A 72,089-nucleotide genomic window follows, 5' to 3' on the forward strand; every position below is an offset into this window, starting at 1 on the left:
CCCGGGGAACCCTGCCAAAATCGGCTAGCCGGTTTGCACCAGTTTCCCCAAAGCATTTCATTCAATGCTCAATCTTCCACCAAATGCCATGAAACCTTCCAGAGTACCTAAGTAGGGCATAAGCAACAAAATCCAGCAAGATTTCATGTAAACAAACCATTCAAAATCAATTTGCCATTAAAGCTCAAAGCTTTGAACTCACTATTCAAAGTTGCATAAAACCAATCAATAACCTCAAACCCAGCTGCTATGGGCTAAATTCAACTCAACCTAACCCTAGAATTCGAACCAAACCAATATTAAACTCAAACAGCTCCTAAAACAAAGAATTACATATTCAACCTAACTCAAAAGCTTGAAAACTAAAAAGGGTTTCATTAGAACTTACCTTAGGTTGATCCCCCCCTTGGATTACTTGCTGAAAACTCAGAAAAATGGAAGAGAGGATTGATCCTTGCCCTTGCTTGTCCCAGCCGAAAGAAAGAGAGAGAGAATTCAAGAAAAGTCTAAATTTCTAATTTTCTTTCTTTCCTTAAATGAAAAAGGACTTTTCCCCAAATTAATTCATGCTGAATAAATCACTTGGCTAGGTGTCAATCACCTAGGGCAGCCACCTATCCTCATCAAGGAAAAGACTAAAATGCCCTTTAAATTATAACTTAGGTATTTCTAAAGCTAGGGGTAAAATAGTCAAATTCCATAACCCCGCTCAATCCCGATAATTATTTCCTTTTAAAATATTTCCCACTAAGAAATAAGGTTCTAAACTTACCCATGTGATCAATCTAGCCATCCATCGCATTTTTCGTTGTCGCCGAACAAAAATTACAAAAATATTATATTCCACATATAAACTAAATAATACCCCTAGAGTCTAATAAAATCTCCGGAATTGAGAAATTATAACTCTAATATTTATTTCTAAATATTGGGATCCATTATTAAATAAATTCACAAATAATAATAAAATAATAAAAATTAGTGCTAATTGCCTTTACTAATTCAATTTACTAAAGCGGTCATTACAATTATCCCCCCGTTAAAAGGATTTCGTCCTCGAAATCTAATCTGAATAGCTCTGGATATTGAGTCCTCATATTCGACTCCAATTCCTAGGTGTCTTCTTCCACCTTACTGTCCCTCCAGAGCACCTTAACCCGTGCAATAGTCTTGTTCCGAAGGACTTTTTCCTTTTTATCCAAAATCTGTACAGGTTGCTCCTCATGAAATAAATCTGGTTACAGTTCAAGGGCTTCATAACTCAAGACATGAGTCGGGTCTGATACGTATTTCCTCAACATAGATATGTGAAATACGTCATGAACAGCTGATAACGCTGCTAGCCGATATGCTACCTGCCCGACCTTCTCGAGTATCTGAAATGGCCCAATGAACCTGTGGTTTAACTTACCCTTCTTCCCGAAGCGCCTCTAATACCCTTCATTGGTGAAACTCGGCAGAAAACATGTTCCCCCGCCCGAAATGTAACATCTCCGTGCTTCGGATCAAGATAACTTTTCCTCGGGGCCGCTGAAAGAAGCAAGCATCCGAGCCTTGATCTTATCAATAGCTTCATTGGTCCTCTGCACTAACTCTGGACCCAAGTACTTCCTTTCTCCTGTCTCGTCCCAAAGAATAGGAGAACGACATTTTCTACCATATAACATCTCATAGGGAGCCATCCCTATTGTACTTTGGTAGCTGTTGTTGTAGGAGAATTCAATTAAAGGCAAGTAATTACTCCATGAACCCTCAAAGTCCATAACACAGGCTCGCAATAAGTCTTCCAAAATCTGAATAATTCTTTCTGACTGACCATCAGTCTGAGGGCGAAAGGCTATACTAAGCTTTAACTTGGTACCCATAGCCTTCTGAACATTCACCCCGAAATTTCGATGTAAACTTTGGATCCCTATCTGACACAATAGATTTAGGGGCTCCATGGAGACAAACTATCTCTTTCACCTACAATTCAGCATACTGATCCACCGAATATGTAACTTTCACTAGTAGAAAGTGAGCTGACTTTGTGAATCTGTCCACGATGACCCATACTGAATCATACATTCCCGTAGTTCTAGGCAATCCAGTTACTAAATTCATTGCAATGTCCTCCCACCTCCATTCAGGAAGGATTAAGGGTTATAGTAACCCTACCGGAGTTGTTGACAAGTTAAACACTTAGACACGTAGTCCATCACATCTCTTTTCATCCCATACCACCAGAAGTAGGGTTCAAATCCTAATACATTTTGGTGATTCCCGGATGCAATGAATAGGGTGTGGTATAAGTTTCATCCAGTATCTCCTTTTTAAGCTCATCAACATTAGGAACACAAACTCGAGCTTTGTATAACAACATTCCACTATTTGAGACTAAAAAGTCTTTAGGCTGACCCGCCATTACTTCGTCCCAAACCTTAACTAGCTTAGAATCTTCCAGTTGGGCCTTTTTGATTCTCTCCAACAGATCAGATTGAAATGTCAAATTATGCAATTTCCCAACTATGAACTCAATCCCTACACTAACCAAGCCTAAACTAGTCGAGGGGCTATCATAACCTGTGGTATAAACTTGCACGAGACCTTTTCTCGCTTAAAGTATTGGTTACAACATTGGCTTTCTCAGGGTGATACAAAGATTTCACAGTCGTAGTCTTTAACAAACTCCAATCACCTTCTCTGTCTCATATTTAAATCTTTCCGGGTGAAGAAGTATTTGAGACTCTTATGATCAGTATATATCTCACACTTTTCACTGTAAAGATAATGTCGCCATATCTTTAAAGCAAAACCCACAGCAGTGAGCTCTAAATCGTGAGTTGGATAACGCTGCTCATAATCTTTCAGTTGACGAATGGCATAGGCTATGACTCTGTCAGCTTGCATCAGAACACATCCCAGACCCTGTCTGGACGCATCACATTAAACCACAAAGTTTTCTCTTGATCTGATGGCAAAGCTAACACCGGAGCTGTTATCAAACGTTGTTTCAACTCCTGAAAGCTTGTTTCACAGTTATCTAACCACATAAATCTTTGATTTTTTTCTTGGTCAATTCGGTTAGGGGCATAGAAATTTTAGAAAATTTTCCGACAAAACGTCGATAATACCCTGCTAAACCGAGAAAACTTCGAACTTCTGTCACTGACTTGGACCTCGGCCAATTCTTCACTGATTTTACCTTGTTTGGATCAACCATAATTCCATCCTTTCCAACAATATGACCCAGAAAGGACACCTCAGACAACCAGAATTCGCACTTTTGAACTTTGCATACAACTTGTGATTCCTAAGTCGCTGCAATACTATTCGAAGATGATGCTCGTGCTCCTCTTCTGACAGAGAGTATATAAGAATGTCATCGATAAATACTATAATGCAGTTATCGAGGACATCCTTGAATACCCTATTCATAAGATCCATAAAGGCAACAGGAGCATTAGTCGATCTGAATGACATTACCAGAAACTCATAGTGCCCATATCTGGTTTTAAAAGCAGTCTTCGATATGTCCTCCTCTCGAATTCTGAGTTGGTGATAACCAGACCGTAAATTATTCTTCGAAAACACTGTCTTTCCCTGAAGCTGATCGAATAAATCGTCGATTCTGGGCAACGGGTACTTGTTCTTAATCGTCAGTTTGTTAAGTTCCCGATAATCGATACACATTCTGAAGGAACCATCCTTCTTTTTCACAAAGAGAGCCGGAGCTCCCCAGGGCGATACACTGGGTCGAATAAACCCAATGTCAAGCATCCCCTGAAGCTGCAACTTAACCTCCTTGAGTTCTGCTGGAGCCATCCTATATGGAGCTTTAGAAACAGGTTCGACTCCAGGTGCCAGATCAATTACAAAATTAATCTCTCGCTGTGGCGGCGATCCCGGTAATTCCTCGGGAAACACATCAAGAAAAAATCTTTCACCACCCTGACTGCCTCAGGCCCAAATGTTTCAGGTCTGCTGGAGTCAATTACCACTGCTAGAAATCCTACACAGCCACTGCGTAGTAAATCCCTAGCCCTTAGTACAGATATAACCGGGATCCGAAACCCCTGGATTTATCCAACATAACCAAATGGATCTTCACCTTCCGGATGAAAAATCACCATTTTCCGCCTACAACCTATACCGTCGAATACTTGGATGTAAAATCTACTTCCGCATAATGGCAAACCTCGCTAATTTCAACTCTATAAGGTCAGTACTTAACTTCCAATCTTCGATCCTAACTGGCTTAGACCTAATGTGCCTATTAAAGATAATCAATTCCCCGCTAGGCATTAGGGTTCCAAACCCTCTTTCTAAAACATCACAATGTAAAAGAAGTCGCCATGCGTAGAACCGACCCGCCACTCGCTGCAGGGCTCGCCGCATCATCACTGACATTAGCATTCACCGGGTAGGAACAAATACCGCTTTCTCGTTCGTTCTTCTTTTCTCCACTCGTGGGCAATCTTTCTTAAAATGCCCAACCTTGCCACATTGAAAACATACTTTTATTGCATTCTCCGGATGGTGTTTCATGCAACGTGGGCACTCAGTGGTAAGAATAACCCCGGCGTGCTCCTTGCCTTGAAACCTTCGGAACCGCTTGTTCTGTCTTAAACCCACCACTGATGACGTAGGTTTCCTCTTTTGCTCAATCATGGAGCTCCTGCCACTTTCACCATAATCTGGATTTAGGCAGGTAATATTCTGACCCTCTACCATAATCTCCTGAGGTCTCATAATAATTCTCTCTGTGGCTTTCAAACACCAAGAAGCATTCTTTCTTCATATTTGAACCTCCCCGAAAGTCCGAAGGTTCTTTGGATCCAAATCTTTCCACGCAATGGTTCCACTTGATTACCAACCATTCCATAAGCTTCTGTAATACCGAATCAAAAATGATTGGCATATGCGTGAAAGATACTACAGAGACTCATCGTTTCAACCTCTCGAATCTCTTCTTCATGTCGTTGAATCACAACTTCCATTTTGCAAACCTTTGCTCCAAATCCAACTAGAGCTCGTGACGGATAACCATCACTCCCCGTCGAAGCCCTCCAAGGATTTCACCTTGGTTACTGGGACAACTTGAACTCCATTCTCTCCAACCGTTACTAGCCCCGGCCACTTTATTCGACTTCCATAATGCACTGTGTGTCCATTCTATAAGACTAACCCGTCGCTTAGTAAGTCGCCTTGGTCGCAACGCCTATTTACATACTTACTACCGCACTTATGGATTTTAAGGCAATGCACTTAACATAAACAAATTTATAATCTAATATGCTTCCTAACATGCTTTCACATTCGTAATTTTTAAAAGAAAATACTAAACAAGTACGGCTTACCGAACCGTGAACCGAGCTTTCTCTCGATGAAGATTGTACATATCTTAGCAAGCTTCTAGACAAACCCGGCGCTTCGATACCAAAATTGTAACGCCCTAATGCTAAGGCACGCTACAGTGCTTTTTTAATTATTGTGCAATCTTTGCTAATCAAAGAATTTTCTCGAAAAACGTATCAATTTATAACTTTTATATTAATTATTAAACTTTATAATATAATAAAATATTTACATATATCGGGATCCCGTTTTCAAACTTTGCAAAATTAACTTCTCAAAATATACATTTATTACAGGTGTCGCATTGCCGACTACCAAAATACAAATCCCTCGCATGTCCCGAGACCGAACACTCCTGTGTCGCGCCGTTTTGACATGTACAATCTCACCCGAGCTTAGGTTCACTCCTGTTCAGCCTTCGCCTTTCCTTTACCTACACATGAAAGTAGAAACTGTGAGTCGACAGACTCAGTAAGAAATGCATATAACCTATCACATAAATTCCGACCTGTAAATAGGCGCCCATACACCTATCTACGTGGCTTACCGTATGAGCAAGAACGTTCTAACTGCTTGTGCTACTGACCATGATATCACTCCTACCAGCACTATAATCGTGCTGTAGGACCGGTACTATGTTCGTGCCGCTATGATAGCATCAATAACATCCAAAAGTATGATTGGCCATGATATCACTCTTAACCAAGACGATGCCCGTACCGCCGAATGTACACAATGGTCGTGTCGCTATGATAGTACCAAAACATACTTTCCAGTATGAATAACACCTAACCGCACGATGCTCGTATCGCCGAACCGACACAATGGTTGTGTCGCTATGATATCACCCAAACATATACAAGGATACACACAAACATGCATATATATATCATACATATACATACACCTGCATATTTATATCACACGTTATATTCGCTCTTACCGTTTTCCGAATTCAAACGTGTCGTCGACCCGAACGGAAATCTCGTGCTAGATGGATGCCCTAATCACATTTTGAAACCGGGTAAGTTACATAATTCAAAACCCTAATCCCGGAAATCCAAAACCAAACCCTAGGTTCTCGCTATGCTCTTAATGGGTTATTCTAACTCGGAAATGGGGAAACACCCATCCGAGGCATCGAAATGGCAAAAATTGAGAAAATGAAAGGCCCGGAACCCCGCCAAAACCGCTAGCTGGTTTTTGTGGCCCCGCAAACCGCTAGCCGGCTTGGTAATTCGCTTTCCCCAAAGCATTTCATTCAATGCTCAATCTTCCACCAAATGCCATGAAACCTTCCGTAGTACCTAATTGTGGCATAAGCAACAAAATCCAAAGTAAAGATTTCACAGAACAAACCATTCAAAATCAATTTGCCATTAAAGCTCAAAACTTTGAACTCACTATTCAAAGTTGCATAAAACCAATCAATAACCTCAAAACCAGCTGCTATGGCTAAATTCAACTCAACCTAACCCTAGAATTCGAACCAAACCAATATTAAACTCAAACAGCTCCTAAAACAAAGAATTACATATTCAACCTAACTCAAAAGCTTGAAAACTAAAAAGGGTTTCATTAGAACTTACCTTAGGTTGATCCCCCCCCTTGGATTACTTGCTGAAAACTCAGAAAAATGGAAGAGAGGACTGATCCTTGCCCTTGCTTGTCCCAGCCGAAAGAAAGAGAGAGAGAATTCAAGAAAAGTCTAAATTTCTAATTTTCTTTCTTTCCTTAAATGAAAAAGGACTTTTCCCCAAATTAATTCATGCTGAATAAATCACTTGGCTAGGTGTCAATCACCTAGGGCAGCCACCTATCCTCATCAAGGAAAAGACTAAAATGCCCTTTAAATTATAACTTAGGTATTTCTAAAGCTAGGGGTAAAATAGTCAAATTCCATAACCCCGCTCAATCCCGATAATTATTTCCTTTTAAAATATTTCCCACTAAGAAATAAGGTTCTAAACTTACCCATGTGATCAATCTAGCCATCCATCGCATTTTCCGTTGTCGCCGAACAAAAATTACAAAAATATTATATTCCACATATAAACTAAATAATACCCCTAGAGTCTAATAAAATCTCCGGAATTGAGAAATGATAACTCTAATATTTATTTCTAAATATTGGGATCCATTATTTAATAAATTCACAAATAATAATAAAATAATAAAAATTAGTGCTAATTGCCTTTACTAATTCAATTTACTAAAGCGGTCATTACACAATAATTCTCCCTTTAAATCAAGGACCACATACTCGTGGCCTCCCCTCTAGTGAAAGCACCTTATGTTGGAGCTATCACCAACGAAACTTTTCGTCTGACCATCAACTTTGTTAGGAAGACTTTTATCAAAAGTCCTAACACTGATCTCCATCTTATACAGCCGTAAGCATCAACGGGACACGCCACCTGACTACCTCAATATTTGATAGACTTTTGATAGAGGCACCATATAGATCTTCAATTATGAGGTCATCACATTAAGGGCTTCTCCCACACATCGCAAATGTAGCCCACTATCCCAACGCTCTTGAACCTTTGGCTTTGATACTACTTTTTGGACCCCGTTCTTCTATCTTGTTGGGTTGCCACCTCACCTTAACTCACAAATTTGTATGATATTGTCTGCTTTGGGCCTAAACCCTCACAGTTTTATTTTTGGGCACCTTCCCAAAATATCTCTTACTAATAGAATAGGTGGAACATTTATATCAAAGGCAACTCTTTCTTATTCTTTCGATATGGGACATGGATTGATACCCCAACAGTCTCCCTTTTCTCTAACTCAATTTCTCTCTATTCCTCTCTCTTTCCTTTTCCTTTTCCCACTGAGAGAAACCCAACTCCCACCATCGGCCTTGTCTTCGTCCTCACCACCGGAGGTACATTTTAGGAAGCTGTAGGAGAAACAAAATTTTTGTTACATTTATGTTCACGATGAAAAAAATTAATGGTTAAGTGGTTTTCTTTAAATATTATTGTTATTACACATTTTGATGATTTATAATGTAGTTTAGATGTTTGAGATGTAGTTTTTGTGTTTATTTCTGATTTCTTTTGGGAAAAATTAAGTTTTGGTGAAATATGCATAGGACACGATAGTTGATATAGGTAGGATATGGTACGATAGTGTTTAAGTTGTTGCTAAAATTTATGCCATGATAAAATTTATAGCATGATAAAGTTTGCTGATTTTTTTGTGAATGCTCGACGATAGGGTATGATTGTGGGTACGATAATAGTATAATCAGCAGGTTAGGAATATATGCTCAATAGGGTATGATAGTGGTGCAATAGTTGATGAATACAAATAGTGCTCAATAGGGTACAATAGGTTTAAGTTGTTGCTTAAAATTTATGTCATGACAAAGTAACTATCATACCACTATCGTGCTATCTTGCATGTTGACTAATAAATCTGGACTATAATTCTAAGTCACACCCGCTCGTTAGATTGACGAGAATAAAAAAGTAGTTAAGCAGTTATAAGAGAGACACAAATTTATAGTGTTTCACTCCCTGTATCGCGACAGTAATGGAGCTACATCTACTTTGAGTTTTTATTTCTAACAAGATGGTGTTACAGAATTAGGCTAAGTATTAGAAGCTCCAATTTTTAGAGAGAGAAACTCTAACCTTGTGGGTAGTTTTTTGAAAGTAAAAATAAGCTAAGAGAACTCTCCTTTTATCAGTGAAAAAGGCCCAAATTAGATGTTTTTGACAGTATATAATGATATTAAAGTGAAAATTAGCTTTTCGTGGTGATGGTCATTTTTCAAAGCACGGCGGGTCCCGCTGCAGGTAACCCAAAGCTTATTTTTGTAACTTCGTCGGGGGTGAATTTTGGTGCAAATAGCTTCATAATTGACATTGAATTATGAGACATGACTTGATTGATCATTGAATTAGCTTCAAAATACAATTTGAATCGCGTTAATCAGACAAATATTGTGTGTTATGGCTATTTTACTGAAGGTAGTTCATTACCCAACACAGGTTGACATCTATTGCCCAGGTTTACATCTCAGTGCCCAGGGATTTACTTTAAGATGCCTAAGCGATATTTTGACATCACTTAGTTTGTTTCTGTGTTTTGGCGAAGTTGGTCTCCAATTCTCGGAGATGTTTTTGTTCTGTGAAATGAGAGACTCGAAACTCTTCATTTTTGAGTGAGTTTCCATTGTTGGAAATGAGAAATGTAAAGTTGTGAATTTGACTTTTTTGAATTCATGGATCTTAGTTATTGTGAAAAACTAGACAGATGATTAAAATGGAATCAAAATTGGATAAGCAAAACCCAGCGCACCAGGCCATTTGTCAACTTAGGCTCTACGTATCCATTCTCGAGCTCTTGGGATCTTGTTTTGATACTTCCAAGTTCTTTGAACTTGAGGATGAGGTCTCCTACCCTGATTTTGACCATTTTGGATTCATTTGACAAATTAGATTTGGCATTTGAGCAATTAAAAGCAGCGCACCAGGTTGATTGTCAACTTGGGTGTTGGGCCCTATTTCTAAGGGCTTGGATTTGTGGTTTTCTTCCCGAGTTTGCTTGAATCTTCATTGTTTCTAATGACGGAAGAAATGCCCGTGATACTTTTTGGTGAAATTGATTGGAAACAGCCTAGGTTGACAACATATCAACCTGGGTGTTGGGCCCGGTGCTAGGTGTTAACCTGGGCGCTGGGTCCCAGCTGTGGCCCTTTGGAAGTTTTGTTTGTCCTCAGAAATATTTGAATATCAATCTCTTTTGAAAGTGGAGAAGATGCTTAAAAGAGTTCTTGGAAAACATCATCGAAGTTAGCCTAGGTTGACAAAATTTCAACATGGGCACTAGGCTGGCCCCGGGTGTCAACTTGGGCGCTGTGCCTTGCTTTTGGCATTTAGGAAGTTTTGTTTCTTTCCCAAAAGTGCCACTTTCCCTATTTTTGATGAAGACAAAGAAGATTAAAAAGTGTGATTGTTGATCTGATATTTGGAAGGTGCTCACATTGACAAATTGTCAACCTGGGCACTACGGTGCTTGCGCTTTGGGTGCTCAAAAATGAACTTGCTCCGAATCTAATTCTGATGTCTCAAATATGTCTGTGGTATGCCTAGTTGATGTCCCCATGTAAAGTTTGACCCATTTGCACTAAGACGGTCCCAAAAATTGAAACCCTAGTTGGGTATGTCAATCTAGGCGCTGGGTGAAACCCTATGTGCCAAGGTTGGCTTTTGGGTAATAGGTTTGTGTAATTTTAGCTCCTGGGGCTTGGATTAGGCTGTTCCATGTCTTCATGGTACATAATACTAGTAAATAGTGAGTTGGATTTTAGTTATTGAAGTTCGAACTTCCATCTCGGAGCTCTCAATGTCAACCTGGGTGCAGGGCTAGGGTCCCCTCCCAAGTCGACTGCTATGACTCGGGTCTACTAAACTCTGTGATGTCATCCTTCTTGCCACGTGTCAATCATTGATGTTCACGTCACCAGGGAAAGTTTTCGGGTTAGCAGTACATTTATCAACTGTAATATCCCGATAAGCCTAATGGTAAATAATTAGAGTTTATATTGTACTATGAGTTAATCAGGTAATTAGTGGGATTATGATCTTACTAATCTATTTCAGTATAATATTTAAATTTTGCTATAAGTAAGTAAATAATCGTAATTTGTTAATTACGGAGATTTATATAGCATGTGTGAATGTAATATGAGCTATATGTGGAATAAAAATATTTTCAGGTTGGGCGACCCTGGAGACTTAATAAGTAGATACATAAGCGTAATTTGTTAATTACGGGAATTTATTTGAAATACGTGGATATAATATGAGTTATTTGTGAAATAAAAATATTTTCAGGTTCGACGATCGCGAAGACCCAATTGGAAGCTAAAAATGTCACAACGGTTTTAGTTAGAAATATTGATGGGATTATTGGGATAAGTTGATTTTAGAAATACCAGGATATTTTGGATACTCGAAGTTGGCTAAATATCCTAAAAATAGAGATTTTTAATGGCTAAGAAATTATAAGATAACTATTAATATAAAATTTTTATTAATATTATTATATTATTATTATTAATATATTATATTATTATTATTATTATTATTATTATTATATTATTATAATATTATTTATATATATAAGTTAACGTAAGTTAACTTATATATATATATATATATTAAGTTATCATGAAACAGCAAAGGCTCGACGAACGAAACCTCTCGTTCTCCCTCCTTCGATAAAACCTTCTCCCCTTATATCTATTTTCTTCAATTTTCAACCTGAAACCTAGCGATCTAAGCTCCGGTAGTAGCAGGATAGCAAATCCTTAAAGAGGGAAAGTTTAACTTCGTTTTAAGTTTAAAAATAATTGGTTTCGTATAGGGGTTTTGTGAATTAGAATAGTTATGAAGGTCCTAACCTTATCGGATTATTCTCGGTAGTCATGGGACTAGTTCCGATGTTTTCTTGCTGAAACTGAGGTGATTTTAGGTTAGAAATCGAGTTTGGAACTTTTTAAAGCTTAGTCCGAACGTTAATGACATTTTTCATTTAAGGGCTCAAATTTAATTTTTGTTATGTAAGGATGGTTATATTTATGGTATATATGTGCCCTGTGAAGTTTGGAGTGATTTGGATAAATTTTAGTATTGTTTCGGTGAGTGCAAAAATTGAAATTTTCGTATTTCGCGCTTATAGAAATTCCTAAGAGATCGAAATCGTATTTTTGTCATAACTTTTGACTCGTGTGTCCGTTTTGGACATTCTATATACCGTTTCGAAGATTGCGACGAGCTCTTAAACATGGTGTATGTTTTAGAGCCAAAATATAAGTTTTATTTTAGTGTATTTATACTGCGGGTTCGTAGAAAACCCTCGATTGTCTTATGTGAATATAAGCAAAGTGTTTCTGGGATAAACACTTATTGGTTTATCGTTGTCGTGACATAGGGCTGAGATCATCGTGGGATAGTTCTCCACTTGGGTTGGCTGAAATATATGAATCTCGATTAAAGGTAAGAAAAGTATATTGTACCGCATAGTACGTTGTATGTAATACCGTTAGTATTGTTATGAATCGATCAATATCGAGATATAGCTAATATTGTTATATATAGAAAAGTATATTGTACCGCATAGTACGTTGTATGTAATACCGTTAGTATTGTTATGAATTGATCAATATTGAGATATAGTTAATATTGTTATATATAGAAAAGTATATTGTACCGTATAGTACGTTGTATGTAATACGCTTAGTATTGTTATGAATTGATCAATATTGAGATATAGTTAATATTGTTATATATTGAAAAGTATATTGTATACCGCATAGTACGTTGTATGTAATACAATTAGTATCGTTATGAATTGATTAATATTGAGATATAGTTATATATTGAAAAGATTGATTAGTTGAGTATTGATAATGTGATAATATTATGCATGTGATATGTTGGCTCACCCGATTGTGTGATGCAATTTTCCCGGTAACGTACCGGGCGTAAGTACGGCAGTTGATATATGATGGGTACCGAGTGTAGGCACGGCCTAACTCGATTAGGTGATGCGATTTTCCCGGCGACGTACCGGGCGTAAGTACAAAGGCGTTGACATGATAAGTACCGGCGTAGGTACGAGCTCGTCTAATTAGACGATGCGATATATTGGTGCCGTATCGTGGCACGGCTCACCTGATTAGGTGATGCAATTGTATGATATATGGGTCCAAAGTTTTCGGGCATAAGCTCACCCGATTAGGTGATGCAGATGCGACTTATGGGTGCCAGTTATGGCATGGGCTTCACTCGATTAGGCGATACAATACAAGATCATCAGATTAAAGCATCGACTTGCCTAATTAGGCAACATGATGTCATGAAGATGGTTGCTTTATGAGGTAACATATATATTATTTATATGATTAAATGAATATGAATTCCATTATTGGTATAATGGTTTTGTATTACCAAATATTTGTATACTAATGTTTATTCGTGCGTATGCCGTAGTGATTTGGATTTCATCTTATGAACAAAGTGTGATGGTTTGATTCTTATTGTGTATAAATGACAATATTCGAATAATAAGCTATATGATTGTTATTATTAGTTTTCTTGCTGAGTCATCGTGACTCACGGTGCTATGTGGTGCAGTAAAGGCAAAGAAAAGCTAGATCAACCATGAGGTGCGCCTCTCCAAGAATGTACATATTGACCTCGCCGCCCGCGTGCCGAGTTGCCAGGAGTTGTTTGTAGATCGGGTCAGATCTCGTGTATTTTGATTTTATGTTTAAATGGTTGTCGTATATATTTCTTTAGCAAAACTTTTTACAATAAAGTGATTCCCGAACACACTTTTTATGCCGTTATAATGTCCATTTTTAGTGTTTTATTTTAGTCAAGTTTTTAATATTATCACGGTTTTTAATAATTAATTATTCTATTAGTATTAAACTAGTTTATAAAATCACACACGTGGCGTCCCTATAGATTAGGGTGTTACATCAACTATCATACCCTATCGAATTTTTAGCCCTAATCTACATACTACACTATTATTGTACTCACCATCATACCCTATCGAGCATTCACAAAAAAATTAGCAAACTTTATCATGGCATAGATTTTAAGCAACAACTTAAACATTATCGTACCCCCATCGTACCATTATCAACTATTGTACCACTATCATACCCTATTGAACCTTTATCCCCAACCTCCAGATTACACTACTATTGTATCAACCATCGTACCCTATCGTATCCTGTCTAGCATTCACAAAGAAAAAACAATAAAAAACCACAAATCGAACTTTAAAATAATAATATAAATCATCAAACTGACTAATAACAATGACATTCAAATAAAGTCACTTACCCATTAATTTTCTTCACCATGAACCAATGCAAAATGTGACGAAAATGGTGTTTCTCCTCCAAGTACTCCCTAAAATGTACCTCGAGTGGCGAAGGAGAACGAGGATGACGAGGAAGTTGATGGCGAGAGTTGGGTTTCTCTCGATGGGAAATTAAGAAGGAAATATAGAGAAAGAGAGAAATTGAGTTAGAGAGAAGTTTTCAATGACAAGAGTACATATTTTTGAGATTGAAATGAAAATGAGAACTAATTTCATATGGTTTCAATCTGAATTTATTTTTAAATTATTAGCAAGCATGAAAAATTAAATTTCCCAAATACTAAGCATAAGTTTGGCATCATAATTAAAAAAATATTTTTTGTTTTAAAAATAGAAAATTATTTTTTGAAAAGAATTAGGCATGCCTGGTCTTGTTTTTTGAAAAGAGTTTTCTAAAAACAAAATTACAAAAAACATGACTTTTAATGATAATAAAATGTTATTTTCTATTTTTAAAAATAATTTACTTTTAGTCAATATTTTTCTCCACCTGATCTCACATCATTATATCATTTTTATATTATTTTCTCTCTCATCACTTTCTCTTTCTTCACTTTCTCTCTTATCATTTTCTCACATTATTTTATCTCTCCTCCTTCTCTCTCATTGCTTTCTTACTTATCATTTACTCACATCGCTTTATCTCTCATCATTTTCTCACACTTTTTCTCGCATCATTTTCTCACATTATTTGGGGTTAGTCTTATTCATATTGGGATCTCAAAGTATTAAAGTATTTTTCAAAAAATAAAATAAAATAAAAGAATTTTTTTTACAAATGTTTTAAAAATTTTAAAAATTATTTTTTATTCTCATTTTTAAAAATATTTTTTTGAAAAAAAAAAAAAATACAGAACATGCCCTAAAAGTTCAAAATTTTGTTCATTCCTCATCCTACATTTCATAAGAGATATTTAATATAGAGATGACCTTTCGTAACACCCTAGCTAGGTGTTGCTTGTTATTCTTAACCTACCTAGCTATACATATGACACGTATATGTCTGTATGAATTTACATATAAGGGTTAATTTGTTTTTTTTAAATGTCTCAGTCAATATATAAGGTCTTATATATATTTATTTATATATTTATTAGTTACTTAATTTATTGATTTCCTTTACCTATCTTTTCAAGGTACTGAAGCCTATGCTCTATGTTTGTACCCATATCACACGTATCATATTATTGCAATTAATGGCTTTATTTTGTACATGATATAATAACTTTGACCGCTGTTATTTTAGTACCCTATTTTTGCTGTCCATCTGTTTATTATGTTACTCTTTCCCATTATATTTCTGTAATAAATACAATCAAGTCACATGACAAGATATAGACAATTTTGTAAGCCAAATGAAAATTAACACTACTATACCGTACGTACGTGATTCTATGTAGTTTTAGTTTGTAAGAACATTTTAAATAAACATAAAAACAGTGTAAAAGTATGACCACAGATAACATTACTGTAAGGATCACATTACTACATTACTGTAAAAAATTATATTTAGAAGAGTTTTATTAACTATTAGTATATCATAGATTAATACAATTTCATATTATAAAAAAATTTGGTTTAAAATTACTAATTATTTTTTTAAAAAAAGGCATAATCATTGGTATTTTTTTTCTTAATAAAAACACAAAATTTGGCCCACTTGTTGATTTTGAATTGATCTGAAAAAGTAAAGAGAAAAAAAGTACTACTTGTTCCTTTTGACTTTCTTTCAAATTTTCAGATACTTTTTTTTTTTTATCACTTTTGAAAATTTGCAATTCTCTCTTGGCATCCCCGCAATTTATCAGACACCTTACCATGTATACATATCACACACTTGCATTCATATATATATATACATGCACTCCAACACATGATTATGCTCCTCGACCTAATTTAAGCTTGTCACTACAGTACTACGGTATATAAATAACATTATTATCTTCAAAGAAAAAAAAAGTGAATAGCTTTTCCTAATTGAAACTATTAATTAACAATAAAGGTACATATATTTGTTATATTGTCAATTCATAAAAAAGAAATTATATATAGATGGGACCAATTTGGTTGGACTGTGTCTACTTTTTCTCTCTTTTATATAATTGTGGTTGGAGAGTTTAATCAAACATAAATATAATACACAAGAATTCTAATTTAATTTGTTTAATTGAATTAATAATAATAATAAAAAAAGAGTAGAAATGGGATTTGAATTTTCAAAGATGGAGACAAATTAAAGGGATATATATGTTGTACAAAAGCAAAGAGTAGAGTATGACAGTGGTAAAATTTAAGAGAGAGAGGGAGTCCGTACAAGAGTTGGTTGTATATAGTGGAATGCAGCGAAAAATGAGCATATTTAGGCAGAGGGGGGCAGAGAGTGAGAACTGCATGTCTGCAAAAAAATACAGAATGTCAAATTATTTATTCATCATTACACTATCATTCATTTTTTCTCGGTCCACGATCTTTCCACGTGTACACATCTGGTACCATCGATGTGAGCGCTACAGAGGGCTTGTCAGCCGTCAGATCTGTGCCCCCTTGTTGGGGGGAGGGCTGTGAAGGTTGAAGGGAAAGCGACGCGTGAGAGGGTTACGCTGCTTTTGTTTTGACACCCCACTTTTATCTTGTTTTCACCGAAAACTCTCTCTCTCTTCACACTCTTTTTTTTAGCTCGAGATGGTTTTCCACAAAAGAAAGAAAAAAAATTCTAAAGTGAAAATTGTACGAGTTGGGCTTGTGGGGGGCCAGCCCAAAACGCCAAGCACTTACCACCTTTTACAAATTTTTACATCTTTACAAAATCTTTTCTTTGGTTTTCTATTAACTTCATTATTATTTTACGAAACCTCGCAATCAATCTATCTATATACAAAGGAGAATATTTAGAAGATATTGTGGTATCTTCTATGAGTTTTGTTGATTGTTATTTATCTTTTAAATTTTTAAATTTTATTTGATTTTTAATTGGATTTTTACATAGTATACTATTTTTTTTTATATATATTTTGTTATTTTTATACTACTACATAGAATTTATTATTTTGTTTACTGTACACTTTTTACACTGTCTTTTTCAAACCGTATGAAACTTGCATGTATCTTTGTATTGACACCTATTTAATTGGGGTTTTTTCTATTTTGGGTTAAAATTACCTTAAATATATATTTATACTACCATAAGCAAAAATAAACATTTATATTGTTTATTAATTTCAAATATACTATTTTCAAAGTTTCTTATTTACAAAAATACACTTAAAAACTCCCCCAGATGCGCAAGGAGATGTGTGGCACACATGTGGCTATGTGGGCGAGTGAGACTCACACGCGAGTGAGGGACAAAGCATTCAGACTTGCCTGACGCTCACAAACTGTAGCGTCAGAACGCGGCAGTGGTTGCCACGTGGCGAATTCTTACAAAATGAATTTTAACGTATAAGGCTTCTTTTCTCAGTGCAAAACAACTAAACAACAACACAAAAACAACTAGAAAACAACTTAACCATAGCATATAAATCAATTAAAGTTTATCATATTATGCAAACAAAAATAAATTTATAAGATAAAAACTTCAAAAAATACAATACTGAATAACTTAATAGCAACGAATAAACAACATGATAACAATTTTATTATAATATAAAAATTAATTGAGCATCAACACTTACGCCAACTTAAAAAATAAAATAAAAACAACACACAAATAAAAAAAAATATATATATACATTTATTTCTCTTAGTTAAACAACTAAATAACAACAAAAAAACAACTGCATAAACTCCACTACAATATGCAAATTACATAGGCATAAAAATAACTCTAAAAAAGTAAAAAACATCACTAATGTATAAAATAAAATAAACACGTGTATATATTCATTTTTATTTGGTTGAATAACTAAATAACAACAAATAAATAACTGCATAACAACTTACTATAATATGCAAGTTAAATAGGCATGAAAACAACTTCATAAATTACATAAGATCTAAGAAAAAAATACACAAATAATCTATAAAATAAATTTAAAAACAACTACATAACACTTGTACACCAACTTAAAAATATATCTACACATTAAAAAAAAAATATATATACTCATTTTTCTTTTTGTTAAACAACCTAATAGCAACGAATAAACAACACAGTATTAATTCTATTTTAACATAAAAATCAATTGTACATCAACTAATATTGTATAAAATATGAAAGAAACCAACAAACAACAAAAAGTATGAACCATGAAAAACGAAAACATAAACTATTTTTCTCTTGATTGGACAATTATATATGAAAAAAATAAAATAACTAGATAACAACTTCATATTAATACGTAAATTAATTAATTAACAACGCATTGCATTAACTCAAAAGAAATTCAAAAATTACTGATAAATAATTTTCAAGAAAAAAGTAAAAGAAACTACAAGATACTAGTGCATCAACTTAAAAAAATTATATACCTATAAAAAAGTAAACATATATTCATTTAATTTTTTTACGTAGTTAAACAACTAAATAACAACGAGCAGATAATTAGATAACAACCCTATTCTAATATGAAAAGTTATTAGACATCAACATGTGGTGTTAACTAAAAACACAAATAATCTTAGAAAAATAACACAACAACAATCTTTATATATGTTTCCATGTAAAATTAAACATATATATATTTAGTTTTTCTTAATTGAACAACTAAATAACAATAAATAAATAAATATATAAAAACTTCACTGTAACAGAATATTTAAATAGCATCATAAAATAACTTCAAATACACTGCTCAATCATTAATTCATGTATAGTGGCTTCAACTTTCTTAAAAGACTTTGAAACATTTTCTTGTACACTTTCAATGTTTGCAACTCACTTCAATCTACCAAAGGAATAGAAATGAACAACAAGTCTATTCTGATCAACTTTGAAGTTCATCATCACTAGAAATCAAGTCCCCGTTAGCTTAAAACAATATCAAAACAACATTAAACAAACTATAAAACAACTTTCTGCTATGATTTTTTTTTTTCAAATGAATGAACAACAATCAGAGAACATTTCAAACAAGACAAATTAGAAAAGCAAATTATAAACCTTGACAATATTTTTCTTTGAAAGCTTCAACTTTTCAACAACGTCAGAGGTCTTATCATGCACCTAAAAATATTAGGATGACAAAATTAATAAAACAATGAACCAATAAAAATACGATTAATAGCTATATAATACTACAATATATCATGTACCGAACAACATTAAAACAACAATATAACAACTAAAAAATAATGTAATTTATAAAATTTAATAAACATGCAACTAAAACAATTCCAATTTAAATTCAAATACAATTGATAAATGTAAGACGTAGCATAATGATCTAGTTTTTTAAAAAAAACTTAAGAACCTTAGAATAAGAATCGTATAATAACTAAATTAAAATTAAAAAATGACTAATTAGAAACAGAAAAAAAATGAGAGACATAAACCATTTAAGGTTGAACAATTCTTCTAACTAAATACATCAGAAAAAAAAAATATAAACATAACAAAAGAAGTCTTTGAAACTAGATAAAGACAACAAAAACTAATACATTAATCTTTAAAGTTGCAACCTCATCATCATTACCTCACGTTTTTCCCTGAAAAGCCTCTTCAATGGATGACTTGGTGAAACAGCAACAATAAAAAAAATTAAAAGATGAAACAACTATAAAACAACTTATAAACAACGTTAAATCAACGTAACCATTAAAATATTTAGATGAAATTTTTGATTCATAAAAAAGATAAAATATAGATCAACAAAAGTAATATCTAAACAATACCACGAAAATGCTAACTTAAAGTTGAAATAAAATTACATTTGAATGTGCCTTATTCCTTTAAGCTAGTAAAGAATTCTCTTGGGCATTTCATCAAACACCTAGCAAGTGTACTTTTATATGTATATATATATAAGAACTCAACTAACAGAATAAGAACAAAATTCCTAAAATCTGTAAGAAAAATCGAAAAATCAATAATAAATAAGCAAATAAACAACAAACTCTTATAAAAATTATCAAATCTAAACTTTTATTTTTGTAATTTTAGCAAAATGAGAAGAATAGAAGAAGAAGAAGAAGAAGAAGAAGAAGAAGAAAAAGAAGAAGAAGAAGAAGAAGAAGAAGAAGAAGAAGAAGAAGAAGAAGATCTTAAAAACATCGATTGAACGACAATGGTGGCTTGAGAAGAGGCAGATGACGAGAAGCTACATATGGTGATTGTGCGAAGACAAGTGTGAAAGCTCGATAAGCTTGATGAGAGAGTAAGAGGACTTGTTGAACCCAGATCTGAATGAGGTTGGATATGAGGAAGAAGAACAAAAGGTAAATATGTAATTATAAAACTTTAAAAAAGTATTAAAGAAAATTTTAAAAAGTAAAAATGTTAAAAATTAGAAAGGATAATATAAATGTTAAAAATTGGTCAAAATAGTCATTTTGTGTAAAAATTCCTATTTAATTTAAGTCATCTTTTATATTTTTTTAATTAAAAAAATTAAAAAAAAAAGTCTTTTATGTGATGTTGCTTGTCACATTGATGGCCGTTCTTTTTTTTTTTTTTTTAAAAAAAATGCAATTAAAATAAAAAAAAAAAATTATAAATAACCTTGTAACCGCCATAGTTGTACTGTTCTTCTTCATTATCTTTAAGCTTATGGGTAGTGTAGTTGGTTTTGAGCAGTTTCTTAGTAGTTGAGTTTTAATTAGTTTTCTATTTTATTTGAAACCCATTTCATCTCCTGACTATTTTTCTATTTTCTCCTATAAATTTTCATTTTATTTGTCTTTCCATGGTCGTCACTTGATCTAAGTCTTCATCCCCTGTAGTTAAAAAATCCCAAAATACTCGTAAATCTAATTTACCCGAAATTTCAATGTAGAAAAAAAAATTGAAAGATCATCCTCCAAGTCCTACTTTCCCTGCTCCTTCCAAACGTAAGGTATATCTTCATTCTCCTTCTAAGAGGGTTTCTAAATGTCATCGATCTATAGAGGAAGAGTCTAATTCTGATTTTGAACTTAACGATGAGTTCATTCAATTAGCTAAAGTTGCCAAGGTTAGTTGTTTGTTTTTGTATTTTTTTTTTAGAGTTTTTGTGTTTTATTTTTAAATTTTTATATTATTGTGTTTTGATTTTTTCAATAATAATTTATTAGTGTTTTATTTTTAATTTTCATTTGTATGTTTTGTTGTTTTGAGTTGATTTATACCTTCTATAACAGTTGTGTTCTTCTCTCTTTTTTCTTTTGTTCTTCTGTAGGGGAAGGGAAAATCCCTTATTCTGAATTTTCCTACAAAAGCTGGGTTAGAAGAGCCTTCTAATGATATTGTTGTTGAGGTTTGTGGACTTTTATAATTTTTTCTTTTTTTGTTTTTGGTTGTTTTGGTGTTGTTTTTGAGTTGTATTGAAATGTATTTGGATGTTTATTTTTCCATGACTGGACATTTAAATATAGGCGTTCACAATATTATCATTCTAAATTAATAACATATGATTATTATTCAGTCATTAACGATATTAAAACTATTCTTACCTCAACCCAGTTAAAAATGTTTTCCCAAACTGTTTTTGGTCACTTACTTTGAATTCCTGAGTATATTATTCATTTCCAAGTCTTGCATGTCTATTGTTGAGGGAATTTCATCAACCTAATAAGATGGAATTCTGGGTATCTGTTGCTGTGAAGTTTCTTACATTTAGTGTAGAGGAATTTGCCTTAGTCACATGTCTAGAGTGCCACATTGAGTTTGATACTTTTCAGTTTAAACATGATAAGAATATGCTAGTGGAATATTTTTAAAGGGTAATAAAAAAATTACCAAGAATTTGATTCAAGTTTTCTTTACTGTCAAGAACCTTAGGGATAATGATGATCTTACAATCAAGTTGGTTGTTTTGTATTTCGTTTAGTGATACTGGCTCGGAGGTCCTCCTAGAAAGGTTGTTTCTATTGAGGAACTTGATATTGTAGACAGTGGTCGTTATGATGAGTATGGGTGGGGGAATGAGTGTTTTGAGATGACTATTGAATCTCTTAAGGGTAAGATTGATGCATATATTAGGAATGTTAGCAAGAAGGATAAGGAAGGCGAGTTTTATAGATTATTATGTTTTACTTATGCATTGCAAGTTTAGTTTTTTGAGTATTGTCCATACATCATTGGAAAACTTTTTTTGTATTCAAACATTGACATTCTTAGGCTTCTTAACTGGCCTCAAATGCAGAAGCTTAAAGTATTTCAGTAGAAAATGGACAATGTGAATAGCATCATCTTCAATTGTCATTTAAAGGAGGTATTTGTGTATTTTTTTACTTTTGTTTTTTTGTTGTTTCAGTGTTGTTTTTTCATTTTTTTATGAATTATATGTTTATTCACTTTTATTCCTTTTTTTTTTTTTATCTTTTTTATTTTTTCTTCAAGTTACAAATGGAGAATATTTCTCCAACTTCTGTTGAGAGATCCAGCTTGAATCTGGCTAATTATTTTTCTGGTGACACGAATCCTTCCTTTATTAAGGTTAAAGGTAAACGTAATCGTGAATTTGGTTCTAAATCTGTGGCCAATGCTTCTGTGGAAAGTGATCAAGTTGGTCCATCATTGTATAAGGCTCATGAGCATGTAACTCATATTGAGTACGAGGATTTAAAAAAAGATGTGTCTCTTGTTCTTAGCCATCAGCGGATTATTATGTCTACTTTTGCTAATTTGAACAAAAAGATGGATACTCTTATTGGGGTATTATTTTTTTGTTTCTATTTTTAATGTAGTTTCTGTGTTGTTTTTTATTTCGTTTAAGTTTTTATTCAAATTTCCCTTTTTCCTAGTCTTCGTGTGCTGGTTTTAGCCATCGTTCGAGCCAAATAGAGGATGTGCTTTGCTCCTCAGAAAATGATGATGATGTTGTTGGTGATGGTGAAAATGAGGATGATGAAGAAATTGATTACGAGGAAAATGCTGAGCCTAGAGATGATGATGTTGATGATAACGCCAATGATTGCTCTGGTGATGATGGTCCAAATGCTGATGAGGATGGTGGGGGTCGAGATGATTGTGGACAGTCTGTGTTCGTAGTTGAAAGTTAAAAACTGATGATTGTTGTTGATGGTGGTGCAAAGCTTAATGAAGATGTATCAGATGCATCTACTGCACAAGAGTGCACAAAATTGATGATAAATTGGTTGTTGCTTCAAGAATTCTTGTTGATTTGAAAGATGTTTGTTTTTGAGTTGTTTTCTTATTGTTTTACTATTTTTTTTACCCTACTTTGAATTTTTTTAGTGGTTTGTTTTATTTTAATTTTATTAAAATCTTTTTTGTTTTATTAAGCAGAATTTATTTTCTAATGATGATGATGATTTTATTGATGTTGGTGCTTCTATGGCTTGTGGTGTTCAAGTTGTTGAGAAGATGATATTTTATGGTCCATTATTATTTTAAATTTTTTTCTGTTTTTGTTTTTTTTTTTTAATTTTTCTCTTTTATTATTTTTTTTTAATTTTTGACATTAGTTATTTTATTTTAGATAGAGTCTTCCTCTATCGCTGCTGTTGCTGGTCAGTCTTCTAGTTCTTCTGGTTTTCAAGGTTATGTTCAAAATGATTTCTATGACATTGCTGTTTTTGAGGAGACACCAATCTTAATTCCTGGAAAGAGGGACAGGAATAAAGGGACTGTTTTGAAGTCTCACTTTATTGAACTAGGTTCTGTTGATGCTAAATTAGATTCAGTGTCTAATTCTCTTGATGACTCTGATTTCAAAATTGTGAAATATGTTCATAGATTATGTCAATTGGATGATAAGATTGGGGAACGTCTTGACCCAAATTTGGAGGCTAACATTGATATTTTGTTTAGGCTGTTAGCTCAAGATATATTTCTAAGAGGGGGTGAATTAGAAATTTAAACTAAATTCGGTAAATTAAAACTTTTAGCACAAAACTATGCAATTAAACTATTAATTAAGTAAATGCAAGTAATATGGCAAGCAATAATGTATAGCAATCATTCAAACTTGTAAAGTAAAGAGTTTAAAGGTACAAAATTGCAAACTCTCAATGTATGTAAGGTTTGGTAAAACTAAGCCATCTACGTCAGTCCTTGGTCTTCAAAGAAATGGACCTAGCTTTGAGTTCCATTATCGAGCCAAGTTAACAGGCTTGACTAACCCTTACAACCGGGAAATTTTCACCAAGGTGTTTCCAAACCTCTTACAATAGTTTTGAACTGCCAACAGCTATTAACCTCTTTCTTGAATTGTTGTAGTAATAATCTCACTATAACTGGGTTTTTTACAATACCGGTGCCAACCTCACCTCAATCACAATATGAAAATGTGTTTGAAATGACAAGAAAATTCACTCTAGAAGAATGATGATACAATAGAAACCTAGAGTGATTAGCAAGCACACTTGAAATGAATAAACACAAAATTTGGCACAAAGTGTGTGAAAATTGTTTGTTGGATTTTAAACTTGGAAGCTCATTGAGCTCACTTGAATATGTTAGGTATATGATATAAATGCTTAGCCAACTTCAATTTCTAAGTGAGAATCGAGTTTATATAGTGTTAGGGTGAAATGTAGCCATTTATAACCGTTAGCACGCATTTCAAGGAGAATTCTGCTATGAACCAAAATTCTAGATGGGAACCAAAATTTTAGATTGATTACAATGAGAATTCTGGTTTCCAATAGGAATTCCAAATGGCTTACAGTGGCAAATTTTGCACTAATATAACTTTTTACTCAATTACTCGATTTCCGAAATTCTAATTTTTTTTCTCTTAGTTAAATGATATGAGATTTAAAAATTCAATCAATCTTTTTTGAACCATCAGGTGTAAGAACTTGTCGCACAAGTCATAAACCCTAGTGTACTATGCAAATCACTTTAACAAGACTAAAGTAAATTTATACCATTAGATTCTGTGTAGTCTTGTTGTAGATGAGCTTTCTAGCTTGATTTGCATGTTTTGATCTAAAGTTGACTTTTTCCCGAGAGTTGGCTTTGACTTTGACTTTTACTTTTGGGTTGACATTTGACTTTGAGCTTTTAAAGTCCTATTTTGAATAGGGTCTTGAATTCTTGATCCCTTGATAAATATTTTGCTCTTATCAAGTATGAAGTAGTTGATATGCTTGTTGAATCCACTTCGGGTCACTTTTGAGAATTTTGATAAAATTACCATTTTGCCCTTGGAGTTTATTTTGCCTTAGAAAATTTATTTTACCTTTTTTATTGTGCCACAAAATCATAAAAAGTATTAGTAATAAATAATAATCAAATATTTGTTAATCATCAAAACAAGGAGACCTAAAAGTTTGAGTTAATAATTTCTCCCTTTTAGATGATATCAAATATTTGATTATTTTGAAAAAGGAAAAGAAAAATTGAAGCAATATATATTAGATTAGCTCCTCCTTAATGTGTGTAAGGGTAAAAATATTACCTTTTAATTTTACCTTACATGATTTTGTAAACACTCCCTCAATTTTATATTTATGTTTAAAAGGTTAGATATCCCAAAAAAAATAAAGGTTGTGCCAAAAAAAATAATTACAGAATTTCTCTCCCTTTTGATTCATCAAAAAGAGTGGCAAGGAATACACAAAAATAAAATCCAAAATAAAACATACGATTCACTATAAAAAAAAAAAATTAAACACATACCATTCACCACAAAACATTCCATTCACCAAAAATAAAAAAGTTAAACGCATAACATTCATAATAAAACAAGAAAAAATAATAACATCCAACACATAAAAGTCAAAAGGCACTAAGCCTTTGCACACAAAGTTAAAAAAAAAACATAAACATGAGACAAGATGTAGAAAATAAAAATAAAAAAATACACAAAAAAATAAAATGCAAGAGAGCTAGTTTGGCGGAGGTCCAAATCGATCCATGTATGCTCTCCATTGTATCATTTTGCCTTGGATGTTGTCAAAACCTTGCTCTATGTCTCCCCTCAAGGTTTTTATGTCGTTGAGGATGTTGGTGAATTGTATGTTTATTTCACATCGAAAGGTTTGAAAATGAGTGTCAACCGAGGTGTGGAGATGAGAAAATGTCTCTGCGATATTGAAATGAGAAGCTTGAGGCATTAGAGGTGCTCGAGGTAGAGCTTCTTCTTCTTCTTCTTCTTTGCTCTCACTTCCAGGCAAGTTAATATCCTCCTCTTGGTTTTCATCATCACTTTCTAAGACAATTTGCATTTGCTCTCCTCTTTTTGGTGTGAAAACCCATACGTCATTAGTAATAGTGTAACTCATAGCCTTGAAAGTTTTGGATCCGAAAATGTCACTAGAGGTGGGTTCAACTTTCGTTTCATTTGAGGTAGGGATTCCTAAAACAGGAAAAAAGTAGCTAAGAAAGAAACCTTTTCTAATACCTTAAATATGATAATACAAAAAGTTCTAAAACAAGAAAGACAAAAAAATTTTGAAAAACGACGATTTACAATAAGCTTTTTAAAAATTGCCAAAAAAACTAGAACCTTACCGAAAATGAGTTTTATGCATTGAAATTGAAAAATTCCTTTTCTAGTAGTTTAATGATGTGAAATGTGAGGTGTACAAACTTACAGAATCGAAAAATATTTGAGAAATTTTAGTGAAAAACACTCTTTTAGGCCAAAAACCTATTAAATCAACAAGTAGCGTACCAAAAATTTGTTCAATACTCAATTCAGTTAAAGCAAACTTATAAGCACACTAATTACACTTAATTTGACATGTTCAACATATAAACACACAAGATAGTCAAAAATACAAAAATTCACATGTTCAGTTGTTTGAAAATAAGTCCAAAGTTCACCAAAAATCTACATAATATCCTATAATTTTGAATTTTCAGCAAGTATAGTTCATATAAGTCAAGTGTCAAGAAATATTCTCATCTACGCATATAAATTACATAATTATCATATTTGGAACGAATATGCATAAATAAGTAAGTAAAGAGATATGAAATTTTCATAGCTAGAAAACCTCATATTTCATTTAAGTTGGTCATACCTAGCTCTCTTCTAATGAAACTAAATCTCCCATTACGAAGAGGCTTGGTAAAAATATCTGCTAATTGGAATTTGGTGCCCACAAAATCTAGCATAATATTACCTCTTTAGATATGGTCTCTCAAGAAATGGTTCCTTATGTCAATATGCTTGGCTCTAGAATGCAATATTGGATTCTTACAGAGGTTAATAGCACTAGTATTGTCACACTTTATGGGTGTACACTCAAAATCAACATCAAAATCCTTAAGAGTTTATTTCATCCAAATTATTTGTGCACAACAACTACCCGCGACTATATATTCGGCTTTTGTTGTGGATAGGGCTACCGATTTATTTTTCTTACTAAACCATGACACTAGGGAATTTCGTAAAAACTGATTTGTTCCACTAGTACTTTTCCTATGCGTCTTACAATCGCCAAAGTCAACATCTGAGTAGCTTACTATTTCAAAGTTTCAGTTCTTGGGATACTAAAGTCCTATATTTATTGTGCCTATCAAGTATCTAAAGATTCTCTTAACAACACTCAAGTGGGATTCTTTGGGATATGGTTGGTACCTAGCACAAAGACCAACACTAAACAAATATCTGGTCTACTAGCGGTTAAATATAATAAAGAACCAATCATACCTCAATAATTGGTAATGTTCACATTCTTACCACTTTCATTTTTGTCCATATTTATAGATGTGCTCATGGGGGTTTTCATGGATTTTACATTTGTGAAGTCAAAATTTTGAAGTAGATCTTTGATGTACTTGGTTTGACTTATGAATATGCCATCTTTTTGTTGCTTAATTTGAAGTCTAAAGAAAAAGTTGAGCTCCCCAATCATGCTCATCTCAAACTCATTATGAATACACTTAGAAAATTCTTCACAAAGAGCATCATTAGTAGCACCAAAGATAATATCATCAACATAAATTTATACTATAATAATGTCTTTGTATTTTCTTTTATAAAAAGTGTATAATTTGCTTTGCCCATTGAAAAGGGCTGGATTCAGTATGTCGTACCCACTACTAATGACCCCCTAACTCTCACATAAACCTTAATTAAATAGGGTAAGTTGAAAATATAACTTTTATTAATCAATTAATCAAATTTACCTCTAATTTTATATTTAATTAAAACATACCACTTTTTATATGTATTGTACCTAAAATACCCTCACATAAGAGAGTCAGATGGAGAGTATCTTGAAGTGACAGGGGAAAAATTGGTACAATGTTTAAAAAAAGAGGTAAAAATGATAGACTTTAAAAAAGAGGATAAAAATGAAAGAGGACAATATAAAAAAGGTATAGGGTGTAATTTCCTCAATTAAATAACTGTTATTCATTGAATAAACCCAATACAAATTGGGCCTAAATAAAATCTATCATAAGTGACAATTTTATTTTAGCAACCTAGTCTATTTTAATTACAAAAATTAAATGGGCTCCCTATATGCATCTAAGCCCAAAGCAAACATATAGGCACATATACACACTAATTTGGATCATGTTATCAGGTTTATACACAGATGAAAGAAGCTTACAAAATTTACTTGTTACAAATTATTTATTTGACCTATTGATAATTAAACTATTGGTTAAAATCAGATCATTGGATCTGTCAACAAGTTAATCATAACAATTTAGATCAAACAAAAATAGACTTTATAAAAACAATTTTTAATAGTAAATAATATATAAAACGCACACATGCAATAAACTAGATAGTTGGATACAGGATTTATTTAATTTAAATTAATTAAATAATTAAATTAATTTTGAAAAATCTAAATATTAAAATATTATTTTCAAAAATTAATCAAATTAAAATATGTTGACCTAGCTTTTAGCCAACGATAGGGAGTCTAATTTTGTAAGGGACAAGTAGTTTAATACGATAGAAATATAGTAAAGCGAATAAATACACAAGAATTTTATAGAGGTTCAGCCTGGAGCAGTTCGGTAATAGCCTAATCCTCGTTATTTGTATTGACTTAAGAACAAGGAAAATGGTTCGTTTTCTTGAAGCTCTTACAACAGTATCTCTAAATATGAATTCTTAGACAAAATCTTTTGACCCTTTGCCCAGTGAATATGAATCACTATTTATAGGGCTATAAGCTTGGAGAGGAAGTATTTCCATTCTCGTTACAATTAATATAAGCAGAAAGATTGCATAGTAAATACAGAATACAATAATCGTGGGATTTGGACAGCTTGTCATATCTCTGTAATCTGATCCCAAAGTTATAGGGATTTCTTTGATGACTCACGATGCGAAAGCTGAATTTGCTAAGTGTTGGTGTTCTGCGCGGATTGCCCACTGCTCGGTCTAGAGGACCTCGTCTGAGCAAATGTATGAGGTTCCTTGTTCAGCCTGTGTCTTGCAAGCAGGTACCCAGGATCGATTCCACGTGTCACCATCGTGTGCTGCCACGTTAGAGTGCAAAAATTGGGATAACATTTGCCCCCCAAGTCTGTACGGGACTTCCGAAGTTGCGTGTAGACTTCATCCAAGCTGTCTTTGCGTTTGGATGGGTGACACATGTTAAGTGCGTCTGTTCGCGACTCAATGTGAGGCTGACTGGGTGTCCTTTCAGTTTTCCGCTAATAAATGCTCTAGCGCCATTAATGCTTCGAAATCTGATTTTCTCTCGCCACGTTTGACGGTTGCACTTGATTGCTTTTGATTTCCATATTCACTTTTGGGGGAACCGAGGCATCTGAGGTTTTCGAAATGATTACCCTTTTTTACTGTTTTTCCTATAAATACGATCGAGCATTTGTCCATAAACCCATTTTTTACCAACAATCTTTTCTAAGCAAGTTCAGAGCGAAAAGAGAGGTTTTTAACTTCAAGTTTGCTGAAAATTTTCACGACAACTATTCGTTCAGCTTTGCGTAACCTGAACTCAAACGTCGATCCTTGAGTAAGTTCTCGATTTCTTTTACTTTGCACATTTATTTTTTCAATGCGATTTTAACTTTGCTGTAGAAGATATGTTGAAAACCCTAGTTTTAGAAACTCTGCGATTTTCCTTTGTAACGATATATGCGACTTCGCCATTCATGATGCTTGCTTTTTGAACTGCACAATGCCTGTCTTTCTTTAATCTATTGAGTAATCCTGGTCGGCATATTTGCCTGTTTAATGTTTGATATCCCGACCAAACACTCATCTTGCATGTTGACTTTTATAGATGAACCAAGGTAAGTTTTGGGGAAGGAAACACTGAATCAACCAGGACCTGCTTCAACTCTTGCACGAGGATCATCCTCGTCTTCATTCTAGTGAACCCTCTTCAAGTGATGGACATTTTGATTCAAATTTCCTATCCAGCCACTTGATGATGGCTCGTACTAAATAGACAATGCATAAAGTTGACGCGTCTGACCCTCACGTGGCCCAGCACGCCACCTTGCCCAGCGCCAAACAGGATCCACCCGTGCAGGAGGAGGGGGATCATGAAGGGGACGCTGAGGTCCAAGAGATAGAGGAACAAAGCGATGTCCTTCCTGGTAGTCCTTCCAAGGAGGAGGAAGAGGAGGAGGCTGCACCCCCAAACTTTGGGGGAAACAATGAGGCTGGGGAGCCAGTTGATGCTGACGGCGATGTCCTGGTCGAAGGCGTGGACTTTGTCACTGAGGAACTTACTGGCGCGGTTCCTTAGAGGAAGAAGGGTGCTTTGGGCGCCAGGTGGGTGAGCCCTCCGTCCAAGGTCACCGAGGCACGTTTACGGGATCTCGACCAGGGTGGCTATTTGTGCAAGCTAGACTGTTATGTTCCCGCCTATAACAATCGAGCCACAAACCCTCAGAGGGGGATGTGTGCCTAGTCGGATGCTCATGCTAAACAAGGGGCACTATTGCCTTTGCACCCGTACTTTAGGAAGGTGGTAGACTTTTTCCGTCTCTGTCCGACCCAATTCATTCCCAAGGGCATCAAGTATCTGTCTGCCCTGTTCCTTCTCTACGCCTCCCAAAAGTGGGATATGTCCTCTCCCCATGGCGTTAACTGGTTTTCTGATTTGAAGTCTACTCCCAAGCCAGGCAGGTCGGGATACTTCTACTTCTCTCAGCCAGACTTCAAGTGGTTGACGGGCACCGAGGACAAGGCCGTTAGCAAAATTGGGAATTTTGTTGACGAGTATTACATGGTGGATGGTATGGGCACCACCTACACTCGGTTCCAGTAGATCCCTATATATCACTGTCCACCCTTCACACTTGCTCTCAGGGATAGAGCTCAGAGGCTTGCTCAGCTGTCGGGTGCTGCCCAAAATATCACTTTGTTCACCTCCGAGGACAACTTTGTGGAGTACGGACTCTACCCAAAGGATTTCATTTCTCAGCCTATCAAGGAGAATAAGAGGAAATCCAGTGCTGGCCGGGCTGACGGAGCTCATCAGGAGAATGAACTCATTCAACTTAAGCGTGAGGCTTAGCTGAAGGGTGGTGCGGGGGCGAAACAGTATGCTCAGGAGCATTCTGAGCAAAAAGATGAGGTTGAGGAGGAGCAGGTGACTCCGCTCAAAAGGAAGAAGAAACTTCCAGCCGAGCGCAGGCCTATTGAACACGGAATTTGAATTAGGGAGCTCGGTCTACCTACTCCGCCATCCACTCCTGTAGTAGGAAAGGGAAAAGCCGTCCTGGAGGAGATAAGAGACTTGTTAGGTGATGATGGGCCTTTAAGTCTTGCTCGGGCAAACACTTCTGTTATAGGCATAAATCTACCCTCCCCGCGAGAAAGACTTGTCTATAGAGAACTCGCCGTATTGAAGGTGGCTCGCAATATTATAGTACTCGCAGTACCGAAAGAAAGGGTCTCGCAATATTAACTTAAAGAGACCTCGCTATAGTAAGAAAGGCACACCTCGCATATTTGGTGAACTCGCAGTACTAATAGGGAAAGGTGAAAATACATACACCAATTAACGGAAGTCAACAGTCAAACATTTAAGGAGCATTCATGACAAACGTTACATATATTTATAACCGTTGTAATTAATTTGATTAATAAGCATATTATTGTTATTATTTTGTAACGGTCTCATTATGGCCATTATTTGTAACCGATGCCTACTACCTATAAGTAGGGGCTTCCCCCTCCATTCAAAGGGGGCCTGATCTGAATAAAGAAATAGAGCTAGAGTACTCTTTTCAACAGTGGATTAGGCAGGCCAAGCCCGAAGCTCCTGCTGAACCACTATACTTTTCTGTGTCTATTTTATACTATTTACAATACTCGCGTATATTATACACTATATTCTTTGAGTACTCGCTATTCTAAGGGAGTACTCGCATATCTATTTTTTGGTATCCAAGTAGCCCTTGAATACTCGCACAAAACTGGTGTTGTCGAAATTTACTCGACAACAACTTCTTCTGAAGTGCAAGATACTCAGTCTTGTTTTTAACCTTCTTGATTATTAAGCTTTCATACTTCTAGTGCTTTTCTCTAACCATGTTCCTTTTATTTCGTGCAAACATGTCTCAGAAGATGCTCAAAGCTCTGAAGAAGAGAGTGGGAGGAAGCTCAGGCTCATCTCCTCCGGCCAAGAAGTCTAGGGGCAGTGAGACAACACCGTCCAGAGAGAGGGCACCGGCCGAAGCTGTTATCGATCTTTTCGAGGAGCTAACCGCTGTGGAACCTTCTGCCCCGAAAGCTACTAAGTCCAAAGTCTCTCGAGGAGGAAGCTCGTGTTGGGTTTTATGCCCTAAATAAAACTCATTTCATATAATCAGATTTACTTATTAATAAAGATCAGAAATAACATTTTATGTTGCATGGTTCACATGATTTATTTCATGATTATAGGTATATAATGTATGAATTCTTTTTAAGTCCAGAACATATGAGTTGGTTAAAGATTATAGTGTTGTCAGCACAGTGGAATATAATCTTTATTATATGTTCAAAAGTAGATTGCCTGATTTGTCAGAACACTGGATTTAGACTGACATGGTATAATCAGCGATAGGTATTCTTACACCTTGGAAAAGTGTTATGTCCTTTCCAGGACATTGGCAAAGTTTACCAGTATCGGATGCATGGAGTATGCATTGGAATGGACCGATATTGAACTTTGAATTAGATTTTGAAACTTACCGTAAACATCTATTCAATTCAATATCATAAGTTGATCCTAGATCACATGATCGAAATCCTGATATGGTTAGGCTCAATTTCAAGAGTATTATTCGTGTTCTTTGATTTGTTAGTTAAGCCTAGTTTTGTATCAGGGTAATACGTACATTTTGGGAACACGGTAATGCAATTGAGTGGGGGAGCGCTAACATAAATATGGAATCTATAGCTTCTATTTGGCAAATAGAAGTAAAGGATGATTTCCTTCGAGCTTAACCAAACGAAGATAAATGGTGGAGATCTCATTTCACTTAGGTGAAATATCATTTATACAGGGTTAAGTGTTTTAAGGATAAAATACATTGTAGGGTGTTACGGTAATTTAATCCCTGTACAAAGGTAAATCATCTATATAGAGGATCATTGATCACATTAGGGTTATAACAATGGATAACTAATGACGTGTCTATATCGTGGAACATATAGAGCGTTTCTATATGACTGAGAGTGCAATTCCAAGTTCTAAGTGTGGATTCAATGAGGAATTAATAAGTTAGGGAATTTACTTGGTAAATTCGGTTCGACTTATTGGAAGCTCGGTTATATAGACCCATGGTCCCCATACTAGTTGAGGCCATACTGCTTGTAAGACTCAGTTAATTGATTTTAATAAATCAATTATAATTCTAAAAGTTAGACTATGTCTACTTTATGAATTCTCACAATTTAAGGATGAAATCGTAAAGAAAAGGGTTTCTAGGTTTAATTATTAATTAAGAGACTTTTTATGTCTAATTAATAATTATTTTAAATGACAATATTATTTAATAATCTATTTTAGTTATTAAATAATTAGTTTTGGCATTTAAATGATTAGAATTGAAAAAATGGCATTTTTGGAGAAATTGAAATAAAATTGAGGAAACTGCAAAATCCAAGTGAGGCCCATTTCCCTCTATGGCCGAGCACTCCTTTGTGTTTCCCAATTATTATTTTTATTTTTTAATTGCCATGTAATTGCTAATCAAAGCCTAGCTATAATAGGAAAGTGGTGGATCACACTAAATAAGGCAGTTAATCAATTACACAGTAAAAGAGGAAACTGTTTTATTTGGAAAGTTGTGCTCTCCTTTTTCCCTATATAAAGGAACCTTGCTCTCTTCTCTTGTATGGATGATAAGCCACGAAATTGAGAGAGAAAAATAGAGAGAAATTTCAAAATCCTTGTGAGATGAGTAGTGCCCACACACATGAAGTGGTATCTCAATCATAGTATGGAAGACTATGGAATTTCTGCATCAAAGAAGGAGAAAAGAAGATCCAGGTTCAGATCTTGGTGATGCTCTGCTACAGAAAGGAATCAAGGGCTAGAGATCTGAACGGAAGGAGTCATATTATTCCGCTGCACCCACTGTAAGGTTTTCTAACTTTATATGTGTTTATTTTCATTATTTTAGAATTCATATTAGGTTGTTAATCCAACATACTTGTTAGTAAATCTAGATCCTGGTAAAATAATTTCCAACAACTGGCACCAGAGCCATGGTAATGATTTACTTCATGTAATATGAATTAAAACGATGATTGCATGTTTCTGTGTTGATTTGGATGGTTTCATGTTGGTTTATGTGTTGTTTGATGAATGTTAATGTTGTACGAAATTTTTCCATGAAATATATTTTTTCAATTTTTGAAAATATTTTATTTGGATTCCTTGTGAAAAATTGAGCAATTTTTTTTTTACTTTAACTCGATTCCGATAAAAATTGAGAAAGATATGAATTTTGGAAGATTGGAAATCATGGTTGCCGTATGCAAATTTTCCCTAGCTTCCCACAAATTGCGAATTTTTGAGGTTTTTTCCCCAAAAATCCAATTTTTTCATGGGATTGTTTCCCAAAATTCATTTTTCCTTTCTTAAATATTTCTAAATTGAAATGTTTCCAATTTTAAATATTTTCAATTTGGAATTTTTCCAATTTTAAATATTTCTATCTTGGATTGTTTCCAATTTTTAAATATTTCCTATTATGGTCAGATTTAAAAATTTGTTAACTTCTTTAATATATATTTATTATTTAATTATAAGATTAGATATTTTGATATTTAAGATATTTTAAATTAAAAGATAACTTTGTCTTTTTATTTAAAATATTATATTAAAATTATCTTATATGACAAATTAAATAATTAATAAATTTGAAATTAACATAGATATTTTTATAGATACACTTACCATAATGTTTTCAAATTCAAAAATTTGTTATTTTGTTAAATATTTAATTATTTATAAATTATAAGTTTAAAATGATATTTTTTCTATATATATCATTTTTTTCTTATTAGAAATTTATAAATCATATCTTAAATATTTAAATAACATAGATATTTTTGTAGAGATTTGAATATTGCTTAATTTAAGATATTTTGACATATAATTATGGTAATTATTATTCATTTATTATTTTATTTCTAAAATAATAATTATCTAACCAAATCTATTTTAAAATTGGTTTATTTTATTAAATTATAAGATCTGAAAGTGATATTGAAGATTCTTTCCTTTCAAATCATTGATCTTATTAGATATTTAATTTAATTTGATTCAAATAAACCTAGATATTTTAAAATTAGTTTCCTTTATTTGGTTAGTTTAAGAATAATAATTTAATTATATTAATATCTTGATTCACATCTGTTACATGGACAATGTTTGTTAATTTATATTGTTTATTCAAAACTTTTTAACAAACCTATTATTTATCTGATCTAAATTGCTATGATTAACTTGTTGACAGATCCTATGATCTGATTTTAATCATAGTCCAATTGACGATAGATCTTATAAATAATTTGTAACAGGTAAATTTTGTACTTCTTTCATCTGTGTAAACCTAGTGACATGATAGGGCCCATCCAAATCATTTGACCTGTGTGAGCCTATATGTTTGCTTTTGGGCTTAGATGCATATAGGAAGCCCATTTAAGTTTTACTAAGTAAATGGATTAGGTTGCTAAAATAAAATTTGACATAAGTAATTTTATTTAGGCCCAATTAGATTTGGGCTTATTCAATGAATAACAATTGTTTATTTAAAGGTTAAATTCCTCTCTTTTGGGCCTTGTGTGAGAGTTGGGGACCAATAGAAGTGGGTACGATATACTGAACCCAGCTCCCCCTCACATGAACTACCCTAATTGTGAAGGCCCATTTGCCTTATTTAAATAATTGTATTAGGTTAATTATATTAGTCTAACTTAATTAAAATTGAATTAGCAACATAATTAACTTTTAAAATATATGAAATTTATTTTTCATTGTAATATTTTAAAGTTAATTTTAGAAAAACACTTAGTTAATGATATATTCTAGATAGTTATTTCTAGTACTAGTTATTATTTCTAATATTAAATAGGAAAATATCATAGATTGTGAAATTAATTGTCTCATAATTAATTTTGGTACAATCTAAGTTTAGTATATTTTCCTAGTATTAAACTAGAATTAATAATTAAGTTTCCTCTTTACTTAATTATTTATTTCTTGAATTTAATACATTTAATTAAATTAAAAATTTCAATATCTAAGTTGATTTTCATCATGATACTTTAATATTGTTATTTTCATGTTATTTAATTAAAGTTGAAAATTATTTTAAGTTTGGAATCTTATTTCAGAATAACTTAAGTTTGAATAATTTTCAGAATATATTTTATTAATCATTTCCCAAAATTTCGAAATTACATTTCTTTAATGTAGAAATTTCGAATTTTATTTGAAAAATAGATTAAAGTTGAAAATTATTTATTTAATTTTGGACCAACTTAAATCAGTGATTTTTTCATTTAATGGTTAATTAAAATAAATGAACTAAAATATATTATAATTAGAAATTGGATTAATTAGTCTATGAAAGTCTAGATAGTTATTATCTGTTTTGCTTGAAGTATTTTTCTAGTGTATTTAATTAAATAGAAAATTAATATTTAAGTTGATTTTTTAATCATGACACTTAAATATTTGAAATTTTTCTTAGATATTTAATTAAATAGGAAAATTATATTTTTTTTTGTTGAAAATTAATTTTTATTAATTAATTTTGGGCCAACATAAAATTAGAGTAATTTTCCAGGATTTATTTTATTTTATTTTAAAGCATTTTCGAAAATGCAATATATATTTATAGAAAATTAAATTTGAGTTGTAAATTAATTCAAATTAATTTTGAAACAACTTAAATTGAATAATTTTCTAAATATTTATGGAAATTATTACTAAGATGGAAATAATTCTCGTTATTTATCCATCTAAGTTTAATTTATAAATATTAAATTAAAATTTATATTTAGAATTTTTCATTCTAAATTGAAATTTTAATTAAATAAATATATATTTAAAATAAATGGAATAAAATAAATATTAGAAGAAAATACAACCCTTCATTAAATAATGAGCTTTATTATAAGGATATTCGATCTCCATTGTTGGTTTTACATAGCTATTGTTTTAGTGAGTAATCCTCCCTAATGGAGGAACGTTCATTAGCAAGTTAGCACCGTTTAATCTCGAAAGATAAGTAATCTTGTAAGTTTTTTATATAGTTTATGACCACCCTAATGGTGGCGACTGTATAAGACTTGCAAGAATATGAAACAATGGTGGAAGCTCATAAGATAGAATAGCCTTGACTCTCGCCTAAACGGGACAACGCGGATTCACATCTTGATCCAATAAAAGGTTGCTAGAATGTTTGACATTTTAGATGAGCTGACAACTCTATTCAATGGATGATAGCTTTGACTCTCGCCTAAACGGGACACTGATATCAGTTTGTTGAAAACCTTGGAAATCATTTAGGATTGTATGTTTTAGTATTTTCACTTGTCATTCCTACTTGCTATGTGCTTCATAATTTCTGAATTGTGTATGAATTTGTATTGAACCATGTTATTTTCTGTTATTAAATTGTAGTTTAATTTCGAATCTTCATTGTTGGTCTAACTTGATTTGTTTTTCTAATGAGATAAATCCCTAATGGATTTTCACCATTAGACTAACATAGTAGTGTTAGATCTCGAAAGATAAATATTGTATATGCAACATCTAGCTGTTCATCAATTGATGACACCTCAGACTAGTGTTTTACAATATGAAACAAGAAGATTGTATAAATAAGATTACTTTGACTCTCGCTAATCGGAGCATCGTTGGATTCTTATTTAAAACGAAATTATCCTAATTCCTCTTAGCTTATTCATTTCGAATTAGCTTAATGACATATCATTGGATGAATGGTCTATAAATCATATAAAGTCTTATTTTCTCTTAAGAAATTAGATGACACATATGATTATATTCCTGGAATTGTATCCCTAAATGATATAAATCCTCAATCTTAGATATCTCCTACTTGTATAGGCAAATCATAGAGTTAGATTAGTAGTGGTGGTCCAAGAAAGAATGACTAATTATACAGTTACACTTTCACAAGTGTTTCATAACCATTTTCTTTCAATGGATTCAAACTGTATGAGTTTAGTATTCTGTGACCAGAATCCACTTGCACTATTCTAAGAACTCTTTGATGTAACTTAAGTAAGTCATCAAAAGATTCAACCACATATTTTATAAATCTATGGCATTTGTATCTTGTTCATAGTGGTTTTGACAAGATCATTCGCTGCAAAGAGTTAATATGTCTATATCCACTGAAAGTAATTTCATCTCATTCGCAGATGGATGTACATTCAGGGGTGGATATGAGTTTTCATTGTATTCTTAAAACGATCACTCTAGATTTTACCTTACGCAAAAGAAATTTGAAATGTTTGAAAAATTTCATGAAATTCTAGCAAAGGTAAGTGGTTAAAGATCTTGCAAACTGATAGGGGTGGAGAAAAAGGTAGTAGATATGCAGTTCAAAGATCATTAATTTGATTTTTGAATTATATCCAAACTTACCTCCCCAGAAATTCGAGTTGCATATTGATGATTAGTTACTAGTCGTTGCCTAAATCCTTCTATGGAAAGAAAATTTCAGAATGATGTAATGGTTGTATACTTAATGTAAATCATTACTAGATTCATGGATGACCTAATAGAAATCTTAAGAAAAGCTAGAACTGCTAACCCTGGTTTGCATGTTTGTTAGCTATTCTAAGTGATTAGGGGTGGAGCATCTCATAGTCATTAGATAAGAAAGTGTTTGTTTAAACAAATACTGCTTTTCTAAGAAAATGACTAAGTCTGAAAATAAAGTAGCAAATAAAGGAGATATTTTTTTCTTGATTCCATAAGTGTTCTATCATCTTATTTTACAAGATGATCCCACTGCCTCTGTTGTCTTAACACAACTGAAGAGGTCTATACCATTTAGTTTTCTTTGACATAGTTCACGGTACCTTGTTGTAGTGGGAGAGTTTCTAGGAACTCACCTTGTTATAACTTGGAAGACACTAGTGATTAAAATCCATTGTGAGTTTAAACAAGTAATGGATTGTCAAGATAAGAAACTAAGAAGAAAGCCAAGAGAACTATATTTTGATCCATTCACATGGAGTAACATAAAGTTTTCTGTTACAAGGACATGAAAGGAAATTTTCTTTAATAAGTCTATTCAATGGACTTAACAAAACTTCCTGTTCCTAGTATTATAGGTTTGAGTTTATCTAAACCTATGGCTTCTGGTATACCTGGTAATTACTTACTCTAATGCAAGCATGAGATGCTGATGCATTTTCTTTCCAATGGAAATCTATAGAAGCTTCACAACTTCTTAGACATAGATTTTATTTATCTAAGGAAAAGTCTCAACTATTCCAGAGAAGATAAAGCCATGAAAGAATTTCTTAAATCAACAGTGAGAGGTCTCAGATATGCTTTAGTATGCCTTAGACCAGACACCTACTGTTGAGTGGGAGTAATGAGTAAGTATCAGATTAATCCAGGAGAGGAACATTGGAAGACAATCAAGTAAATCTTAAGATTAAGAAGAGGAACTATATGTTAGTCAATAAGGGTGTTTGTTTGAAACTCTTAGACTACACCACATCAGATTTTAAGACTTGCCTTTGTGCTAGAAAGTCTGCTGATGAGATGGTGATTACTTTGGGGGTGGAGTAGCGATTTTGGAGAAGTGTAAAAGCCTATCTGAAATCTCTTGGTCTACCAGAGAGAGACTGAATGTTAAAAGTTGCAGGAAAGATACTTATTCAGTCTAAGGAAAGTTCTATACATTTGTGGCAGTGTTCCAACTTGCCTTAACTACTAGGGTTACTTCTTGAATAACAAAAGAGTAGTTGCCCAAAAGTATAGAATCAAGTATCCCAAAAGAGTAGACATATAGAGAGGAATTTCACATTATCAAGGATTTTGTGATGAAGGAAGAGTAATGGTGGAGAAGAGGTTGTGTTTAATTCAACCTGTCAGATCCCATTACGAGGAGTTTACTACTATTACACTTGATTGGTATATCAAGGTGTTAATGATTATTTGAAATGCACTTTTTGTTTTATATTAGTGCAAGTGGGAGTTTGTTGGGTTTTATGCCCTAAATAAAACTCATTTCATATAATCAGATTTACTTATTAATAAAGATCAGAAATAACATTTTATGTTGCATGGTTCACATGATTTATTTCATGATTATAGGTATATAATGTATGAATTCTTTTTAAGTCCAGAACATATGAGTTGGTTAAAGATTATAGTGTTGTCAGCACAGTGGAATATAATCTTTATTATATGTTCAAAAGTAGATTCCCTGATTTGTCAGAACACTGGATTTAGACTGACATGGTATAATCAGCGATAGGTATTCTTACACCTTGGAAAAGTGTTATGTCCTTTCCAGGACATTGGCAAAGTTTACCAGTATCGGATGCATGGAGTATGCATTGGAATGGACCGATATTGAACTTTGAATTAGATTTTGAAACTTACCGTAAACATCTATTCAATTCAATATCATAAGTTGATCCTAGATCACATGATCGAAATCCTAATATGGTTAGGCTCAATTTCAAGAGTATTATTCGTGTTCTTTAATTTGTTAGTTAAGCCTAGTTTTGTATCAGGGTAATACGTACATTTTGGGAACACGGTAATGCAATTGAGTGGGGGAGCGCTAACATAAATATGGAATCTATAGCTTCTATTTGGCAAATAGAAGTAAAGGATGATTTCCTTCGAGCTTAACCAAACGAAGATAAATGGTGGAGATCTCATTTCACTTAGGTGAAATATCATTTATACAGGGTTAAGTGTTTTAAGGATAAAATACATTGTAGGGTGTTACGGTAATTTAATCCCTGTACAGTGTAAATCATCTATATAGAGGATCATTGATCACATTAGGGTTATAACAATAGATAACTAATGACGTGTCTATATCGTGGAACATATAGAGCGTTTCTGTATGACTGAGAGTGCAATTCTAAGTTCTAAGTGTGGATTCAATGAGGAATTAATAAGTTAGGGAATTTACTTGGTAAATTCGGTTCGACTTATTGGAAGCTCGGTTATATAGACCCATGGTCCCCATACTAGTTGAGGCCATACTGCTTGTAAGACTCAGTTAATTGATTTTAATTAATCAATTATAATTCTAAAAGTTAGACTATGTCTACTTTATGAATTCTCACAGTTTAAGGATGAAATCGTAAAGAAAAGGGTTTTTAGGTTTAATTATTAATTAAGAGACTTTGTATGTCTAATTAATATTTATTTTAAATGACAATATTATTTAATAATCTATTTTAGTTATTAAATAATTAGTTTTGGCATTTAAATGATTAGAATTGAAAAAATGGCATTTTTGGAGAAATTGAAATAAAATTGAGGAAACTGCAAAATCCAAGTGAGGCCCATTTCCCTCTATGGCCGAGCACTCCTTTGTGTTTCCCAATTATTATTTTTATTTTTTAATTTCCATGTAATTGCTAATCAAAGCCTAGCTATAATAGGAAAGTGGTGGATCACACTAAATAAGGCAGTTAATCAATTACACAGTAAAAGAGGAAACTGTTTTATTTGGAAAGTTGTGCTCTCCTTTTTCCCTATATAAATGAACCTTGCTCTCTTCTCTTGTATGGATGATAAGCCACGAAATTGAGAGAGAAAAATAGAGAGAAATTTCGAAATCCTTGTGAGATGAGTAGTGCCCACACACATGAAGTGGTATCTCAATCATAGTATGGAAGACTATGGAATTTCTGCATCAAAGAAGGAGAAAAGAAGATCCAGGTTCAGATCTTGGTGATGCTCGCGCTAAAGGAATCAAGGGCTAGAGATCTGAACGGAAGGAGTCATATTATTCCGCTGCACCCACTGTAAGGTTTTCTAACTTTATATGTGTTTATTTTCATTGTTTTAGAATTCATATTAGGTTGTTAATCCAACATACTTGTTAGTAAATCTAGATCCTGGTAAAATAATTTCCAACAGCTCCGACAAGCCCGAATAGTCAAAGGGCGTATCCAAGCTGGCCAAAAGCGGATTTGAGCAGATTCGGGCTCTTACCCCACCTCCATCACTGCATCCAGAGACTAAGAGAGGCAAAGAGATGCTCACCAACTACATGAATCGGTCGGTCCCTGAGGTGAATGAGCAGCTGGTCAGAGCTGACAACGAGCCTTCCCTGGAGCTATTGATGGGAGGAGTCTTGAAGGAGTTTACGAGGGTAAGCCTTCCTTGATAGTTTCCTTTAATCCTTCTTGGTTTAGATTTCAATGTTTTTGCCCTGTGCAGACTGGTCTAAAGATGGCTTACACTTATTCCCGAGCTATGTCAGCTGCCTCCAAGAACGCTGCCATGTCAACACCATGAAGGTGGAAGTGGACTTGGCCAGGAAGCACGATGATAAAGCTAGGGTTCAACTCGGAGCCGTCCGAATGGAACTGGGTGACGTAAAAAAAAGCTTCTTGCTGTCGAGAAGAAAGTGACCGAGCTGACCAAGGATTTAGAGGCTTCTGAACTGTTGGGTTTTGTGCCCTAAATAAAACCCATTTCAGTATAATAAGATTTACTTAATAATAAAGATCAGAAATAACATTTTATGTTGCATAGTTCACATGATTTATTTCATGATTATATATATATAATGTATGAATTCCATTTAAGTCCAGAACATATGAATTTGTTAATGATTATAGTGTTGTCAGCACAGTGGAATATAATCTTAATTATATGTTCGAAAGTTGATTCCCCAATTTGTCAGAATACTGGATTTAGACTGACATGGTATAATCAGCGATAGGTATTCTTACACCTTGGAAAAGTGTTATGTCCTTTCCAGGACATTGGCAAAGTTTACCAGTATCAGATGTATGGAGTATACATCGGAAGGGACCGATATTGAACTTTGATTAGATATATTAGAATTTACCGTAATATCTATTCAATTTAATATCACATGTTGATCCTAGATCAAATGATCTTAATCCTGATATGATTAGGTTCAATCTCAAGAGTGTTATTCGTGTTCTTTGATTTGTTAGTTAAGCCTACTTTTGGGTCAGGGTGATACGTACATTTTGGGAACACGGTAGTGCAATTGAGTGGGAGCGCTAACATAAATATGGAATCTATAGCTTCTATCTGGCGAATAGAAAGTAAAAGATGATTTCCTTCGAGCTTAACCAAATGAAAATAAATGGTGGAGTACTCATTTCACTTAGCTGAAATATCATTTATACAGGGTTAAGTGTTTTAATTATAAAATATATTGTAGAGTGTTACGGTAATTTAATCCCTTTACAGTGTAAATACTTTCGAAAATGCTTTAAAATAAAATAAAAATAAATCCTGGAAAAATTATCTTAATTTTATGTTGGCCCAAAATTAATTAATAAAATTAATTTACAACAAAAATATAATTTTCCTATTTAATTAATATTTAAGAAAAATTTCAAATATTTAAGCATCATGATCAAGAATCAACTTAAATATTAATTTTCTATTTAATTAAATACACTAGAAAAATACTTCAAGCAAAACAGATAATAATTATCTAGACTTTCATTGACTAATTAATTCAATTTCTAATTATAATATATTTAGTTCATTTATTTTAGTTAATCATTAAATGAAAAAAATCATTGATTTAAGTTGGTCCAAAATTAAAATAAATAATTTTCAACTTTAATCTATTTTTCAAATAAAATTCGAAATTTCTGCATTAAAGAAATGCAATTTCGAAATTTTGGGAAAAAGATTAATAAAATAAAATAAAATATATTTTGAAAATTATTCAAATTTAAGTTATTCTGAAATAAGATTCCAAACTTTAAGATAATTTTCAACTTTAATTAAATAACATAAAAATAACAATATTTAAGTATCATGATGAAAATCAACTTAGATATTGAAATTTGCAATTTAATTAAATGTATTAAATTCAAGAAATAAATAATTAAGTATAGAAGAAACTTAATTATTAATTCTAGTTTAATACTAGGAAAATATACTGAACTTAGATTGTACCAAAATTAATTATGAAACAATTAATTTCACAATCAATGATATTTTCCTATTTAATATTAGAAATAATAACTAGTACTAGAAATAACTATTTAGAATATATATATCATTAACTAAGTGTTTTTCTAAAATTAATTTTAAAATATTAAAATGAAAAATAAATTTCATATTAAAAGTTAATTATGTTGCTAATTCAATTTTAATTAGGTTAGACTAATATAATTAACCTAATACAATTATTTAAATAAGGCAAATGGGCCTTCACAATTAGGGTAGTTCATGTGAGGGGGAGCTGGGTTCAGTATATCGTACCCACTTCTATTGGTCCCCAACTCTCACACAAGGCCCAAAAGAGAGGAATTTAACCTTTAAATAAACAATTGTTATTCATTGAATAAGCCCAAATCTAATTGGGCCTAAATAAAATTACTTATGTCAAATTTTATTTTAGCAACCTAATCCATTTACTTAGTAAAACTTAAATGGGCTTCCTATATGCATCTAAGCCTAATAGCAAACATATAGGCTCACACAGGTCAAATGATTTGGATGGACCCTATCATGTTACTAGGCTTACACAGATGAAAGAAGTACAAAAAATTACCTGTTACAAATTATTTATAAGATTTATTGACAATTGGACTATGATTTAAATCAGATCATTGTGATCTGTCAACAAGTTAATCATAGCAATTTAGATCAAATAAATAATAGGTTTGTTAAAAATTTTTGAATAAACAATATAAATAAATAAATAAACATTGTCCATGTAACAGATGTGAAATAAGATATTAATATAATTAAATTATTATTCTTAAATTAACTAAATAAATTTTGAAAATTTAGGGTTGTTAAAACAAATTAACCTTAAAATCTAAAAATAAAGGAAACTAATTTTAAAATATCTAGGTTTATTTGAATCAAATTAAATTAAATATAAAATAAGATCAATGATTTGAAAGAAAGAATCTTCAATATCACTTTCAAATCTTATAATTTAATAAAATAAACCAATTTTAAAATAGATTTGGTTAGATAATTATTATTTTAAGAATAAAATAATAAATAAATAATAATTACCATAATTATATGTCAAAATATCTCAAATTAAGTAATATTCAAGTTTCTACAAAAATATCTAAGTTATTTAAATATTTAAAATATAATTCATAAATTTCCAATAAAAAATGATATATATAGAAAGTATCATTTTTAAACTTATAATTTATAAATAATTAAATATTTAACAAAATAAAAAATTTTGAATTTGAAAATATTATGGTAAGTATATCTATAAAAATATCTATGTTAATTTCAAATTTATTATTTATTTAATTTGTCATATCAGATAATTTTCATATAATATTTTAAATAAAAAGACAAAGTTATCTTTTAATTTAGAATATGTTAAATATCAAAATTTCTAATCTTATAATTAAATAATATATAAATATTAAAGAAGTTAACAAATTTTTAAATCTCACCATAATAGGAAATATTTAAAATTGGAAATATTCCAAATTGGAAATATTTGAAAAAAGGAAATATTTAAAATTGGAAATATTTCAAGTTGGAAAAATATAAAATTGGAAAAATTGAATTTCGGAAAATAATCCCGTAAAAAATTGGATTTTTGGGGAAAAAACCCAAAAAATCGCAATATGGGGAAAGGCAGCCCAGGAGGCTGCACGTGCAGCCTAGGAAGGCTGCACGGAGCCTCCTACACGCGCGGACAAGGAGAGCTGCAGGGGTGGATGGGCAGCAAACGTGGGCGTGTCACGCGCGCATGGCTGGCTTGTCCGAGTGCCTGGTGCACTTGATGCACCCACTCGACAGCCATGGCTCCCAAATTTCAAAAATTCATAACTTTTCCAATTTTTATCGGAATCGAGTTCCGTAAAAACAAAAATTGCTTAATTTTTCACAAGGAATCCAAATAAAATATTTTCAAAAATAGGAAAAATATTTTTCATGGAAAAGGTACTGTACAACATATACATTCATCAACTAACACATAAACCACATGAAACCATCCAAATCAACACAAAACATATAAAACATTATTTTAATTCATATTACATGAAAGTAAATCATTACCATGGCTCTGATACCAGTTGTTGGAAATATTTTACCAGGATCTAGATTTACTACCAAGTATGTTTGATTAACATCCTAATATGAATTCTAAAACAATGAAAATAAACACATAAGAGTTTAAGAAAACTTTACATTGGGTGCAGCAGAATATTATGACTCCTTCCATTCAGATCTCTAGCCCTTGATTCCTTTCTGTAGCAGAGCATAATCAAGATCTGAATCTGGATCTCTTTCTCTCCTTCTTGTTGGTTCTGATTTTCCACAGTCTTACATACTATGATTGAGGTACCACTTGATGTGTGTGGGCACTACTCTATCACTTAAGGGAATTTCGAAATTTGAGAGAAGAAAAGACAGAGAGAGAGGCGTGTAGGCTTTTATGAAAGAAACAAATGTGCAAAAATCATGAGTTTCCTGAAGCCAACACTTTCTATTTATAGAATGCCCTTTAGGTTTTGGTTAGAATTGTGTGGCATTAAAATAATAGAAAAATAAAATAGTAATCCTCTTGCATAGTGGGTGGCCCATATAAGGAAATTGGGCCTCACTTTGCAACTTTTCCATTTTGTTATTTTCCATTCCCATTTTCTCAAAAATGCCAATTTTCCAATTTAACCATTCAAATGCCAATTCTAATTATTTAATAACTTAAAAATAATTATTAAATAATATTGTCATTTAATATATTTATTAATTTAGACATATAAAGTATCTTAATTAATAAATAAACCTAGAATCTCTTTTCTTTACAATTTCGCCATTTCTTAGTGAAAATTCATAAAGTAGACATAGTCTAACTTTTAGAATTATAATTGATAAATTAAAATCAATTAACTGAGTCTTACAAGCAGTATGGTCTCAACTAGTATGGGGACCATGGGTCTATATAAACGAGCTTCCAATAAGTTGAATCGAATTTACCAAGTAAATTCCCTAACTTATTAATTCCTTATTGAATCCACTCTTAGAACTTGGAATTGCACTCTCAGTCATATAAAATGCTCTATATGTTCCACGATATAGATACACCATTAGTTATCTATTGTTATAATCCTAATTTGATCAATGATCCTCTATATAGATGAGTATTCTTATACACTTTATTTTTCGAAATGCAATATATATTTATAGAAAATTAAATTTGAGTTGCAAATTAATTTAAATTAATTTTGAAACAAGTTAAATTGAATAATTTTCTAAATATTTATTGGAAATTATCACTAAGATGGAAATATTTCACGTTATTTTCATATCCATCTAAGTATAACTTATAAAAATTAAATTAAAATTTATATTTAGAATTTTTCATTCTAAATTGGAAATTTTAATTAAATAAATATATATTTAAAATAAATTGATTAAAATAAATATTAGAAGAAAATACATCTTTCATTAAATAACGAGCTTTGTTATTATTAGGATATTCGATCTCCATTGTTGGTTTTACATAGCTATTGCTTTAGTGAGTAATCCTCCCTAATGGAGGAACATTCATTAGCAAGTTAGCACTGTTTAATCTCGAAAGATAAGTAATCTTGTAAGTTTTTTATATAGTATTGATCACCCTAATGGTGGCGACTGTATAAGACTTGCAAGAATATGAAACAATGGTGGAAGCTCATAAGATAGAATAGCCTTGACTCTCGCTTAAACGGGACAACGCGGATTCCAATCTTGATCGAATAAAAGGTTCCTAGAATGTTTATCATTTTAGATGAGCTAACAACTCTATTCAATGGATGGTAGCTTTGACTCTCGCCTAAATGGACACTGATATCAGTTTTGATGAAGACCTTGGAAATTATTTAGGATTGTATGTTTTAGTATTTTCACTTGTCATTCCTACTTGCTATATGTTTAATAATTTCTGAATTGTGTATGAATTTATATTGAACCATGTTATTTTCTGTTATTAAATTGTAGTTTAATTTCGAATATTCATTGTTGGTCTAAGTTGGTTTGTTTTTCTAATGAGATAAATCCCTAATGGATTTTCACCATTAGACTAACATAATAGTGTTAGATCTTGAAAAATAAATATTGTATATGCAACATCTAGCTGTTCATCAATTGATGACAACTTAGACTAGTATTTTACAATATGAAACAAGAAGATTGTATAAATAAGATTACTTTGACTCTCGCTAATCGGAGCATTGTTGGATTGTTATTTAAAACGAAATTATCCTAATTCCTCTTAGCTTATTCATTTCGAATTAGCTCAATGACATATCATTGGATGAATGGTCTATAAGTCATATAAAGTCATTCTATATTTTCTCTTAAGAAATTAAATGACGAATATGATTATATTCCCGAAATTCTATCCCGAAATGATATAAATCATCAATCTTAGAAATCTCCTACTTGTATGGGCAAATCAACTTAGAGTTAAATTAGTAGTGGTGGTCCAAGAAAGAATTACTCACTATATAGTTACACTTTCACAAGTGTTTAATAACCATTTTCTATCAATGGATTCAAATTGTATGAGTTGAGTATTCTGTGACCAGAATCCACTTGTACTATTCTAAGAACTCTTTGATGTAACCAAATCAAGTCATCAAGAGACACAACCAAATAAATCTATGGCTTTTGTATCTTGTTCATAGTGGTTTTGACATGATCAATCTCTGCAAAGAGTTAATATGCCTATATCCACTAAAAGTAAGTTCATCTCATTCGCAGATGGATGTACATTCAGGGGTGGATATGAGTTTTCGTTGTATTCTTAAAACGGTCACTCTAGATTTGACCTTATGGAAAAGAAATTTGAAATGTTTGAAAAATTTCATGAATTTCTTGCAATGGTGAAAAACTATCAAGGTAAGTGGTTAAAGATCTTGCGAACTGATAGGGGTGGAGAAATAGTTAGTTGATATGCAGTTCAAAGATCATTAATTTGATTTTTGAATTATATCCAAACTTACCTCCCCAGAAATTCGATTTTGCATATTGATAATTAGTTACTAGTCGTTGCCTAAATCCTTCTATGGTAATATAATTTCAGAATGATGCAATGGTTGTATACTTAATGTAAATCATTAGTAGATTCATGGATGATCTAATCAAAATCTTAAGAAAAGCTAGAACTGCTAACCCTGGTTTTCATGTTTGTTAGCTATTCTAAGTGATTAGGGGTGGACCATCCCATAGTCATTAGATAAGAAAGTGTTTGTTTAAACAAATACTACTTTTCTAAGAAAATGATTAAGTCTGAAAATAAAGTAGCAAATAAAGGAGATAATTTTTTTCTTGATTCCAATGATGATCCCATTGCCTCTGTTGTCTTGACACAACCGAAGAGGTCAATACCATTTAGTTTTCTTAGACATAATTCACGGTACATTGTCGTAGTGGGAGAGTTTCTAGGAACTCACCTTCTTATGACTTGGAAGACACTAGTGATTAAAATCCATTGTGAGTTTAAACAAGTAATGGATTGTCAAGATAAGAAACTAAGAAGAAAAGCCAAGAGAACTATAGTTTGATCCATTCACATGGAGTAACCTAAAGTTTTCTATTACAAGGATATAAAAGGAAATTTTCGTTAATATGTCTATTCAATGGACTTAACAAAACTTCCTGTTCTTAGTATTATAGGTTTGAGTTTATCTAAACTTATGGCTTGTGGTATACCTGGTAATTACTTACTCTAATGCAAGCAACGTACTTTAATAAGATGCTGAAGCATTTGCTTTCCAATGGCAATCTATAGAAGCTTCACAACTTTTAAGCATAGATTTTATTTATCTACGGAAAAGTCTCAACTATTCCAGAAAAGATAAAGCCATGAAAGAATTTCTTAAATCAACAGTGAGAGGTCTCAGATATGCTTTTGTATGCCTTAGACCAGACACCTGCTGTTGAGTGGGAGTAATGAGTAGGTATCAGATTAATCCAGGAGAGGAACATTGGAAGACAATCAAGTAAATCTTAAGATTAAGAAGAGGAACTATATGTTAGTCAATAAGGGTGTGTTTAAAACTCTTAGACTATACCACATCAGATTTCAAGACTTTCCTTTGTGCTAGAAAGTCTATTGATAAAATGGTGATTACTCTGGGGGTGGAATAGTGATTTTGGAGAAGTGTAAAAACCTATCTGAAGTCTCTTAGTCTACCAGAAAGAGACTGAATGTCAAAGTTGCAGGAAAGGTACTTATTCAGTCTAAGGAAAATCCTATACATTTGTGGCACCGTTCCAACTTGCCTTAACTACTAGTGTTACTTCCTGAATAACCAAGAAGTAGTTGCCAAAAGTATAGAATCCAGTATCCCAAGAGAGTAGACATATAGATAGGAATTTCATTTTATCAAGGATTTTGTGATTAAGGAAGAGTAATGGTGGAGAAGAGGTTGTGTTTAATTCAACCTGTCAGATCCTATTACGAGGAGTTTACTACTATTACACTTTATTTGTATATCAAGGTGTTGAGATTATTTGAAATGCACATTTTGTTTTATATTAGTGCAAGTGGCAGTTTGTTGGGTTTTGTGCCCTAAATAAAACCCATTTCAATATAATCAGATTTACTTATTAATAAAGATCAGAAATAACATTTTATGTTGCATGGTTCACATGATTTATTTCATGATTACATATAATGTATGAATTCCATTTAAGTCTAGAACATATGAATTTGTTAATGATTATAGTATTGTTAGCACAGTGGAATATAATCTTAATTATATGTTCGAAAGTTTATTCCCTGATTTGTCAGAACACTGGATTTAGACTGAGATGGTATAATCAGCGATAGGTATTCTTACACCTTGGAAAAGTGTTATGTCCTTTCCAGGACATTGGCAAAGTTTACCAGTATCGGATGTATAGAGTATACATCGGAAGGGACCGATATTGAACTTTGATTAGATATATTAGAATTTACCGTAATATCTATTCAATTCAATATCACCTGTTGATCCTAGATCAAATGATCTTAATCCTGATATGATTAGGTTCAATCTCAAGAGTGTTATTCGTGTTCTTTGATTTGTTAGTTAAGCCTACTTTTGGGTCAGGGTGATACGTACATTTTGGGAACACGGTAGTGCAATTGAGTGGGAGCGCTAACATAAATATGGAATCTATAGCTTCTATCTGGCGAATAAATGGTGGAGTACTCATTTCACTTAGCTGAAATATCATTTATAGAGGGTTAAGTGTTTTAAGGATAAAATACATTGTAGGGTGTTACGGTAATTTAATCCCTTTACAGTGTAAATCATCTATATAGAGGATCATTGATTAAATTAGGATTATAACAATGGATAACTAATGACGTATATATATATCGTTGAACATATAGAGCGTTCTATATGACTGAGAGTGCAATTCCAAGTTCTAAGAGTGGATTCAACAAGGAATTAATAAGTTAGGGAATTTACTTGGTAAATTTGGTTCAACTTATTAGAAGCTTGGTTATATAGACCCATGGTCCCCATACTAGTTGAGACCATACTACTTGTAAGACTCAATTAATTGATTTTAATTAATCAATTATAATTCTAAAAGTTAGACTATGTCTATTTTATGAATTTTCACTAAGCAAGAGCAAAATTGTAAAGAAAAGAGATTCTAGGTTTATTTATTAATTAAGATACTTTATATGTCTAAATTAATAAATATATTAAATGAAAATATTATTTAATAATTATTTTTAAGTTATTAAATAATTAGAATTGGCATTTGAATGGTTAAATTGGAAAATTGGCATATTTGAGAAAATGGGAATGGAAAATAACAAAATGGGAAAGTTGCAAAGTGAGGCCCAATTTCCTTATATGGGCCGCCCACTATGCAAGAGGATTACCATTTTATTTTTCCAATATTTTAATGCCACACAATTCTAACCAAAACCTAGAGGCATTCTATAAATAGAAAGTGTTGGCTTCAGGAAACTCATGATTTTTGCACATTTGTTTCTTTTAGAAAAGCCTACACGCCTCTCTCTCTCTTTTCTTCTCTCAAATTTCGAAATTCCCTTGAGTGATAGAGTAGTGCCCGCAAAAATCAAGTGGTACCTCAATCATAGTATGTAAGCTTGTGGAAAATCAGCCCCAACAAGAAGGAGAGAAAGAGATCCAGATTCAGATCTTGATTATGCTCTGCTACAGAAAGGAATCAAGGGCTAGAGATCTGAATGGAAGGAGTCATAATATTCCGCTGCACCCAATGTAAGGTTTTCTTAAACTCTTATGTGTTTATTTTCATTGTTTTAGAATTCATATTAGGATGTTAATCAAACATACTTGGTAGTAAATCTAGATCCTGGTAAAATATATCCAACATGAACAACTTTAGGCTGCCATGATCTCCTTGTCCAAAGAAGTGACCGACCTCCAGGAAGAAAGGGAGGTTCTTTGAACTATTTTCCATGGGTTGGATGTAGAGAAGAAGTCCAAGGAGGAGGAGCTTAACGCTGAAGTAGAGAGGCTCAAAGGGATGGTGAATGGCTTAGAGACAGTCGGTCTCGAGATTTTTTATGACTTTTGGAAGGCTAATCCTCAGGCAAATTTTGATTACCTGGGCAATGCCAAAGACATGTATCTCGACTACTGTGCTTCCCAAGTTACCTATGGAGAGTCTGAGGCAACCACTTCTACTTTCGGTCAGAACCTTGACATGCCACCCGCCCACACAACAGATCCTCCAGCTCCTACCGGCCCAGAAGACTCGTACAAGGAGCCTGGGACTCCAGCCGTTTAAATACTTCTCTTTTTTATCTTTCTCTTTTTTTTTATCTGTCCGACCATAAGGCCTTTTTTAAGACAACATGACCGGCAAAGCGGTCTTTCAACTTGGAATTATTTTTCATTTTTTAGACAACATGTTAATTGGCCAGCTTTTAATGTCGGTTTCACGTGATTTTATTATCTTTAATGAATTTCATTTTGTGTTTATAATCATTGTGCAACTATATTTGTTTTATCTTTACTAAATACTTTGTACATGTATAGGTGCCCCCCAAGTGACCGAGCAGACTTATGACTCTTGGTCACTTGTTTTTTGCAAGTATACTCTTTTGTCTGTTCGAGGTTTTGTGTTCGACCAAACCTTTTATACGCACTGGATGGTAAATTAACAACATTCTAGTAAATTCGACTCAATTTGAATTTTGAAATAAACATCTTTATTCATTTATTGATCGAAAATGTGTTTGTTACTGTAGTAACTTACATTAAAGCTATTTGATCAAATCTGATCTTTTAGCTTAACATGAAATCAAACAAATTGCAGAAATTAGAAATTGTACTTTAAATTATGGTAATTGGACCTGAGTACTTTATAATTTTATCCGAACCTTTGGGCATCGTCCGCCCAAAAGGCCATTCACTTAAGAGTAGATGTTCTTTTTGTTTAGTACTTGAGGTGGTCATCTGACTTGGTACTTCTATTGGTAGTATTTTCTTAAATGTTCCCCATTCCAATACCGTGGTACTAGAACAAGTTGCATTTTTTTTATCATACTTACCCAATTTTTATGCTCCTGATTTGAGAACTTCGACCACCTGATATGGTCCTTCCCAGTTAGGTTCGAGTACACCTGCCGTACTGTCCTTGGTGTTTAGCAATACTCTTCTTAGGACCATATCTCTCACAAAAAATTTCACAGCCTTCACTTTTTTGTTGAAATACCGAGCTACTTTTTGTTGATGGGCTATCAACTTTAAGTTTGTTGTGGTTTTCTTCTCCTTGATTTCATCAAGTGATTCGGCCAGGTGTACGTGATTTGATTCTTGGTTGTACGTCAATCTTCTGTGGGATGGTGGCTCGACTTCTACGAGCAGCATTGCTTCATATCCATATGTAATGGCAAATGGAGTCTGTCTGGTTGCCGTTTTCTCAGTCATTCGGTATGACCATAGAACTTCAAGAAGTTCCTCCCACCAGTTTCCTTTAGCATCCTCGAGTCTTTTCTTTAGTGTATCCTTCAGGTTCTTGTTGACTGCTTCAACATGACCATTTTCTTAGGGATGCGCCATTGCGGAGAAACTTTTGATGATACCATGGTTCACACAAAAATCAGTGAAGGACTGGCTGTCAAACTGTTTGCCATTGTCCGAAACTATTTTCTACGGCAATCCGAACCTGCAAATTATGTTCTTCACAACGAAGTCTTGAAATTTTTTGGATGTAATGGTTGTTAGTGGTTCGACTTCCGTCCACTTAGTGAAGTAATCAACTGCCACCACTGCATACTGCACTCCGCCTTTGCCTTTGGGTTATTGTCCGATAAGGTCAATTCCACAAATGGAAAAAGGCCATGGACTTTGCATCTGAGTTAACTCGTTGGGCGAAGCTCGAGGTATCTTCAAAAGTCTCTGGCATTTGTAAGATTTTTTAACATAGGCTTTAGAATCTTCAATCATTGTCGGGCAGAAATAACCTTCCCTTATAATATTCTTAGATAAACTTTCCCCGGCGGCATGATTTCCACAAAATCCATCGTGCACTTCAGATAAAAGTCGTACAGCTTCTCCTTGAGTAACACATCTGAGCAACGACATGGAGAAACCTCGTCTGTACATAATTTCCTCTACTATGATATACCGTGTAGCCTTCCTTCTCATCTTTCGAGCTTCATTTCAATTATCTGGGAGTTCCACAGTGTTGAGGTAGGCTGTTATTGGCGTCATCCAGTTTGGGGAACTATCAATCATTTTGATCTCTTCCGTGCCAATAATTCTAGGCTCTTCGAGGAACTGGATAGGAACCAAGTTTGCTTTGTCACTTACATTACTGCTTGCCAGTCGAGCTAACGCGTCTGCAGTCGAGTTTTCTTCCCTTGGAATTTGTTTGAGACCGTAGCTTTTGAATTGTGCGAGCAGGTAATGTATTTTGCTTAGATATGCTATCATCTTTTCTCCCCGAGCCTTTTATTCTCTAGATACGTGATTTACCACCAACTGTGAATCACTACAGATTTCAATGTGTTCAGCTTTCATCTCCCGGGCCAGTTTTCAGCCAGCAATCAAAGCTTCATGTTTGGCTTCATTATTGGATGCCTTGAATCCAAACTTTACTACAGCGTGCAGGCATTGCCCCCAGGTGTGAGAAGGGCGATACCTGCACCAGATAGTTGATTTGTAGCCGACCTGACCACATGTAGTTTCCAAGTCGGCCTGTCTTCACTGTTACTTAGCTGAGGTGTTTGTACTGGCTCGGGGTCGCCTTTCAAAATGCTTTCTTCTTTACATGTGCATTCTACCACAAAGTCTGCTAAGGCATGGCCTTTGATTGCTGTTCGGGGTTGGAAAGTAATTTTGTACTGACCCAACTCCACTGCCCACTTGAGTAACCGTCCGGTGTAATGGTTGGTCAGTATACACTCGAACAGGATGAGCTTCAAAATAAGGCCTTAACTTTCTTGTTGCTAGAATCAGGCAGTAAGTGAGTTTCTCAAGCAATGGGTACCGGCCTTCGGCCTCAATGAGTCTTTTACTAATGTAATAGACCGGGTGTTGTATGTTGTTTTCTTCCCTGATCAGCACGACACTCACAGCATGCTCCGTGTCAGCTAAGTATATCCCGAGTTCTTCTCCGTCCAGAGGTTTTGAGAGTACAGGAGGCTTTGCGAGTTGCATTTTTAGCTCTTGAAAAGCTTGTTCACATTCCTCTGTCCACTGAAATTGCTTATTTCCTCGCAGGATGTTGAAAAATGAAACGCACTTGTCAGTTGATTTTGAAACAAATCTGCTGAGTGCGGCGATCCGACCAGTCAAAATTTGTACTTCCTTGGTTTTTGTCGGCGATTTCATATCCAGGAGGGCTTGAATCTTCTCTTGATTGGCTTCAATTCCTCGGACATTGACAATAAAGCCCAGAAACTTTCCTGAGCTGACTCCAAAGGAGCACTTTAAGGGATTTAGTTTCATGTTGTACTTCCTGAGGACTTTGAAGCATTCGTCCAGGTCATCTATATGCCCCTAGCCTTCCTGGATTTGACGAGCATGTCATCCACATATACTTCCATGTTTTGTCCAATCTGGTCTTTAAACATCTTGTTTACCAATCTTTGGTATGTGGCTCCAGCATTTTTGAGACCAAATGGCATGACTTTGTAGCAATATAGGCCCATATCTGTTCAGAAACTTGTATATTCTTGGTCTGGTGGATGCATTATCATTTGATTGTACCGCGAATAAGCATTCATGATGCTTAATATTTCATGCCCGGCTGTGGCGTCCACAAGCCGATCGATTCTTGGAAGTGGAAAACAGTCTTTGGGGCATGCCTTGTTGAGGTGTGTAAAGTCAATGCTAACTCGCGATTTTTTGTTCGGCTTGGGTACTAGTACGGGATTTGCAACCCAAGCTGGGTAGAAAGCTTCAATTATGAAATTATTGTTGCGTAGCTTCTCTACCTATTCCTTCAGGGCTAGTGCTCGCTCTTTGTCCAATAGCCTTTACTTTTGTTGAACTGGTCGGAAGTTGGGATCAATATTTAGGACGTGCGAAATTACAGAAGGATCAATTCTGACCATATCCTCATTTGACCAGGCAAAAACGTCCAGGTTTGCTTTTTAGAAATTTTATCAATGCTGATTTTACTTCAATGAACAAACCTTTTCTAATTTTTAGCTTTCTGGCCAGAATATCGGGATCGATCTCGATCTCTTCTAGTTCTTCCATAGGTCCAACATTGCTGCTTGGGTCCCCAAGTCGAGGATCCACATCTATATCCCCGCCTTGGGAAGTTCCCTACTTAGAAATGTTTTTTTCCTTGTCCATGCTCTGGCTGGAGGATACTTCCTTTTTAGCCTTAGCCACAGCAAGGTTATAACATTCCTGGGCAATCTGCTAGTTTCTTCTCAGACACCCTACCCCATTCTTTGTTGGAAACTTCAGACATGAATGGAATATCAATGTAACAGCCTTTAAGTCATACAAGGCAGGTCGGCCTAGCATGATGTTAAAGGCTGATGGAACGTCCAATACCCGAAATTGTGCCATTATAGCTATGCTCGTCGGAGCTTGCCCAACAGTGAGGGGTAGGCGAATTTGCCCTAGAGGTGCGACTCCTTGGCCGGAGAAACCATATACAGGCAGAAGACAGGGGGTTAGATCTTTGAGTTGGAGTCCCATCTTTTCATATGTGGTCTTGAATAAGATGTTGGAAGAGGCACCATTATCTATCATAGTTCTGGCCACCATCTTGTTGGCTATCTGGGCCTCCACGACCAACGGGTCATTTTCCGGAAATTTAATTTTCACAGCATCCTCATCATTGAATGTTATGGTGGTCTCTCCTGCCCGTGGGATTTTTGGCTTCCTCTCTTCTACGGCCAGGATTACTTCTTCTTGCTCGTGCTGTACTGTTCGGGCATACCTCTCCCAAGCTTTGCCTGAATCTCCAGCTATGTGCGGGCCTCCAATGATGACTTGCAAATGTCCATCTACTAGAGGAGGTATCAAGTCTTGGTTGTTATCGCCCCTCTGATTTTGATTGGCCTTGACATAGTTCTGTACATGTGGGTTATTTTTTCTTATCAAAAATTCAATTTCCCTCTTCAGTTTGTTACATTCATTGGTTTCGTGGTCGTAGTCTCCATGAAATCAACAAAACTTGGTCATGTCTCTCTTGTTAACATCATTTTCATGGGTGCGGGCTTCTTGTACGGGGCTAGTGACTGAGTGGCCATATAAACACTTTCTATGTCTTCCGTCAGATGATAATGGCAGTATAATTGGTAGGATTCTCCCGGGGAGCTTGTTCGGTCTTGCCAGTGAACTTTCCCTTTTTTCCATTCCCCTGCCTATTATTATTGCTAGACCGTTTACCATTCGAGCCTGAATTGCTTGGGTAATGGGGAAGCTGGACGGATGTCCATTGGAAGGAGCTTTTGACTTGCCAGGTTTTTGCTCACCTTCTACTCGCTGAATAGCCTCTTCAAGTTTGATAAAGCCTTTAGCACAGTCAAGAAAATCACTCATCGAGTCTACTGGACCGTTCTTCCTTATGTCTTTCCAAAGCTCACCAAGGACTTCAATGCCCCCAGTATCGCGGACAACTTTTCATCTTCAGTTACTCGTGAAACCTTTGTCGCTTCTGTCATGAATCTGCTGATGTAGGCTCGGAGAGGCTCGCCTGGTCTTTGCTGTACTTCGACCAGATCTCATAGGTGCAACGGAAGTTGGCGAGAGGAGGAAAATTGTGCATGGAACTCCGAGGAGAAAGCTTTCCACGAGTTGAACTTTCTGGGTGCCAACTTGAAATACCATTGCTGGGCGGATTCCGAGAGGGAGGTAGGAAAAATTTTGCAACATACATCTCCTCATACTCGTTACAGATCCATTTGCATCTCGAAATACTTGAGGTGGGACAAACGATCTTCTTTTCCAGTATACATTTTCCATGTTGGCATCTTAAACTTGTGGGGAAACTCTAGGATATTGATCTCGTGGGTGAAAGGGGTTCCACGTGCTCGATCCAACTCGAGATCGTTGTTCCTCTAACCGGCCATTCCTTGGAACATACTTTTTAGTTCGTCCAACTGTGCCTGCACGACTGGACTAACATGTTTGGCCTCCTGGCCGATCTGAGTCACATCATCATCTTTCTGAGAGGGAATTTGAGCGCGGGTTTCGGGTTGCACGATCGGCGTGTCAAGTTGACTGTCCACTCCTCTCCTCCTATTCAGATTGTTTCTGAGATCATGAGTCTTCCCCAACCTATCAAATACGGAAACGCCTGGCTGTCTCAGTGACTGGTTGGTTTGGCCAATATGCTGGCAGGTACCATTAATCTGGTTGTAATTGTTGGGTATGACTTCTCCCGATGAATTACTAGACAAGGTCTGCCCGCCTACCATTTGACGGCTGACCATTTATAGTCTGGGAAGTATTCATCGCTGGATCTTTGTCTGTTTCGCCCAAGGGGATGACATTCCCAGGCTGCTGCCCGACAGTTTGATAGGCTTTTCGTATTAGCAAAGTGGCTTGCCGACTGCGATCGTCAATGATTTCTTGCTGAGCCCTTAATGTTTCCATCTCTTTGTCCCTCCATTCGGAAAACATGCGCCTCTGCTCTTCAAATGTGAGATTTACCGCAGCACGGAGTTCTTCCTGATCAGGATGTAGGGTTTTGGTATGACCTTGCATGAGTCCAAGAGCAGCACAGAGGTTCTGGATCTCAGTGTCATCTCCAATGGTTGTTTAAACATTGGTAGCGGGCAGAACGACTGTGTTATGAATGCCCTGGTGGGCTGCTGAACTGGTATTCCCAGTCTCTGGCACACTAGGTGCGATTTCATCCACAAGAATCATCACACCATGACCCACGGTTGATGGTTGTCTGGGATTTACAGCTGGCAGAACCCTTGTGTTTCTTGGGCTCAGCAGTGTAGGATCCACCACGCCTGGATTCGCTGGATCAACCACGCCCCTACGAGTCTGTACCACCATCATACTTGTGATTAAATTTGGAATAAAGAGCGATCCTTGATTCTTCTCTCAATGAAAGAACCAAAATGTTGACCTCGCTTTTAGCCAACGACAGCGAGTCTAATTTTGTAAGCGACAAGTATTTTAATACAATAGAAATATAGTAAAGCGAATGAAGACACAAGAATTTTATAGAGGTCAGCCCCGAGAAGTTCGGTAATAGCCTAATCCTCGTTATTTGTATTGACTTAAGAACAAGGAAAATGGTTCCTTTTCCTAAAGCTCTTACAATAGTATCTCTGAATATGAATTCTTAGACCAAATCTTTCGACCCTTTGCCCAGTGAATATGAATCACTATTTATAGGGCTATAAGCTTGGAGAGGAAGTATTTCCCTTCTCGTTACAATTGATATAAGTAGAAAGATTGCATAGTAAATACAGAATACACTAATCGTGGGATTTGAATAGCTTGCCATATCTCTGTAATCTGATCCCAAAGTTATAGAGATTTCCTTGATGACTCACGATGCGAAAGCTAAATTTGCTAAGTGTTGGCGTTCTGCGCAGATTTCTCACTCCTCGGTCTAAAGGACCTCGTCTGTAATGCCCTGACCCTCAGGGACGCCATGTGTGCTTTTATAAACTTATTATCACTACTCTATAAATTTTGGAAAAGTGTGGTTTGATTTAAATCTTTAAGTAAATTCAAAATAAGACTTTCATTTTAAATACTGTCGTAATATAGGGATCCCCTATTTATAAAAGAAAAAAAAGAAAGTCTTTTACAGTAGCATACATTTTCAAACATAGAAGGGAATTCGATCCTGCTTCCTAGAAGCCAAGACCCCACGGCTGATATGTACATTGCTGGGAGACCTCTGACTCATGGCTGAACAGAATTGCTAATCTTCTTACCTGCACCATGAAGCACCCGTGAGTCACAGTGACTCAGCAAGAAAAGCTACTAAATAAAATCATAGAAAGTACTAGCAACCTTCATTACAATGTAATATATACACCAATAGGTCATACACATTCAAGGTGCATAAATAACTTAACGTCCACGAGAGCACACTTATTACATAATCAAGTATATTTATAACTATTCATAATTCACAATCTTTGTGTTTCATACAACACCCTAAACATACATCATTATAAATACTCACCTTTAGTGCTTCATAAAACACTCTAATTCACACATTACCATAACCCCATAATCTCAGTGCTTCATAAAGCACTCCAATCTTACATCTCTATAAACACGAATTCTTACATTTCGTGAGTCACTGAGATTCACCAAGAAAAGAAACTAATTTCTTAAACAATATAAAAGTCATTCATTCACATTATAACGCAGATATATCTAGTTACAACACATCACATAATAACATGCTTAAGTCATTTCATAACTTTGTAATCACACAATCCTGGTACTTCATAAAGTACCCTTACCACTCGTTAACCACGAGCTGCTTATGTCACTATCGTTGCCCGATACAGTAAACGATAAGTAAGAAACCTATTCGCGGTTTCAGGAGTAATTACTCATAGCAGTAATGACCATTTCTTTTACTCGATCATAATTGAGTCACAACAATAATAATCGTTTCATATCATTTCCATCGATCATAATCGAGTCACAACGATAATAATCGTTTCCCATTATTTCCCTCGATCATAATCAGGTCACAACGATGATAATCGTTTCCTATTATTTCCCTCGATCATAATCGAGTCACAACGATGATAATCATTTCCTATTATTTCCCTCGATCAAAATCGAGTCACAATGATGATAATCGTTTCCTATTATTTCTCTCGATCATAATCGAGTCACAACAAATGTATATCGGGCTCTCGATCATAATCGAGACCATAATAATCATATCATTAACCATAAACAGTGCTTAATAATTTTCTTAACTCAAGTCCAAAGTCAAGTATGTGGGCCAACCTGAGTGGAATGATGCCCGACACTTTTGAGTCCTATGTGGTAAATCAATAAGGTTCTATTCCAAAACACTATCTAAAACCCGCATAAAATAACCTAGGGTTTTCTACCAAATCTTATGGTAAAAACACCCTAAAATAAAATACATCTTTTGGCTCTAATCTATGTCTCATACTGTAGAGTTCTTCATAAGCTTCGAAACGGTATATAGAATGTCTAAAATGGACACCTGAGTGAAAAGTTAAGGCTAAAATAAGAAAATCGGCGATTCCTGAAAATTGACCACCCGGAATTCCGGTTGGTGCAGCCCTGTACCATCCGGAATTCTGGTTCACCACAGCAGAAACTCAAAAGTTTCAGCTCTTTAAAGTCCCAAAACTTGCTCCAAACCTAACCAATTGATCCCAAACTTTACAAAGCAGTATAATAACCATAAGACAACATATTCCAAGCTTCAAAACATAACAATTCAATCTCTAACTCAAAATAACATGTTCAAGTGAAGAAAACTTAATTTTTAGCTTCATCCAATGCAACTCAAGTCAACCAGCCATGGAAACCACCCAAATCAATTTTCAGCATACTCAAAAATCTAAACTAATCATAATCCTAACTTACTTTAACTGCTACAACTACTGACACACAAAACCTTACTCCAAAACCAATTAAATTCTTAGAACAAAGCATAGAACTTTCCTTGATTGCTTCTAGGCTGTGCTTAGGTTCTTCAAGCTACTTCAATTCAAGAGAAATGGTGAAGTTTTGATCCTCTGCTGGCTGGTTTTTGGTTCACATGAAGGGAAGAAGAAGGAGAAGAAGAAAAAGTTTTGTTTCTTGCCTTGGAAGCTTTTCCCTTAAATAGGGTTTCTTATTAGTTTCTTTCATTTCTTTTTTTTTTAATAATAATGGGCAGCCCACAAAGTCTAGAAAGTCAAAATACCTATTATACAAAATGACTAATTTACCCCCCAAAGAAATTAAACTTTAAAATAACCTAGGGGCATTTTGGTAATTTTCTAACTTTCCCGATTTAACCTACTTCTCAACATCTTAACCTAGTCCGGTATAATTTCCAATATAACACAATTTCAACCATCGTGACATTTCTGACCATTCTGTCGAGTTCCACAATTGCCAGGCTCGAAAATATTTTATTCGAATTATGGTATCTACGATACCCACATATTTCAATACAATCTCCATAATTAATAAATTACGCTTTATTATTCATTTACTCATATTTTCCTAATCCACTCGTAATTAGTTTAAGTAGGATTATAATCCTACTCTAATACCCACTTAATCACATATTTAATAAAATATGTCCAATTAAAATATCAATATATTTTTCGGGATATTACAAATATCCCCTCCTTATAGAAATTTTGTCCTCAAAATTATTCAAATAACTCAGGATACAGCTCCTGCAACTACGAATTTAACTCTCGAATCGCCTTTCAATCTTGTTATTCTCTCAGGGCACTAAAACTAATGGTATAGTCTTTACTTCGCAACACTTTCTCTTTCAATTCAGAAAATCTATATTGATTGTTCTTCATATGACAAGTCTGTTTGAATTTCAATATTTTCATAACTCCATATATAGATTGCTTCTACCTCATACTCCTGAAACATTGAAGTGCATATTGGAAAACCTAGATAAAGCAGGGAGTATGGTTAGCTAATAAGCTACACGACCTACCCTTTCCAGAAATTCAGACGCACTGGTTAAACTGAGACTTAACTTTCCTTTCTTCCCAATTTCTGAATTCCCCTCATTGGAACAACCTGAAGAAAGATAAAATTCCCCACTTGAAATTTAATACTTCTACACTTTAGATTATTATAGCTTTTTCATCCATTATATAAAGCAACGTACAAACTTGAAACTTTAAATCACATCAGTACCACATTCACAGTACTCTAATAACTATTATTATATAAAGACTCATTCAGCGAATGATGCTTACTTCAATAAACCTCAAAATCTATCACATATGCTTGTCACTGACTCTCTCAGCCTTTAGATGTAAACTTTAAATCTCAATCTGAGATAATTACTTTTGAAGCATGACAGAGTTGATCTATTTCTTTGTCAAACAGATTAGCACACTAATTCGCTTTAACTGATAAGAAATACTACATTGACTTTGTACAATTATTCCTACTTACTCAAATAGTATCATAGAACCCTACAATTCTATAGTTTCCAACCACAAAGTCTATGGTTACTTCTTTCCATTTCCACTCAAGTATCGTTAGGGTTTGAAATATTCCTACTGGTCTCTAACACTCTGTCTTAACTTGCTGACAAATTGAACACTTGACACATACTCCATAATGTCGTCTTTCATGCCTAGTAGAAGACATTTTACATCGTGATAATCCTCAGTTCTTCTCGGGTGTAAAGAGTATGGTGTAGTAGACTCATCTAAAATCTTTTGTTGATATCCTTATCGATCGGTACACAAACCGTGTCTTTATATAAAAAAAATCCCTTCAGACGAAATTAAAAAAAAGTCTTTTGTTGACCTAGTTTTAAGTCTTTCTTTGTACCCTTGTAAGTTGTAGCTCAGAGTCACCCTACGTTGATACATTAGACTATAGTGTGATAGTAACAAGTTCTCCAATCACGAACTCGATCCCCACTCCAGTTAAATCTTCATCCAACTTTGGTAAAATTTTGTCCTAGACCTCTCCAAATCAAAGCATCTATTACAAATTTTCTTTCCTAGATTGATAAAGAATCTCACCGTTAAAAATTTCAATCAACTTTAACCGTCACCACTGCCTCCCATCTAAATTCTTCCAAAAGAAAAGTATTTGAGGCTTTCGTGATCTATAAGACTTCACATTTTCACCATATAGAAAGTGGTGCCCAACTTTCAGTGCAAAACGATTACTGCCAATTCAATATCATGACTAAAATACCACTTCGCATACTCCTTCAATTGGTCTAAGTAATTAGGCAACAACTCTCCTAAACTATGTCAGAATACAATCTAATCCTTGTATAGAAGTATCACATCAAATCACATTTTCCCCTCACTGACTAACAATGTTAACATTGGTATAATGGTTAATCTCTGTTTCAATTCTTTCGATTTGATTCCACTAAGGGCGTTGACAACCCCCAACAAATATTCTGTAGTATCTTGTTAATTCCAGAAAATCTCTAACCTTCATTGCAAATTTGGGATCAGCAAAACTCGCATTTCTTACATTTGGAATAAAACTTATGCTTCTAGAGACATTACAAAATCATCCAAGGGTGTCTCTAATATGGCTCCCTTGGATCCGAAGAAATCACAATACCCTTAATGAAAATAATTACAAAGTCATCGGTACGAAAACTGTTTTAGGAACATCCTCCTTTTGAGTCTTCAACTGGTAATAACCAGATCGAAGACCGAACCTAGAGAAAATGATCCTTTCTTAAAATTAATCAACATAACATCTATCCTTGACAAAGGATACTCGTTCTTCACCGTTAATAGGTTTAATCTCCCAGCAGTCAACACCCACTCATAAGGTTTCGTCCTTCTTCCTCACAAACAAAACCTACTCAGCCTAGAAATTTCAAGCCTAATATTTCCTGTAATGGATTATTCACCCCTTTCAATTCTGCAGTTAACATCCAACTCAGAACTTTGGGTACAGGTTTTACTCATAGTATCAATTCAATTCATAATCAACTTCCCATTTCATCAATAATCTTGGTAGCTCTTCTGAAAAGGCATCTAGAAGCCTTTGAGCCACAAAATTGTGTCCCAGTTCCACTCGATGTTTCCTTTGCAATATTTTCCACACTAACTGAAAGGTTGGGGCATCCATCCCATAATAAACCTTCAGCCTTAAACCCCATGATCAATAGATTTCTGATGCTTGCCCAAGAACACAAAGGTCCTCACCTTCTTATTCAAAAGCTACCATCTTTCCTTCCTAACTAATATTTGCACTATACTTTACAAGTCAATCCAACACTGGGCATTTACTTTCATGAATCTCTCTCTTCATAATATTTCCTTTGTGATCTAATCCTTATACCCTCAACAGTAAGGGTTAGCTCAATCACCTGAGCATAAAACTAGAAAACTCCTAGTTATTTAACCATAATATCTACATTCTGAACAATATACCTGCTCCACCTTAAAGCCTTCCTAGCGGCCTTAGTAGCTGTTGCATTTTAACAAAAATTTGCCAATCAGTCCAGCTTAGTGTCATTCTCCATCACTGTGCTGCCCGGGATTAACCATACAGGTTCTAGTACCTTGTCACTCAAGTAATCTCTTACTTCATAGCATGCATTTACTCTCGGTCTTATGGTAGTGGAAGATTCATACCTACACCACTTACCCCAAGCTTAGCAGGCGCGCAATTATTCTTACTAGATCACCTCAAGTACACCTTTTAATACACTCCCGACCATTCCATGCTCATAGTTAGACTCTTTCTAACTAGAACTAACGCTAATAAGCATTACCACACATGCATAAATATACTCACTAACTTTATATCTAAACTTATCATGCTTCTCTAACAACTTACACATTTTAAATAAGCAGACAATTCAAATAATCAGTAAATAATTCACTAATCAGCTAATAATTAACACTTAGTAAACCAAGAGTCGAACGAGTCTTCGCAGCCAAAGTACATACCAAACCAGTCTTCAGGATCTTTAGACCTTGGTCACTCTGATACCATGTTGTAACGGCCTGACCCTCAGGGACGCCACGTGTGTGCTTTTATAAACTTATTATCAATACTCTATAAATTTTGGAAAAGTGTGGTTTGATTTAAATCTTTAAGTAAATTCAAAATAAGACTTTCATTTTAAATACTGTCGTAATATAGGGATCCCCTATTTATATATATATAAAAAAAAGAAAATCTTTTACAGTAGGTTACATTTTCAAACATAGAAGGGAATTCGATCCTGCTTCCTAGAAGCCAAGACCCCACGGCAGATATGTACATTGCTGGGAGACCTCTGACTCATGGCTGAACAGAATTGCTAATCTTCTTACCTGCACCATGAAGCACCCGTGAGTCACAGTGACTCAGCAAGAAAAGCTACTAAATAAAATCATAGAAAGTACTAGCCAACTTCATTACAATGTAATATATACACCAATAGGTCATACACATTCAAGGTGCATAAATAACTTAACGTCTATGAGAGCACACTTATTACATAATCAAGTATATTTATAACTATTCATAATTCACAATCTCTGTGTTTCATACAACACCCTAAACATACATCATTATAAATACTCACCTTTAGTGCTTCATAAAACACTCTAATTCACACATTACCATAACCCCATAATCTCAGTGCTTCATAAAGCACTCCAATCTTACATCTCTATAAACACGAATTCTTACATTTCGTGAGTCACTAAGATTCACCAAGAAAAGAAACTAATTTCATAAGCAATATAAAATCCATTCATTCACATTATAACGCAGATATATCTAGTTACAACTCATCACATAATAACATGCTTAAGTCATTTCATAACTTCGTAATCACACAATCCTGGTACTTCATAAAGTACCCTTACCACTCGTTAACCACGAGCTGCTTATGTCACTATCGTTGCCCGATACAGCAAACGATAAGTAAGAAACCTATCCGTGGTTTCAGGAGTAATTACTCATAACGGTAATGACCTTTTCTTTTACTAGATCATAATCAAGTCACAACGATAATAATCGTTTCATATCATTTCCCTCGATCATAATCGCGTCACAACGATAATAACCGTTTCCCATTATTTCCCTCGATCATAATCGAGTCACAACGATGATAATCGTTTCCTATTATTTCCCTCGATCATAATCGAGTCACAACAATATTTCCCTCGATCATAATGTTAGAATTTATTTTACCAGGATCTTATATCTACTCACAAGTATGTTGTTTAACACCCTAAATATGAACTTTCTAAAACGATAAATAAACACATATAAAGTTAAGAAAACCTTACATTGATGGCATTGGAATTAATGTCTCCTTACACTCAGATCTCTAACCCTTGTATCCTTTCTGTCGCAGAGTATTATCAAGATTTGAGCCCGAATGTCCTTCTCTTTGTGTGTGATCCTTCACAGTCTTCCAATCTATGATTGAGGTACCACTTGCTGTGTGTGGGCACTTACTCTATCACTAAGGTTCGAAATTTATGAAGAAGAAAAGAGAGAGAGTTGATTTCGGCTATAGAGAGAAAGGGAAGGCTCGGTTTTTCTGAAGAAAGAATTTTCGGACAGAAAAGGTTCTGAAAGCTTATAAAAACTTGTTATTTGTCTGAGCCATCACTTTCTATTTATAGGCAACTACTAGGTTTAGGTTAGGAATTATTTGGCATTAAAATAATGAAAATATCAATTTGAAAAACCTGCTTAAGTGGCCGGCCATGGTGTGTAATGGGCCTCACTTGGTTTTTGCAGTTTTCACAAATTTTATTTCTATTTTCTCAAAAACGCCAATTTTCCAATTCTAACAATTTATATGCCAAAACTAATTATTTAATAACTAAAATAGATTATAAAATAATATTGTCATTTAATTTAATTATTAATAAGGCATATAAAGTCTGTTAATAAATAAATAAACCTAGAATCTCTTTTCTTTACAATTTCGTCCCTATTTAGTGAAAATTCACAAAATTAGACATAGTCTAACTTTATAATTATAATTGATTAATCCCAAATCAATTATTGAGTCTTACAAGCGGTATAGTCTCAACTAGAATGGGGACCATGTGTAAAGCCCGCTTAGTTAATTTGGAAATTAGCATTTGTTTATGTTAATCATGAAATTATTTATAGCTATTTAAATAATTTATCGCTGTTATTTATGGAATTCAGATATGCATGATTATGTCATCAGTAGTCTTTATATTTCGCATTTCCGGTGTCCGGTATTTTGGAACTCGGCGTTTGGCTCAGTAGAAATCACAACTTAGTATGTTAGTATTTTGGGGACGGGTTTTAGACATTGGGAATGTCGGGAATGGCTGGGAATTTAGAATGTCCCAAAAATACCCCTTTAGTGGTTATTATGTGGTTTAGTATGGAGGGGCAAAATGGTCTTTTTGCCCCAATGATATTTTGTCTTTTAGTGATTATTAATTGGAATAAATGTTTATTTTAATTGTTAATTGTTGGCTGAAATGATTTTGGGTTAAATGGCTTTATTCCTTTTATTTCTTTCATTTTACAACACTTAGAAAAAAATTGGAAATTTTCCAAAAGCTCTCTCTTTTCCTCTCCACTTTCGGCTGGGTATTTGGGGTGCAAAGCTGGGTTTTTTCTTCAATTTTCAAAGCTTGATTCAACCTTAATTTGTGAGCTCTTGATTGTGGTAGGTGATTCTAACTCTTTCTCTTTATTTTCTTGGATAAAAATGGTGAAAATGTGAGTAAATGCATGCTTGCTTGAGGTGTTGTTGCTGCTGTGTTTGTAATATGATTTCTGAGGTTTAAATCTTGTTCAATTGAGTAGAATAGAGCTGGTTATAATGCATGCTAGTTGTGTTGTTCAAAGTCTTGATTTTTAGCTCAAAAATGTGATTTTCAAAGGGAAATGTCTATGTTCTGTTGCTGTGATATTGTTGATGTTTTTGATTGTTTTCAGAGGCTTAGTTAAGCTTGTTTAAGTAAGTTTAGATGGATTTGATTGCATGCTAGCTAGGTTTGCTCAAGTTTGAGTTTAGAACTCAAAGCTTGAGCTCTAATGGTGATTTTTGAATTCGTGCAATCTGGGTGGTTTTGTTGCCTTAGAAATGTTCTAGGGGAGGTATAGAACAGGTCTGGAAGGTTTCATGTGATTTGGGGTTGAATTGTGCAAGTTATGAATTTTTGAGGTTGCTGCCTGCGAGGAACCGACTCCGTTGAGCATCCCATCGGATGGGGGTCCCGACTTCCCGTAACCTAATTCGGTTGGGGGATTTTTCAGAACCCTAGTTTTCCTCGTTTTTAGGTTTTTAGGGGTATTGCCATGCTTTTTATCGATAGGGAAACTTTTAGTTTCAAGTTTTAGTCCCCGGGAAGTGATTTAGCGTGTCACTTATAGCGTTGTGATTCTTATGGTTTAGGAGCCAGTAATCCGCCGCTCAGCTTCAGTTCCAGTCAGGTTGACCGGCACACCTGAAATCGGAATCCGGAGTAAGATTAGTATAACGGTATGCATATGTAGATTACATGTTTAGCGAGCATGTAGGAAGCCTATTAGATTACATTTGTTGTATGTTGGCTTCGAACCACCCAACCCCGTCACGTCTGGTACAGCCGGAGTATGACCAGCAGCCGGAGTATGACCTGTTTGACCGATCAGGCTGTACTTGGTTGGTGGTTCCGTGCTATTGACGTATCCCGTCGGTACAGGCTGGAGTATGACCAGCAGCCGGAGTATGACCGGTTCGACCGATCAGGAGGATATAGTAACACGTCGGTACAGGCTGGAGTATGACCAGCAGTCGGAGTATGACCGGTTCGACCGATCAGGTTGTTACGTGTCAATAGTACCGTCCCTATGAACGTTCAAAACTCAGTACCATGTTGGACATGGCAGTAGTAGCTCAGTACCATGTTGGACATGGCAGTAGCGGGACTCAGTATCGTGTTGGACACGGCAGTTAGTTATGTATGATATTATTATGCTTTTCTTAATCGAGTCCGTCGACTCACGCTTATGTTCATGTGTAGGTAAAGGCAAGGTCAGAAGCCGATGGACCGTGAGCGAGCTTATGAGATTGTACATGCTCGTGGCCAAGCAGTTCCTGGAGCGTACGATCCTCGGGACAGCAAGGCTGAGATTTTTGTAACTGTCGTTAGACGACTTTTATTTTGATGTAATAGTTAAACAGTAAAAACGTTTGTAAATGATTTTATAAATCGGGATCCCGAGACTTTTATAATATGGTTTATAAGTTTAATTAAAAAGCAAAATTTTAACTAATCACGTTTTTCCATAAACCTCGTTGATTAGCAACGAGCTGCACAGTACGTTTAAAAATCACGTAATACGCCTAAGATAGTTAGGGTGTTACACCATGGATCTATATGCTGAGCTTCCAATAAGTGAACCGAATTTACTAAGTAAATTCCTACTTATTAATTCTTCGTTGAATCCACTCTTAGAACTTAGAATTGCACTCTCCGACTTATATAGAGCATATTATATGTTCCACGATATAGATATGCTATCTCATTTAACCATTGTTATAATCTTATTGTGATCAAAGATCCTCTATATAGATGATTTACATCGAGATGGGATAATTTTACCGTTCTCACCCCTCAACGTATTTTACCCCTTAAAACACTTAGCTTCCTGTAAATGATGTTTAGTGATCTAAGAATTAGTCACTTAAACAAGAGCTCATCCATTTAATTCTATTTAGCTAAGCTCGAAGGGAATCATCACTTGACTTCTATACACCAGTAGAAGCTATAGATTCCATATTTATGTTCAGCACTCCCACTCAATCATCCTATCATGTTCCCAAAATATACGTATCACCCTGACCCAAAAGTAGGCTTAACTAATAAATCAAAGAACATGAATAGCACTCATGAGTTGAGCCTAAGCATATAAGGATTTAGATTCTTTTAATCATAAGATCAACTACTGATAATTACTTGGAAAGATATGTATAACAGTAAGTTTGTAATATCTTAACTTAGTTGCAATATCGGTCCAGTCCAATGTATACTCCATACATTCGAAACTAGTATACTTTAC

At 34.2% G+C, this 72,089-nt stretch overlaps 1 protein-coding gene across 1 annotated transcript; it reads left to right on the forward strand.

Annotated features, from left to right (window-relative positions):
- The first annotated feature begins 20,962 nt into the window (after nucleotides 1–20,962).
- LOC115715927 (uncharacterized) lies at nucleotides 20,963–23,753 on the forward strand. The gene is made up of 5 exons (XM_061116526.1): nucleotides 20,963–20,971; nucleotides 21,189–21,365; nucleotides 21,570–21,647; nucleotides 22,829–23,047; nucleotides 23,137–23,753. The coding sequence occupies exons 1-5, from the start codon at nucleotides 20,963–20,965 to the stop codon at nucleotides 23,392–23,394; spliced, it is 741 nt and encodes a 246-aa protein (XP_060972509.1). The 3' UTR covers nucleotides 23,395–23,753.
- The last annotated feature ends 48,336 nt before the right edge of the window (nucleotides 23,754–72,089 follow it).

Source organism: Cannabis sativa, chromosome 5 (assembly GCF_029168945.1).
Source record: "Cannabis sativa cultivar Pink pepper isolate KNU-18-1 chromosome 5, ASM2916894v1, whole genome shotgun sequence".
Taxonomy (NCBI): domain Eukaryota; kingdom Viridiplantae; phylum Streptophyta; class Magnoliopsida; order Rosales; family Cannabaceae; genus Cannabis; species Cannabis sativa.

Coding starts and splice junctions, on each gene's coding strand:
- LOC115715927 (XM_061116526.1), top strand. Junction 21,366..21,569: donor AATTAGCTAAAGTTGCCAAG/GTTAGTTGTTTG, acceptor GTTCTTCTGTAG/GGGAAGGGAAAATCCCTTAT. Junction 23,048..23,136: donor AGATGGATACTCTTATTGGG/GTATTATTTTTT, acceptor CCTTTTTCCTAG/TCTTCGTGTGCTGGTTTTAG.